This window comes from Oenanthe melanoleuca, chromosome 3, assembly GCF_029582105.1.
Source record: "Oenanthe melanoleuca isolate GR-GAL-2019-014 chromosome 3, OMel1.0, whole genome shotgun sequence".
Classification (NCBI taxonomy): Eukaryota; Metazoa; Chordata; class Aves; order Passeriformes; family Muscicapidae; genus Oenanthe; species Oenanthe melanoleuca.
Window position 1 is genome coordinate 9,029,285 of NC_079336.1, and position 70,928 is coordinate 9,100,212.

Sequence of the window (70,928 nt, forward strand, 5' to 3'; positions counted from 1 at the left end):
TTCTAAAATCTGGGCTTTTGGAGGTAATTATTTCCTGTGCGTTACAAGCCAAGTTTGTTAGCTGTTGGGATTGATGTTTCACCTTCAGAGATGGTCATTCTGGGTAAGAGTAAAGGCCCCTTGGCAAGGCAGTATGGGGAGCTTCACATTGCCTCAGCTGTGTCCTCCTCTGTAGGGCTGCAGTAAAACAAGTCATAATAAACACATGCATTGATTCCTAACATATACAGAGATATGTGTAATTCTATCTTCCATATAAAGAGGAAGCATTTAGCTTAGGATGAGATGAAGCTACTTTTTTACAGATGAACAAATACTTCATAAAATTAAGTTTAAAGCATTTATATACATATATGTGTGTTACTAGAAAATACTGCTGACACATGTAAATATGTAACTCTTCAGTAGATATGCTTACTGTCTTTATTAGAAATAATTGAAAAAATACTTTGATAAATACTAACAGACTAATGCTGTCAAAATAAATGTGCCTGGATCTAGTTTTTAATGTTTTTTCATGTTTTCCTTAACATTAAATATGTTAAGGAGTCAATAATTTAACATGCTTTGTGTTCTTGAAACTTAGGCTCTGATTTAGATGATCTATAGCCCCTTTATATCTCTCTAGCTTTTCCTCCCTATGGATTAGCCACAAGGGTTTAGGTTCAATTAAACTGTAAAACAATTTAATATTTCTCAGTGATTTGGAGATATTTGTTTTATGAGATCAGAAGTGATAGCTAACTGATTACCTGAAGAATGAAGAACACTTCATTCACCAAGAGTTTGGAATTGTGTGGCTATACTGTTGTCTAATAAGTATTTTAATTTTTCAGTGCTTTATTCAGTGGGGTATGTTCCCCAAATAACTTACAATACATAGGCTGTTACTTTCCTAGTTTGGTGAAGAAAATAGGCCATTGTACTCACAATTATATCTACATGTAACAATAGGACAATATGCCTTTATTTTGGGAGTTCTACTGTTTTTTATATCTGCAGAGTTGCCACTGAGCCATAACATAGTTGTAATTAAAGATAATGTGAAAATAAGAGCTAATTACTAATTAAATTACTTTTTTTTATAGTAGTGTCCAGTGTTTTACAAGGTTCTGAGTACCACAGGTTCTTTCTTAATACAGCCTGCCTGTATTATTGTCCTGCTTAATGTGATTGTCTGAAATAGACTCACAGGGTAGACAGGAACCTCAGTTGCAGCATAGTTATCTTACAAGTCTTAAAAAGTGATGGTTCCCAAATTAGACTGAAAAAAGACTTAATAATTCTGAGCAGGAAACGTATATTACACATATATAGCATATTTGTTAAAAGCTACCAAGTTTCTTAATTTCTGTTGTAGTTGCTGGATGAATTGCATTTAATTTATAGAGATGAAGGCTCAGTTAAAAAAAAAAAAAGCTTAAACAATTCCTGATTCACATGTGCAATTCTATGACTCTGTGTGTTGACTGTGAGCATATGATCAAAAGTGCCCTATTAGTTTCTGGCAGAGAATTGAGCATGTGATCAGTGGAGTAATAGAAATGTTGCAACAGGAAAGTAGCCTGTAATTTCCTTTCAGATGGGCTCTGGTGCCCTCTCGTGATACTAAATAGTGTTACTGCACAGCATGTACAGGGAAGCCAGGATTGCACCATTGTATTTACATAGTCCAGGTGAGAAATACCATCATTTCAGCTGCATAACTTTTTTTGTTCTTCAGAAGTCTATTCCTAGAGGAGAAATTATGGCAGAGCATAGTTCTGCACACTGCTTCACCTGCAGAATGTTGGGGTTTTTTTCTCTTTTGTTTTTTAGTACCATAGTGTTTGTCAATGGAAACTAAAAATGATAGTTACAAAACTTTGATTTTCCTGGCTGTAGGGAATTAAGAGGCTTTTATTTAAAAGAAAGCCCAGTGTTATTTAGAAGGTATTGTGGGGCATAAAGTAGACTAATTCTAAAATAAATACTAATTATTTCTATTTTAGGGCATAATAGTATACAGTGCAATAAATGTGATGCTTGGTGTGTCTTGCAGAGCACTAACATCTCGGATTCTGGTACTAGAATTTGACCTTTTGAGAAAGATAACTTTGCCATTAATACACTGCCAGTCCACTGTAACACTGTTGCCTGGCCTTATAAATACTTGGAACTAAAAAGGCTTGGCTGGGGCACAGTCAGCTGGGTTTTTTTTGGTTTTTTTTTGCTTTTTTTTATCTCCCCCCACCCCCTCCCCAATCATTTTAAATTAAATTTGTAATAGAGCACCATTCAAACAGCACATACTGCAATTTGTTTTAAATTCGAATGTAGATATTTATTCTGTTGACTTTGAAAGGGCTTTAATTACAATGTCACTTCCTAGACAGGGAGACAAAATGCGTTCTTTTTCCAAGTCATAGTCGATATTTTTAGGGAGTGCTTAGTTTTTTCTTTCCTTAGTTTGGTTTTAGTGGTAGAATTGAAGTTTCTATGTGGGAATTGTCTTTGAGTATTTCTACTTGTAGTATAGTAAGAGTACCCCTCTAAAAATCATACAGCAGTTTGGAAATATGCTTTCGATGCTTTTTATGATAATTGCTGCCTATTGTAAAGTGGAGGGGAGAGGCTTGCTGGAGGAGTTCAGAGTGACATGGACTGATCAGAGAGCAAGGTGTGAGGAGAAGTGCACAGGACTGTAGAGTGACAAGAGCTGTAGGTGGAATCACTAGCAAACAGGAGTATGACCTAGACACAGGAAGGCAGTTTGGTTCTTAGAAAGTAAGGAAGGATGAAGTTAGAATGATGAGTGTTTGTGCAGCAAGGATAGGACTTCATGTTTCTAAAAGGAGCTTCAGTTTGATAACTCTGTGGTTGATTGGTAATTAAATAGAGCATTCTTAGTTACCTGGTTTGAGATTTGAATATTTAGTGCTGAGGAGAGGAGAGGTACCAGATTGAAAGCTTGGGATGCTGAAGTCATCAAGTAACCTGCAGGACAGGTACAGCTCGACAAGAGGCACTACATGTGCCTCCCCAAAAAGGCCCTTAACATGCTGTAAGCTGGAAAGGTATCTCAGTAGGGACTGAAGGGTAGTTCAGATTTCATGGTCTATTTTGACACAATTGGCTAACTTCAAGGCTACTAACAAGGGTATGAGCCAGTATGACTCATGAAGTGGAAATCTTCCCACTAAGCTTAAGGCCCACCCAGTTCTAAAGTATTTGTAAGACTGAGTGGGTGCTCACTTTACCTTGATATATTCTTCTAATGACATTTTTTTTCCTGGTGCCCTTCAGATAAAGTAAAAATTAGGAGGAGAATGGTTTTATTTTATTGCAAGATAAAGCTATCTAACTCCTCCAGCCACAATGAGGTAAATAAAAATAACAAGACAACACTGTTGTTTTCTTTGGCTCCAGGGTGTATCCGTAGTTTTAGTTTCACTTGCTGTTTTTGCTGTTGCTTATTTTCCTCCCGGCTGTTACTGACAGAGCTGCTTCCTTGTAGGAGGACTGACAAATGGTAGTGGTCGCTATATTTCTGCAGCCCCCGGCGCCGAGGCCAAGTATCGCAGCGCGGCGAGCACCTCCAGCCTCTTTAGCTCCAGCAGTCAGCTCTTCCCTCCCTCGCGCCTCCGCTACAGCCGCTCGGACATCATGCCCTCTGGACGCAGCCGCCTCCTGGAGGACTTCAGAAACAACCGTTTCCCTAACCTGCAGCTAAGGGACCTTGTTGGACATATTGTTGAATTTTCCCAAGACCAGCATGGTTCTAGGTAATTATTATAGGAGTAGTTAATAATATTTTACTGCTTTGATACTGTCTTATTAACATCAAACTTTTGAATGAGGTGCTTGTCATCTTAATTCAAAGCATCTTCATTGGAGCACACGCTCTTAGGCTGATCTTCTCTAAGAAATTTTATTGTAAAAGTATTAATTTAGCTGCCTGTAGAAATTCTTAGTGTAGAAATAGCTCATAACTAGACTTGTAAACTCTAGTATAAAGATATCAAAAAGGCGTTGATTAAGAAAACAAAATATGGCATCTGGAATGTAAAACTATTTTTTATCAGTACTTCATCAGGTACCTAGTTACTGTTATTCTTTTCATCTTTAATGCTTTTCAAATGAAAGTTTTTCAAGTCTTTATTTTACTAAAATGTATCCTTTTATATGCAAAGGCACTACTTTCATTTTAATAAATTTTATAAATGTTGACTGCTTTCTTTAGAGTGTTGAGGTGTCTCATTGAAACAGTGTTTGAGAGGTTTTCCTTTTATTAATGCAAAACATAATGTACCTTTTCTTGCACTTAGATTTATACAGCAAAAGCTGGAGCGAGCTACTCCAGCTGAGCGCCAGATGGTATTTAATGAGATCCTGCAAGCAGCCTATCAATTGATGACTGATGTGTTTGGAAACTATGTAATACAGAAGTTCTTTGAGGTAAGCATAGCACTAAGTGTATGGCTGGACATGCAAATGAAGTGCTGTAAGTGTGGTTAAATTTAACTGGTCTTTTCCTTAACACCATAGCAGAATTCTACATGGCTTCCACAGAACCCAAGTGTGTAACTCAGATGTTTTCTGTTCTGTATCCAGTCTTTTTTGCCATAATGGACACCTTACACTGGTGGTGCATGTGTTGGTGAATACTAGTGAATGCACAGTCTGCACTCTGAGGCTTCACAAACCGCTGAGCATAACTTAGACTTTCAGTGGATGAAAGGGAACATAAATATTTGAAAGATGCTTTTTATTGGTTACTGCATCATGGTACAGAATGGGTTTGGAAAATGCCCTTGTGCTCAAATAGCTGTGTGGACTTCATCCAGTGCTGTGTATGAGGAAACTCCTATGAAATGTATTGAGGCAGAAGAATTTGGAGTAAGGGGTATCTATCATAAGATACTTCCATTACTACAACAACTATTACTTAAAATAGATTTGTTTTCTCTTAAAAACTATGTAGTTAATAAGAAAAGAGAAAAGGCTTTATCAAAGAATTACAAGAATTGGCTGCAGAGAGAAGAAAAAATACCTGTGTCCTGGGAAAAGTTATGTGTAGGAAAGGTATCTAGTATAGTGTACTTTAAATCAAGGTCTGTATCAAAGTGGTGGAGACAGGGTGATGCTGGAAAATGTCTAGTAAGGAATAAGATACTTGCTGTAAAGAAGAATGTAATTTTTAATAATCTATAAAACAATATGCTTTTTTACTTATTTTTAATTAACCAATCAAAATATATTCTGTAAAGTGACACTGGCATATGACATATAAGATCCTGATTTTGATTAAGGGCCATCATTTCCTATTTTTCCATAGTGTTAAGTTGGATGAATACACAGTTAATTGTTGTTAGTTTAATGTTTTCATCTTAATTCTGCAGAACACTTCTCAAGAAAAAAGTGCACATGGCCTTACATGTAATAGGGGACCTCAGTTTACTGTATAGGTGGGCAGGTGAAATTGTTGGTCAAGCTTTCTTCAGAGCTGACTACAGGTGTGGAGTTTGACAGTTCTCAGCAATGCTGCAGGAATATTGCTGTCCACCAGCTTATTGTTCAGGTGGTCACTTCTGTGTCCTCTCTTACAAGATGTGAGATACACTGTACAAGTTTTGAGATAGAAATTCTGATTGGATTTGCACACAATAGTGACCTGTGTTCATTTTGCCAGTATAATTTATTTGAAAAAGTGGTTTATTGCATTTAAATATTCCTACAGACAGACAAATATAAACTATATTGATTTCTTCTGTTGTCTTTCAAATTCATGCATTTGATAGCAGATATGTGAACTGGGTGTGGAATATTATAAAATGTTGCATTTAGAAAAGAAAAGCTTCTGGTAAATATCCCCACCAAAATACTAAGTGAAAAATTATTTAAATATTACAATCAAGATACATTACAAATATCTTGAAAATGCTTACTCTGACATGTAAATTCCAGCATGCTGAAATAAATCTTCATTTGTTAACAGCATATTTATTTTCTTTTAGTTTGGAAGCCTGGATCAAAAGTTAGCCCTAGCAACACGCATCCGTGGTCATGTTCTGCCATTGGCCCTCCAGATGTATGGCTGTCGTGTTATCCAGAAGGCACTTGAGTCAATTTCACCTGACCAGCAGGTAATTGTAAGTTAGAACAATGCTTTTCAAATTTTATTTATTTATTTTCATTGTATCCTTCTTTTCACTTGATTAAATTGTTGATTATTCTCTTCATCATTAAATATCCTAGGGACTAAAATATTTGTTTAAATGAAAGTACTCGGGTACACAGTTAACACCACTGAATATGAAGGCTGGAGTCAGGATGAAATGAAATTTTTCCCCATTTAAGGCAGGGGGAATACCATCATAAAGACAAGGATAATCTTTGTTTTTCCAGAATGAAATGGTGAAAGAGCTGGATGGCCATGTCCTGAAATGCGTGAAGGATCAGAATGGAAACCACGTCGTACAAAAATGCATTGAGTGTGTTCAGCCCCAGTCGCTCCAGTTCATCATTGATGCATTCAAAGGACAGGTAGTACCAGTGGTTCATTTTCTCTTTGCAGGTTGCTTAGATTTCACAGAAAAAGATTTGCAGGTCTTTGTCCATCATTTGCATTCACAAGATAGCATTTGCCAGTTTACACTCAGCTTAGTTTAAGTAGAATGAAAAAGAGGATGATGACAAGGAAAGGCTGTTGGAGAAATAGTTAACATGCTGTAAAAAGATGAATTTGTTGGAGAGGAGGCTCTAGAGGGACATGTTCGGATGTATTATAAATAATAATAAATATTTATGTAACATAAATACTACAAGGGCTTTTGCGTGCCCAGGCTTTGTGTTTTGTGATAATACCATTTCACATTTTCTTCACAGCTCTTGGCAGGACCATTTTTGATATAATAACATATGTGTTCTCTAGTATATATTTTTCATTAAAAATTACATTTTCTCCTGTTGCTTGTGTTGCATGTGTGTCTCAGTGTTTCCCAATGAATGTCAGTCCTTAAGGAACTGCAGTGATGAAATTCGCTAGTCTGTTCCCTACATATGGACTAGAGTGGAGTGAAGGGGGTGTGGTATCTGTTTACTTCAGATTGGGGTTTTTGTTTTGTTTCCAAAAAACTATTACTGTAAGATTGGTATTGTGCTGCAGGCTAGTGAATGTGCTGCAGCTAAATAACATTTTAATCCTCTGAGACAAGCGTATACTTTTATCGTCTTGAGAAGAATTGTAAAAATCTTACTAACTTGGCTATATAACTAAATTTTACTTTAATGGATGGCCAAATGTATTTCCTAATAAAATCTACAATATCTTTCTCATTTTACACAGCAACAATATCTGAATTATTGTTGCCCATAGTACTAAATTGCATACCAGGGTTTCTAGAGTTCAGCCTTTTTACACCAAAAAGTGTGTATGAGGTATATGAGATGCATTTTTTAATCTGTAAACAGAGCCCCTTGACTAAAGTGTGAGTTTTTTTATTTACTGAACATCCATCTTAAGCACCAAGTAATTATATATAGAAAATAGTAGCTAACATGAAATGACAAATGAAAAATGACACACTTATTTGATATTACTTATAATTTTCTCCTGCCTGCATCATTTGAGTTGATGCTTAATCATACAAGATTCTGTGTTCAGTCCTGACCAACACTAAAACTTTTGAAATTAATCCCCAAACCACAAAAGCAGCTTCAGGAGAGGCAAGCAGAAGGAATAAGCAAGAGTTGGCTGTATGTTTTGAGTAATTATTTACAAACTTTGTATCTGTAACTGGGAGCCTGTTGTATATGCTGGAACATGAAATTGGTGAAAATCAGCCACCGGTATTGAATTCCTTTTTATAAGTGTCAAAGTCTTAAATTTTGAAAATAAAGTAAGAAGGAAAACTGGGAAGTTGAACAACACTTAACTAAGGTCATACTTCCAGACTTTCCTTTGCAGCTATGTAGACTAGAAACATTGTAATAAACACTTGGGTTCTTAGTTGTATGTTTTCTGGAGTCCTTGACACACACAAACCTGCTTTCTTATCTTTTCTTGACTTTTGCTGGAAATGGAATTCTGGTCTTGGGAGGCAGAACTTTTTTTAATGGTAGTTGGTACGTTCAGTTCCATTTTGAATGCAGCAGTATTGCAATAGATGTGAGCTTCAGGTGGTTTAACTTCAGTTTGCAATCCTGTTTTCAAGGTATTTGTGCTTTCAACTCATCCATATGGTTGTAGAGTAATTCAGCGTATTCTGGAGCACTGCACTGCTGAGCAGACTTTGCCAATCTTAGAAGAACTGCATCAACACACAGAACAGCTAGTGCAGGTTAGTGCATGTATGCTCATTTTTAATGCACTTTAGAGGTTTTTGTTACCATAATTTACTCCTGTGTCCTAGTTTAAATGTATTTGCTGCTCTTTAATTTTGTAGACATTGATTTTTTGTTTTTCTTTCCTTCCATAGTTTTAATGAAAATGAATTTGGAAGTTGGGAGGCAAAGAGGATATAAAAAGCGTTTTTCTTACGCTTTTGACTGTAGCTTGGTGTTCAGGGGAATATTGCAGCTATTTAAAAAGTATGATCTTAAATTTGAGGACTTCTTTAAGAGAATAAAAGATACTCTAGCAAAGCACTGGTTTTGCAGATGATTTACATTTTTTCATGTAAAATTTGTGGTCCATTAAGTAATTCTTGATTAAGTATTTCTTGCATCACTTTCCTTCTGTAATGTTGCCATTATTATATTTTCCTTATATCTATGCAAATAGTCATTTCATGCATTATGCTTATGTACAAACTGTGTCTGTATTTATTACTTGGTATGAACACAAAAGAAAATTGAAGTCATCTTATTTTCAGGATCAATATGGAAATTACGTTATTCAACATGTACTGGAGCATGGTCGTCCTGAAGACAAAAGCAAAATCGTTTCAGAAATTAGAGGAAAAGTTCTAGCTCTGAGTCAGCACAAGTTTGCCAGGTATTGCACAACTTTCATACACTAAAGATTCATAAACCTTGTAAAGTTGTAATGCTGGATTTATTTCTTGTGTTACAAAAGGGATAGAATAATTTTTTTTCTTGCTTATCTGACCTCCTGAAATTCCATATTTTATAGAGCTGAATGATAGTGATATTTTATACTAGGTTTGGGAAAGACGTAAATGTTCTGTAACTAAACAAAGGAGGGTTTCTGTGGGTTTATGGGGATGGCTTTTGTTCATTTTGCACAAGTGCAGGGAACAGGTTCCAAGTTTTCATGTGCAGATGCCCAGAGCCAGGTGAAAAGTTCTGCTGGAACTTGAGTGATGTGCTGATGACAATAAACTGGGACTTGCTGACTCTCAGTCCAGCCTAACAATTTGCAAGTATAACAAGGCTAGCTTTAAAAAGTGGTAATTCAGTCTGACAAACATTTTCTGCCTTAGAAAGTCTGAAAGACTGCTGTAGGAGGCACGAACTATTCTGAAATTAGAACCTAAAACTCCTCCTTTCATGCTTTTTGCTGAAATATGGATTGTGAGCCTTTTGCAAAGGAAAAATGCACCTCCAAATTCATTCTAGGTGATTTAGTGAGACTAACCTTGTCATCAAAATGAAGTGGAAATGCACTGACATTATGGGGGTATTTGTTTTAAAAGTTGCTAGCAAACTAGTTTATTTGAATTTTATTTTTCTTTGCCTGAATAGAACTCTTCATAACCCTCTAACTTGCTTAATTTTGAAAGCACAAATTTAGGACTGGGGTCATTTTTGTATGTTACAAGCTTTGATGGCCTTTTCAGCTTCTGAAAAAAACTGGAAGGTCAGAGACTTTCTCTACAAAATAATTTGATGGAATTGCTGATGTAGGCATGCTCCTGAAAGGTGCATTTATTCAAAATGCAAGAATCTTCATATCTGGCTTTCTCTGTTGTGTCTTCAAAGGACCCAAAATCAAAATAGATGTGCTAGAACATATCTGCAGCCTGAAGTCCAGTATACCTATGTAGCTTCAGTGGAAAAGTCTCTCCTACAAAATAATCAGAAAATAACCTTTTCACATGGGTGAAATAATAAGTGAAAATACACTCCTGTAGCTTCCTCAGTCATTAGACTGGAAATTAGGAAATGAGGAATTGATATGTTTGCAATATGCTTTTTACTGGCATTAAGAGCCCTGAAGAACTGATAAACTTCCAGATAAATTGATGAATGTTACCTGGAAGAATGTTACACCTCCAGTCCCATCATGGAGCTGCCTTATTTTTCAGCAACGTGGTGGAGAAGTGCGTGACGCACGCGTCGCGCGCGGAGCGGGCGCTGCTGATCGACGAGGTGTGCTGCCAGAACGACGGCCCTCACAGTGCCTTATACACCATGATGAAGGACCAGTACGCCAACTACGTCGTGCAGAAGATGATCGACATGGCCGAGCCCGCCCAGAGGAAGATCATAATGCACAAGGTATGTCTGTGCACTCCTGGAGAGATTCCAAAATGTGTCTGTGCCAGCTGCTCTGCCACAGCGCCTTTCCCTGCAGATGTAAAACTTCTGACAGCTAGAATTGGTGTATAGTCATGGCATTCAGCAGAGCTTGGTAAAGTAGGAAACATTCAGGTCTCTGAGCATTGAGCTAAAAATGGGAGGTTTCAATAGTTGGATTTCATCTCCTGTCTTTGTGCCAGCTTTTTTGTGAAAATACTTTTAACAGGAAAATGTAGTATCTGTCATCAGTATTAGTATAACAGAAGAATTATGGGTTTATCTTTTTATTTCCTGGTTGTGGGTATAAATCCACTCTGCAGTTCCCCCAAAAGAGATTCCCACACTTCCTAGCATACAGGCACACTTCTACTTAAGAATATCTAGACACGAAGCAATGTGCTGCTGCCATAATGGCCTGAGGTTATTTAACACAGGGCCTAGGATATTCCTGCAGGGGCTCTGCTGCTCCTAGTCACCTGTAGGGCTCTCCCACAAAGTACTGCCTCCCTTTTCTTGCAACAGGAACATCAGTCATTTGATGAGTCAAAATCACGAGTTTTACATCTTTCCAGAAACTTCCAGCACTTTGAAATGGCATCTTTTTACATATTTTTTTTAAAGTGTAGTCACCTCTGCTTAAAAGTGTAGATGTTAAAAAAAACCAAACATGTTTCTTATTACAGATTCGACCCCACATCACGACTCTGCGTAAATACACCTATGGCAAACACATTCTGGCCAAGCTGGAAAAGTATTACCTGAAGAACAGTGCTGATCTGGGGCCAATTGGTGGACCACCAAATGGGATGCTGTAAAAGACAAAGAAAAATGGAAGACAAATTAAATTGTGAATTATCAAAACTTACAACTTAACTCTAAATGTTCTGATTTTTTTAAATCTATTTATTGACTTTGTTCATCCATTTGTAAAATTTTTATTCTTGTGTATATTTTTGGGGAGTGAATTGTTAAAAAAAAAAGAAAAAATATCTCCAGCCCTGATCCGGAGACCTATCAGATTGGATGGCTGGCAAAGCACAGAATGCCTGTATATGATGTAATTGTATCAAAATAGCTGTCACATATTTTGTAAATTTTTACCTTGTAAAGTCACTGAAATAGTTTTTAAAGGGAAAAAGTACAGTATTCTTTTAATACACTGGCTTGCAATCTGGTAGGTCTACCCAGCATCATAGCACAACAGGTTTATAGAGTTGTATATAGAATTAATCCTTATTTTTCCCTTTTGTGTGAAGTCTTTTATACCAGATTAAAATTGATCAACTGCATAAACATTATTTAACATGTTGAAAAGTTAAGTTGTATTTTGGTGGTTCACAACATCCTATCCAAATAACAAACAAGGCACAGCAAATTAAAGTAGGGAAGAACAAAACGATGGAAACTTTAAAAGACTAGTTTTTGGCACTTGCTGTGGATACAGTTTTTTTTAAATCATGCCCTAAGGTTTTCTCTAGCGATGTATTAAAAATAAAGTGCTGTATATACTTATATATTTAATTGTTGTACAAGGTAGAGGGATTAAAATGATGGTGGTACTTCCATTCAGCAAAGTACTCTGTTGGAAAAGGAGTGAACCCTGTATTAACTTTACAGTCAGTTTTACAATGCAGGAAGAGTAGAGATATGTATTTTTTTATTTTGCATATAGAATTGTAAGGATTTGAAAGTGTTGAGCATTTATTTTGCTTTCTCACTGTAGATGCGAAAAATAGGTAATGATAAAGAGAAGGGGCCACTGAAAAGTAAACTTGATAGCTCAACATTTAAGCATGATTGATTAAATATTCAGATAGCTTTTTGCTTCCTATAAATATATGCATTGTATACGTGTAGTTAATAGGTGTAAGTTTACAGTTTGAAAACAAATCTCTCGTTTCGATGTTTATTACAAAGCCTTGCTAATTTAGTAGTGATGCTTACCTTGGTTGTACAGATGTACATTTGTAAACCTTCATGCTGTAAATGTAATTTGTTTTACTCCTTTTTGGGACAAAAATTTGCATTTTAGTGTATATTCATATCCCCATTTCCTCCTTTCCCCCTGGCATATAGTGTTGTATAATGTAAATTTATTTCAGCAAATCAAGAGTGATTTTTTTAAAATTCTATCTTTATATGGTTTCAAAAATATGAACCGGCTTTCTTTTTATCTATTGTGAGAAACATTATGTTTTGTTTATAACATAGCTGTTGAATCTGTTCATATGGACACTTTGGGAAATCAATCTGTTCAAATTTTAAATCAGGATAAATAAGCATAGTAAGAAGTGGACTGAAATACTTGGTTATCACAGAAACCAATGCTTCTTCCATCTTAATAAATGTGGCATGAATTTTTTGTACAGAAGAGTACTGTATTTTTGAATAGCCTTCTCGCAGCGTAAAGCAAATATGTATGATACTGTCGATTTTTTTCTCTGGACATATGACATTGTAACAGTAACATAAAGATGATGTACATATACAAGCGGCCTTATGTACATTTCCCAATGATCTTTTTAAGGCAGAATTGTGACCATATGTGTATAATTAAAATCCTTTTTAATCCTTTGCCTATGGAAATATTTTGGAAAAAGCTTACTTTGTATATTCAGTTTCTGAAAGATAAAGAAAGTGCTTTGTATGTTGTTGAAGTAAGTATTTTGTGTAAAATGTTCATTTGGATGGCTTAACCTAAAGTTTTGATCAACGTGGTAGTTTGGAAACAACGTCTTGAGCATTGATCAAATAAAAGGCTGTTTTAGTAGGGGTGTGATCATGAGAAAGAAAACAGTAGTGGTATAAACTTGTATGAGGAATTCTGTCATGTTACTGTTGATACCAGGGTTACATAACTGTTACTAAAGCAGACATCTGAGGCGCTGCGTTTCTAATGGTAGTGATAACTCCTTAATAGGCAAATGGGAAAGTTTCTTCTGGCCTACTTCCAGTGCCTGCATGAAGTGAAGTAGTAGGCCTCATTATTTTGAGTAAGCACAATTCTAATTGCCAAGTAGTTTTTGCATGGCAGTTCACAAAATTCCTCCCCAGAGGTACCAGCCCTGGAGGCAGAGCTTTCCCCTAGTCACCCAAAGGATGACTTCTGAGCCACTTCCTTGGACACATCAGTTCTCCTCAGTGACTATCTCTGTCTTTACCCTGTGTAGCTGTGCCGTGTGTTACAATCCACAGAGCGTCATTCCTGTCACACGTAAGACAGTACGTCAGGCTTTCGGGGATGTCCAGGCAGAAACTCTTCATGTCCCTGTACTGTGTCCCTGCAGCACTCATGCCATGGTTGAATTTAAACAGTCCTGTAACTCTCATCCTTGGTGCTTTCAATATCTTGAGTATAATCTTCCACTTGCTCTCCTGAGGTCATTTGTGCACAAATTCTATCCAGGAACATGAAAATCACTGGATTTCCTTTCAACTATTTTAGGGTTTGGGTAGAACCACTAGACTTTTTGCTCAAGTATTGCTTTTTGATATAGATTGTTTACGGACCAGTTTGATTAGGTTTGACTTCAGGTGGCTCGTATTGAATAATGTAATGTTCACGTGTATATACTGTAAAAATCAAAATGAAAATGTGTGAATAACACTGTGTGAAATATATCTGGTCTTGTGTTTTTCCTGTAGGAAACCAGCCATATTCTCAGTTATGTTACTTGCTTGTGTCTGTGAAGCTTGGCTTTGAGAAGGTGCTTGCTCACTTGTTCTGATGGGAATTGGGCAATTATTGAAGAACTCTGGATTAGATCATTAAATTTTCAGAGGGCAGTTTTGAGCAGCTAAACCTTCCTGGTTTATACAGCCTCTTTCCTGATGACTAGTTAAGGCTGCAGACTGCTGATGGTTTCTTCGTACATCTCTGGATGTACATCCAAGATGAGTTCTGGAGAATTTGAGGGGGTTAGCTTTCAAATGAGAGAAGAAATTGCTAGCTCTCTGTGGCATCCCTGGATCCACACTCATTTTTGTTACTGCCCAGGAGGTTTTTCAAAGGACCATTTTTAGCTGAAGGTGTGGAGTGAAGTGGACTGACAGCACAGGAAATGAGCCTGGTGGGAAATAACTCACCTAAGGGGCCCCTGTGGATAGAACAGTCATAATGCCCATCCCTCCATCCCTGACTTTTCCATCAGAGCATGGAGAAAATAGAGGTTTTGGGAACATAATGCTTAGATATTTTAAAGTGCTGATACAAATTCAGAAACCAATTTAGTCACTGTTCTCTAAGGAACATGCATTTGAAGAGATGCTTATGGCTCACCACAGCACAGTAGCACAGCAGTGGGGTTGGGCTCCATGAGAATGATGCTCAGCATTCCAGTAACTCGGAAAGTGGGTTAATACTGTTGTCACACTGGGGTGACAACAACTCCGTGTCATTCGGGGTGGTAAAGCTGAGAGAATGCACAAAAGCATTTTAATATCTAGCAACTGGTCATTGAAACTGCAGATTGCATGTAAGTCACGGGGGGAAAACTCAGGGCAAACTGGAGAGCAGCACTTCACCCCTGCAGTCAGGGCAGCCGCGGCATTCCGGTGTGGAATTCTGCATGGACGGTGCCTGAGCATCGCTTGTCCAGAGCCGCAGGTCCCGCCCTCCAGGTGACACAGTTCTCTGCTGCTGCTGAGGGAAAGGGGAACACTGATCTGTCTGAGCTGAGCTGGCACAGCCCAGGCAGGGCAGGAGTGGCTGTTGGTTTTTAACACGGCCATTCACACTGTACCAGGCTGCCGGCACCGCCTCAAGTCATTAGTCTGGGCAGCACTGATGTGGTGAGCTACAGGCAGCGCTTTACTCAGCCAAATGGTTTCAGATACACAGGCACTATCTGTGCCCAAAGGATGCAGATTCAGGCACCTCTTGGCTTGGGAATGAGGAAGCTTGGTTCCTGACAGGGATACATCCCTCTTGGGGCTCTGCTTGGTTCCTGATGTTGGGCTAGGGAGGTGTGGGAGAACTTGGCAAGTGTAGATCCTGCCACCCAGTGTACAGGCAGAGACTATCAGAGATGCTGCAGAGTGAGCCTGGGCTGTTTGCTCTCCAGTGCAGCTCCATCATCAGGAGGGGTTAAAAAGAGAGTCACACTTGGAAAGAATGAATGTCCCTCCAGTGTTGATGGTACTCCAGAGGTGATACAGGACATGGGCTTTTCTGAGCTGGTGCAGGAAAGGAGGTAACTGCTTTAGCCAGGAGAAGGAACATCCCACGTTAGCTGTCAGAACACAGAGGCTGTGGGGTGGGGGAGCGACCACCCTGCATCCAGGCAGGGAGGGGTGGAAAACCAAGCTTAGGGATTTAACTGAGCTGCTGGAGCTGCTCAGTGGGGTGGTGCACGAGCGTTTCCTCTGTTGGACGGAGGCTGCTCCCTCTGCAGGCTCTCTCAGTGCTTAGGGAACTTGCCAAGCAAACGAGATGCTTGAATTAGTTTCCATTACCAGCCTCAGGGTTTTGAACCCACCTCCCTCACTTCACAGGCATTTTCCTAACCGCAAGGAGCTGGGCGGGTTTTTCTATGGCTGAATTTGGGCTGGGCTTTTAGCACAGCTTGAACCATTCATTGCATCACAAAGAGCACAAGATGGAGCATGACTCCTAAAGCACGCAGGTGGGAGTTGGTAGGTTCTGCACCTGAGATCCTTGTCTCCGATTCTCCCAGACTCACTTAATGCAAAATATATCTTGGGAGCAGCATTCTTCCATCGTTATCAGACTGGAAACTTTCCAGAGGCTTTCTAAAAAGCAGCTGAAATGCAGGAAGACCTATTCTAAAAACCCTCTTCCTTTCATTAATAAGAACAAACATTGGAATAAAACGTTCACCTTGTCACCAGCATCAGTACTCTGGGCACAAGAGGCCGTCTGGCTTTTCCTCTTCTGCTTGCACAGTGCCTACCCAAGCCTAAACCCCCCAGATGTGCAAACAAGAGCCAGGGCACATTGCAGGTGTACAGCTGGTGTACAAGACCATCAGACAGGGAGAAACCCCTTACATAGCTGAGCCATAATGAGCTTCGTTTGAGCTTCAGACCTGCCTGGAGGGTTCAGATTTCCTGGCAGCCACACAGCAGCACAGCCCTTCCTCAGCCTGGCTGCTGGATCTTTTCCCAGCCCAGCCTCGGGGAGCCAGGCAGCCCTTCCCCAGCACAGCCGTGCTCAGGAGGTGGAGGCTGTGGGGAAGGCTGCCTGCTTGTCTGCTGGTCACAGGACAGGTTCACATGCTTCAGTTTCTCAAACACTCACTGAGAACTGGCTCAGACTGTACCCACAGCAGCACAGAGCTGCCCAGTTCCTGACTGCCACAGAGGAATGGCACTGGTGGGGACTGGGGAGGAATTGGCCGAGCCTGCTGAGTGCCTCTCCTTACAGATGATGTTGACTGTGCCTTCTCAGGCTGCAAGGCCACTGTCTGCTCCTGTCAAGGGGCTTTCCTCACTGTTGGGGAAGCAGACAGCTGCAGGTGCCAGGTCCTGTAAAGACCCCCAAAGACATACACTGCTTACTGAGGGCTAATGGAAACTAAGAAAGGAAGTGTCATGGCAAGGGAACACACACAGGTGGTGGCAGAAAGCACTAGCCAGCCTGGCTAGCAAGGGAGATGATGACAGCATATTTCACAGCTATATTCTCTTGTCCCAAATATAGGCACCCTATTCCTTGCCTAAACTGGACAATCAAAATTGTCCAAAACTAGAGGATCGTTCCCTGGTGGGCATGAAGATTTCTCTTTCCTCTCCTGTATAATTCTTACCTGCCTTTCTCTAAGAGAGCTAAAATACAGCATCAGAAAGTATTTCCATTCCTCCCCACACAGGATCAGTTCAGGAGGAGAGGTTTTGGGAAGCCATCTGCTCATACAGGCTGGATCTTGGAGAAGGATTCAGCCCCTGTGCCTGGGCTCAGGTTTGGTGGGTCTGCCTAGATGCTGTTCCTTGCTCCACACCTGTGTGTGAACTGGATCCAGAGGCTGCTACAACAGTCAGAGCAATCACTCAATAGGCAAGAAACAGAGGGCTGAAGCTAGGCTGAGGAGCTGAGAATGGGCAAACTGTGAAATTCACAGAGTCAATCCCATCCCTTTGCATGGAGGAATGGGATGAGTGGAGCAGAGTTCAACCCCATCAGAAGTCCAAGCTATACACTGATCTCTTTCAAGTGGGCCATTTGGCTCTTAAAAAGCCTTTTTGTATGAAAACTCACCATCTTAAGTACTCCAAAATTCACATGATGTCTCCTGTTTCCTTGAAACATCATGTGTCTGATAGGAACTGAGGGTTTGATTATTCATCTCAGTTTGGGAGTCATACAAGTTCACATCCTGCTGGGAAAGGGTCTATCAGGCAGCCCTACCCCATGTGCCATCCATTCCATATGCAGGGAGCCAAAAGTCCAGAGGTCTGATCAGGGTGTTCAAGGTGACCCACCCCACATTTCTGTGAAGTGCTGGCCCCTTGGAGAAGGGACACCCCCACAAGGGCCATGCAGCTAAACCCCACCAGAGAGGCTATGGCAGAAACACCATCCCAGTTTAAAACCACTTCTGTTTAAATGTGGACACTTCCAGGTGTGAAAAACACGGTTCACTGTTTTGGGAGAATTAAAAGGTTTAATAAAAAAGACAACAGGAGACATACATAAAGCAAAGGGTTAAAATGGCCGGGTGCTTGGCATGCTGCCAGGAGCACACCGCTGCTTCGGAACACCCCTTTAAATACGTTTTACAATCCATCCATTTGTTACACAATCATAGACCTTCATGCATAGCCGGCTGTTTCTGGGATCTGTTTAGCATGGCCACTCCTTGGATCTGCCTTTTTAGAGCATGTGTGTTTATTGGCTTGTGGTTTTATTCTTCTCCTTATCCCTTTTAATTTGGGTGGTGGTCCAGCCGGTGAGTGTTGATAATTGTCTTGTCAGCTGCAGGGGTTCCCATCACATGTTCACGGGCTGTTATCTTTCACTAAGCGGGTAGTTTAAGCATACTATCTGTAAAAAACTTATGTCTAACTTTTACTATCAACCAAGACTATATTCATATAAAAATGCTATTTTAACATTATACATATAGCATTTATCCAATACTTGCAAAGAGCCAACAACATGTCATGAATTTATAACACAGGAGACTCATACACTGGGAACAGATCTTGTTGCAAACGTAGGGATCTGGTGCCATTGGAGGGACCCTTGAGCATCCAGGACACCTGGGCAGGGCAGGGAAACATTCCCCAGGAGCTTGCCTCAGCCAAACCTTCTATTCCAGCAGAATGTCTTAGATAACACTGAACACCTTAACAGACAGTGGGTCTCTTCACCTAGCAGGTACCAGCAAGCAAGGAAGTTTCAGGGAAGTTTCAGGGAAGTTTCAGGGAAGGGAAGTTTCAGGGAAGGGAAGTTTCAGGGAAGGGAAGGGAAGTTTCAGGGAAGTTTCAGGGAAGTTTCAGGGAAGTGAGGGGAGGGGAGGGGAGGGGAGGGGAGGGGAGGGGAGGGAAGGGAAGGGAAGGGAAGGGAAGGGAAGGGAAGGGAAGGGAAGGGAAGGGAAGGGAAGGGAAGGGAAGGGAAGGGAAGGGAAGGGAAGGGAAGGGAAGGGAAGGGAAGGGAAGGGAAGGGAAGGGAAGGGAAGGGAAGGGAAGGGAAGGGAAGGGAAGGGAAGGGAAGGGAAGGGAAGGGAAGGGAAGGGAAGGGAAGGGAAGGGAAGGGAAGGGAAGGGAAGGGAAGGGAGACTAGCCACAAAGGGTTTGTTGGGGCTGGGAGTGAGAACAACTTCATATTGAAGAATGGGATGGGATGAGAGGTGACAAAATAAAACACCTACATCTGCACACAGGCACAAAGCTACTGTTACTACAGTGCAATAAACAGCCATAAGGACCTTTTGGATTACAAATAATGGAAGAAGGTGAAGGCAGAAGGAGCACCTTGAAAACAAAATGATGTTTTTACAAAGTACATAACAGAGTAATAATAGTTAAAAGATGCTTTATGCATTGCAAAACCTTCATTCCAGGCCTCCCTGTGAAGTACAGCTAATTTCATGGTCACCTAAAAAGAAATCAAACTGAAAAAAGGAAACAAACAAGCATAAAATACGAAGCAATTAAAATATCTGTGTTCACCCTGCCAAAGTGGAGCAGGCATCAGGGACACATGCCACACTAGGCTTAAACCCAGAGCTTTCTCTTCCCCACGGGCACGTAGGTCAGCAGTGCAGGAGCACCCCACTGCCCAGGCAGGGTTACAGCCCCTGCTCCCCTCCTTCCCTCCTGCTGCTCACCCATCTGTGTGCCCTGCTGTGCCCTGCCCTCCTCCCCTGCCTGTGCCTCCCCCAGGCAGATGCTCCTGTGGAGGTGGCTCACCACCAGGAAGGTGCTGACAGGCAGACTGGTCTCTGCTTCAGCCTGGCACCTGCAGCACCCCTGCAGCACCCCTGCAGCACCCCTGCATCTCATCAGCACCAACCTACCCAGGGCAGGGGCGTCCCCACTCCCAGGAGCTGGGAAAGGCTTTCTCCTAGTGAATGCCTGGGTGAGGGGTGAGACAGGATGGGTGGGGTCGTGGGTGAATCAATGCTCTGACAGGCAGGGCTGGGAGGCACTTGCACGGCCTGGAGGGCTCAGCCAGGAGTGTGCACTGAGCCAATGTCTGCAAAGGGGTAAGTGGCCTTGAAATGCTAAATGAAGGATGCTAATTGCAGCAAGATGCATCCGTTTGGTTAATCAGGAAGAAAACCTGTGCATTACATCGTATCAATTTCATGGCATAGTCAGGATTGGTAGCAAGAGGAAATGGTGAAACCTGTGGCTGGCCCCAGAGCCATCCCTCCTCAAAGAACCTCAGCCAGCCTGGGATCCAGATCACGTCAGCCTGATGAACACATTAAAAAACAACAATATTTCTACAATGTTCCAAATGCCTGTTCTAAGCAGCTGTTACTGAATGGAACTAAAATCTCTGATGCAGCCTAGCCCTGCTCTCACAACTGCTCTGCTGCAGCATCTGCTTCTCCCAAGACCAGCTTTTTTGCATATGTAGGAGTATTAAACCTGCTTTGGCAGAATTCCTGGAGTTAGACGTGCTTACTCCAATTCTCCATGTAGCAGAAACACCTAACTCAAGACACTGGGCTGTTTAAAGGTGACAGTCTTGAAACTTATAGTCAACATGTTTCATGTGGACTGGATACTTCTCTATTTTGGTTAAAACACTTCCATTTTCTCCTTCATTTGGAACTTTTTAACCAGCAGTACAGCTCTAGTTTATGCAAAAATTGATAGCTGACTTTAAGGGTATGTTGTGTATTGGGTATGGTCAAAGAAGAAGAGGGACCACATTCAACAAGGAGAACTTTTATTAAAGTTTTGTGCAAGTTATCCAAGTATAACATATCATAAGATAGAGCACAAGCTTCTATCACAAATCAGGACAATAAAGAAATACAGAGAAAATACAGGAGGCCTTTGACAAGAGATTATACCTCATTCAGTCTGGAGTCCCCATCTCCCCCAGACAAATAATGGATCTCTGTGACACTGCCAGAGCCAGCTGTAAGATTAAAAACACACATATTTTATTGTCACACCGCTTATTGAGGTACTATAAAGGCACCAAGTATCACAGTTCCTATTTTGCAGGGTCACAGGCAGCTCTGCAGGGTCCAACTTCTCTCATGGTCAGAGGGTTTGCAGCTCAGGCAATCCACAAAACTTCTCAGCACTTCCCCACTGAACACACTGAAGAAAGCTGCTGTTCTCAGGGGGACCACAGGATCCATGGAAACCTCCCTGGAGGAGTGGGGCAGATGCCAGAGGGGAAGGCAGCAGGCACCAAGCAGGGAGGGCTGTGGAAACAGGGCAGCTCTGTCCTTCCTATGCTGCTTGCCTTTTCTCCAAAGCTCCCAGCAGTCACCTGCCTGTTCCTGGGAGTCGTTTTACCCTTCTCTCCAAGCTCATTTTCATGCCAGGGCAAATCCCATTCTGTGCTCAAATCACTTGGGGTGATGGAGGTCGAGGGATCACCACTGCAAGCCAGCATGAGTCACCGTGACTGAGCTGACCACGGCTGAGGGCACCACAGAAAGGAGCACAGCACCTCCCTGGGCAAGGAAAGAACAACAAAAAAGTGGTTATTCAGGTGCTTTCAGCAGTACCTGCTAGTCCACAAGCTCTGAAAGTGGTGGGCCAAAATTGTTGAGCAGTGAAAGCAGCATCCAGTGCTACAGGAAAAGGCATCATTAGGAGAGAGCGAGTCAGTCTTTTCTTGTGGGCAGCACCCATGTAACTTCAGGCTAATGGGAAACCCCTTTTGGTGTACCAGCCCCAAAATCCAGCTCTGAGGCTCTCTGTAATGAGCATGTAGGATCCTACCAGGCCCTCACACACTGCATCAAAGCAATGCAGCTGCTTTTATTACAGCTGTTTATGAAAACTATCACAAAAGTGGCATGCCACTGCCAGCTGAGCTTTTGCCAAAGGAAGCTCTGCTTAATTAGGTCAAGAATTATTTGGTTAGTGGCACAGAAATATTTATATATAGTTTTCAGTGTCCACACAGAAGTTCTCACTAGCAGAACACGGGAAAGGGAACAGAGGAAAAAGAAGAAGGTCACCAAACTCTTGGGAGAGGCAACCAAGTTGACTCAGTTAGCAGCTGTGAAGCCAACACTACAGCTACCCTGACACTTGGACCATTACACTTTGCATTGTTTAAGTGGAAAAAACCCCCAATCTCCATTTTTTTACAAGAAGGTTTATTCTTGTCCAAGAAAGCAAGGCCATGCTTTCCATAGGAGCATTACTCTGGGGAGAAGAAAGGAGATCAGAGCAGACATTGCCTCAGGCTAACTTCACATTCCACACCTTAGGGTGGGCCACAGGGGAGTCTCCTCTGGCCTCTCACTTCCTGGGAGTGAAAGCCAGGAGGCAGATGGAGTTACTCAGAGATGTCTGACTCACTGCAAAGGTGGCTGGACAGAACAGGCAAAATCAGATATCACTGTGCAAGCAAAGTGGGTGCGTTCAGTGATCCTGCTGCCAGTCACAGCTGCATGTGAAAGGGTCAGAATCAATTATTTCTACATCAGTGCCAAAGGACAGCCTAACCAAGCTGCACAGGACTTGCCAAGGCTTGCAAGGAGTTAGGAAAAATGTATTTGGTGCCACCAACCTGAACAAAGAGAAATGGCCTGGTGAATAGGGGAGCTCTGTGTCTGGGGACCCAGAAGAAGAGTAGCACAATGGCTGGATTCCAAATGCAGCACAATGGCAGACAAGCCCTTGGTAATCTGAGGCTGAAGGTCCAGTTTGCTTCCTCTTCAGACTCGTTCTTAGTGCTTGTATTGGTTTAATGAGTGGGCAGATTGCTCCTTTGTTATTGCATGGAGTTAGAAGAGAATGATGTGTGGGCCATGGATAACAGAGGCACTGGCCTGAGGAACTTGCAAGGGGAAGAAGAGAAGCGCCAGGTTAGCAACAAATTAAACTTTGCAAACCTTCCTGGTCCACACAGTCTCCAAGTAGGCCACCAGCCACACTGTCCTAACCTACCCTTGTCAGGACAGTCCTTTCTCTTCCATCTGCAGGTTTTAGCTGACTGATCAAAGCTTCTTGTTGCCAGCTCACCATTCTGAGGCACCATCCATGGGAAAAACCCTGATGCAGAAGGGACTGTCACTGTGTCACTCTACTGTGACAGTACTTCACCTTTCCCAGACATCCTCCTTTTTTTTTTGGGTGCATCTCCCACCTCATTCCAAGAAGTTTCTAGGGCAGATTGAATCTGAATGCATCTAACTAAATATATTTAATATCCTGTTACTGCCCCATGTGTTCAGAGACATGCTCTTTCCTCTCTGTCCTGTTCAGCAATCACCACACAAATTCAGGGTTTCACTTAAAGCCTTGCCTGCACGTTATACCTGAGAAATGAAACACAAGAGCTGTGGGTTTCCTGTTCTTACAAATCCCTTTTAGACAACTGAGCTACCACACAGGGGGAAAACCAGACTTTTTTCTCTGTCACAAAAGCCACAAAAGAGAAAATGGCAATCATCACCTCGGAAGCCAGCTATAACTATATTATATACATACTACCTGGAGCCAACCAGAAAGAGCACATGTGAGCAGTGAGCTGTCAATCCCAGCAGGTGGGCAGCCAGGACACTTAGAGCAATCTCAATATTTGCACATGCTCTAATCTCCCACTGTGTGTTAGGGAATGTATTTCTCTTCTCCATCCCAGGATGTCAGGCTGTAGCATACTTAAACAAGTTTGTCAGCTGATGAAATCCCTGAGATGTGGTGTGTGAGTCTGTCCAGCTTATTGCCACAGGTACAATCCAGCCCTTGTTAAGGAACTCAAAGCAGAATCTAACCCTTTTCCTAGCCCTGCCCCACCTGGTCACAGCCCATTAATAAACCCTTTAAGGACACCAGGCTTTAGGAGTCATCTGCTCTGCAGGCTGCGCTGCTGCTGAGGGGCAGCTGCGAGGCGAGGACAGAGGGACAGTGGCACATCCCCACACGCTGCTGTGGTGGGTCTGACACCTGCACGGCCAGGCAGGCAGCTCCTGTGCTGTGCGATGCTCACATTCATCGGGGGTAGAGGACGATGGCCGTGCTCCAGGGCCCCGTGCAGAAGGGTGGTGGTGGCCCAAACGCAACAATTGCCATCCCTGCGCGCTCGCCTCGGCTGGCGGCGGAAGCAGCGGGCTGGATTCCTCCCGTGGCTGTGTTTCCCCTCTCCCCATGGCAGCACACAGTTCAAACCAGCTCCTTTTCCCCAAGGAGACTGAGTTCAGTTGGGCTACACTGCTGGAAGCCCTTGATCCAATTCTGGGAAATCCCCACAGCTCCACTGTGCTGGGCAGAGGCAACCAGCTCCTATGATCCCCTGAGCTCCAGGCTGCCAAGAAACTCCTCTCCATACAAGTCTCATCTGGCTTTTCAGCATGGAGCTCTTTTGACTGAAACCACAATACTTAACATGCTTCAATGATCAAGCGGAGGGCACGGGAATGTCACTGAAAGCGCTTGGCTCCCAAACGCTGCATTGTTCTTCTCTCACCCCATTCACAGATCCCGACCAGAACATCCTGATCAAGCCCTAAACGTTTTCTGGCCAATCCAACAAGAGGCACCAGAGCCCTGTTTGATCCAAGACGCACACATGAAACCCATGAGGCACCAACCCCAGCAGAGCCTCGCCACCGCTCCCACGAGTGCTGTGGAAGTGTTCCCTCCCTCCTCCATGCTGCCAGGGTCCACCAGATACAGCCTTGGCCAAACCGACCCCTGCTCCACCAACATCTGCTGAGAAGGCTGGCCGTGCCCAGAGCGCAGTTCCTGATTCCCAGGGACCATGCAGATGGATGTCACCACCTGCCACCAAGTCTGGGTGACATTTTCAGCCTCGTGCTCTGCAGGCCCCAGCACCAAGCTCCTCTGACCCAAGTCCTGCCCCAAAAGCCTCATGTCCAATGTGCTGGTTGCACCAGGTTCAAGACAAGGCAGGGAGAAGAACATGGTGGCCACGGCTCATCAGGGAAAGGCGGGGTGGTAGGACCTGCATGAGTAATTTAAGAGAGAGGGAAAGAAAGCAAGCTAATTAAAGACGTGATAAAATCTCAACAGTTTTAGCCACATTGAATATCCAATTAGGTCTATAAAGCCTTCAGGCCACAGCTGTGGAAAGGCATCCTGGCCTGGCACAGATTGACCAACACCCACTGAGAGCCTCCAGAGCAACCCAAAACCAGCAGTTAAGGCTCTTTTTTGGTTATCCCTCTGCCAGGCAGCTCCGGGGCAGCAGGGCCCGATGGCTGGAGCCTCAACCACATCCCTCACCCATCCATGGCCACGCTGTGCCCATGGCCATGTGGCCAGTGTGTGTGCTGCTACAGCTTCCAGCAGCTGTAAAAATTCCTAAAAACTGTTTGGTTTTTTCTTTTTTTTTTTTCAATAACATTTGCACACACATTCAGCTGCATTGTTTACAGCAAACATTTCAACATGTGCTGGCAAAAGCGGAGAAAATAAAACAAGACAAATGAATGGACTGGAACAGGAACTCCAGTCCTGACCCTGTGGAAGGGTGATACAGTTCCTCCTGCAGTGTGTTTTTGCTGGATGGTTGTTGCCTCATTTTTGCCGTCCTCGGTGGGATGTGCGAAGACCAAGCCACAGCAGCACTGAAGTTGCTTTTAACTCCAGAAAAAAAACAAAACAGGGCGAGTTGCAGGAGGGCGCTTCTTTCAAAGAGGCATTTTTTGCCGCAAACCTCTCACAGCGTTTTACGCTGCCAGAAATCCCGTTGGGAGCGGGCAGAAAATCGTGTGCACGAAGGCACGGGCAGCGGCTGTGGGGCCGGGCCCGGCAGGAGGGAAGACACCTCGCTTCCCCAAACACGGATTTCTGGAGGTGACCGGGAGCTCGGAGGATGCCCCGGGTGCGGGGAGCGCTCCCGCCCCCTCTCCGGGGAGACACGGCCGAGCGCGCCCGGGCTTTTCCCACAGTGAAACGGGAAGGGAGGGCTTTTAACAGCATCATTATTATTATTATTATTATTTAGAATTATTATTTTTAGCGAGAGGGAAGGAAGCTCGGCGGGAGCAGTGGCTGTGCCAGAGAGGAAATCTGGGAATGCAGTGGCGGGGAAGCGGCGGCTGCCGGGGGAGAGCGGCTGGGGAGGGGGCACGGGCAGGTACCGGCAGGAAGGGGGGGCTGGGGAGGGGGCACGGGCAGGTACCGGCAGGGAGCGGGGCTGGGGAGGGGGCACGGGCAGGTACCGGCAGGAAGGGGGGGCTGGGGAGGGGGCACGGGCAGGTACCGGCAGGAAGGGGGGGCAGGGGAGGGGGCACGGGCAGGTACCGGCAGGAATGGGGGGGCTGGGGAGGGGGCACGGGCAGGTACCGGCAGGGAGCGGGGCTGGGGAGGGGGCACGGGCAGGTACCGGCAGGGAGCGGGGCTGGGGAGGGGGCACGGGCAGGTACCGGCAGGAATGGGGGCAGGCTGGGGAGGGGGCACGGGCAGGTACCGGCAGGGAGCGGGGCTGGGGAGGGGGCACGGGCAGGTACCGGCAGTAAGGGGGGCTGGGGAGGGGGCACGGGCAGGTACCGGCAGGAAGCGGGGGCGGGCCGGGCCGGGCTGGGGAGCCGGGCCGGGCCGAGGGGAGGGGAGGGGAGCGCGGCGGAGGCGGGGCCGGCCGGGGGGTGGCCGTAAGGTGAAGGTTGTTGCAGTGGGTTCATTAAAAGACAGAGTTCAACTCCTCGCCATCGCAGAGCGCCGCTGGGAGGCTGGTTCGGCTGCGTGCGGAGGGGGGAAATTAATAAAAAAGGAAAAAAACACCAAAGAAAAAAAAAAGAAAGAGAAACCAGAAAAGGGAGGGAGCCCGCAGCTACTTAGAAGAATTCTAAGAGGAGCGGAGCAAGAGCGGCGTTGGAGACGGCGGGAAGCAGGGGCAGGCTGCGCGCTCCCGAGGCCCGGCGAGGAGGAAGGATGATAAACGTGGTGGCCGTGTGGCTCGTGGCCCTTTGCTTCCAGGCTGCTGTCCCGGTGAGCCGAGCGGAGCGGGGCGGGCGCGGCGCACGTGGGGCGGCGGGGCCCGGTGCGTGCGGGACCGGGGCCGGGGCCGGGACCGGGACCGGGGCAGGGTGGGTCGGGCCGGGCCGGGCTGGGGGGACCGCCCGGCTCCCCGCTCCGACGGGCTGGCGCAGGGGAGCGCGGCGATGCCCAGCCCTGCCGGGGTGCAGGGCTGCGGTGGCCTTTGTGCTGGCGGCGGGCTCCAGCCCGGCTGCCCCGGCTGCCTTAATTCAAACCAGACCCGCCGCGGCGGCTCCCGACCTGCCGGCGGCTCCGCCCCGGGGCTGGGGGCGGGCGGGCCGCGCTCCCCGAACCCCTGCACCCCCCGGCCGCGGCGCCCCGCGGCGCTCCGGGCGGGCCGGGGGAATGGAGATGCTCCCGCCGTCCCTCCGGCGTGTCGCGCCCCGCGGGGGCGAGCGGCGGGTCCGGGCGGGCGCTGGCATGCGGCCCTTTGTGGCTCGGCCGTGGCCGGAGTCGCGGCGGCTCCTGCGGCGGGGACGCTGCCGCCGTGCCCCGGAGCCCTTGTGCCTGCGAGCCCCAGCCCCGTGCGGGGCACGCCCGCGCTCCGCTTTCCGCCCCTGAGACTGGAGCGCGGTGCTGCCCGGCGGGCGCACGGCGGTGCCGGGGCTCGGAGCGCGGTGACCCGCGGGGCGAGGCTCGTCCCGCTGCCGTGTCCCGGCAGCCCGGAGCCCCGGTCCCGCAGCAGCAGCCGCCAGGTGTCCTCGGCGGACCGGGGATGGTGGCTCGGCTCCTGCTCCCGCTGCCTTTCCGCGCAGACCCGGCTCCGCAGCGCCCGGAGCGCTGTGCTCGCCGCTCCGGGGCTGTGCTCGCAGCCCGGCGCTGCCGAGCCCCGGGTGCGGGCAGGAGCCCTTGTGGCCGCCCCTCCAGGGGCACAAAGCCCGTCCCTTTCCTCTGAGATGAGCCACACGCTCCTCTGCTTCCCCCGCCAGACCTGAGCGAGCACCTATTGTGGAGTCTTCCCCTTTGGATGAGTTTAGAGGAAAAAGTGGAGCATGAGGTAGTTTGAGCAGGCAGGGCCGTCCAAGTAAAACCGGCAGGTTCTTTTCTTTCTGAAGTGATTGATTTAAAACTTGCCTAGGGATGTACTGCAGCACCGTCAGATAAGGAGTGGCAGAACAAAGTGCACAGTGGGATCCGAACTGCTTGAAATACCTCTGGTTTTGCTGGTTTTGTTCTGCCTGTGAACTTTGCCTGTAGCTCTGGACATGGACCCTCCTAGCCCACATGGCAGTGAGTCCTTATGAGATGGCTAAAAATCACAAACATGTGAGTGTAGGCAGCGCTGTTCCACGGGAGGAGAGCTCTGCTCTCAACTCCTGAGTAAGCTTCTGCTTAATGAAGTGAGAAAACTGAAGTTCATTTGCAGCCTCTGTACTGTATTTGGATAAATTACTAGAAATGATGAGGACATGAAGCAAATGCTTGTCTGGAGTTCTGTGCCTATGAGACACTCAGGGCTGTGGCACTGCAGACCGAGGGGTTTCAGGGGTGAGCAGAAGTCCCTGGGACTCTCCAGGGTGACTCAGCACTGAGGCTGTTTCCCTTCTGGTGATCACATGGCTTTTTTCCCCATGTCAAAATGTCAGTGACAGGGACTACTCTGCCTTTCCCACCCATCTGGAATAATTATGATTTTGCATTGAGTGGCTGAAAACCTCTTGTGTTGGACACAGAAGCAGAGTGACCTTGCACAGTAGTTTGAATCTGCCAGGCTGCAGGGCTGTGGGCATTGCCATGGTTGTGTTGGGCTGTTGGTGTCTGATCATTGGCATGGAGCAAGAAAGTGGCCAAACAATAGTTGTTTTCTTCCTCAGTACTCTTACCTGCAGGAAAGATTGGGGAGGTTCCTGGTGTCCTTCAAGGTGACACTTTATTGCTTGAAACACTCTTCATGAGAGTAATTGCCCTCTGTTGTTATGATGGGGGCGTGGACTTCCTTGAAATAAGAAAGCTGATGCACCTTACCATTTTAACAGTTTAACCTGGTTATTCTCTAAATTGGAAACTTTTATGCTGCCAGGAAGCCAGCTGAGCCCAGATGCACATCCTGCTGCAGGAGGGCAGTGGGCAAGCCAGCCCCTGTGGTGAGAGAAAGAGGGTTCTGATTGTTTCATCTGGTGTAGGTGCATGCTGGTGGTTGACACAAGCTTAGCAGAGCAGGCCAGACCTTTTTCCAAGGGTGATGTCATTCCTATCTGAAGGTAAACTAATTAGAAGAAATTAGGTAGTCCAGCTTGCTTGTTAAACATGCAGGCAGTGGATAAGGAGGAAACACTTTCATCTATAGTAGGCACAGAGCAGTGTCACAGTATTCATTTAGCACTGTAAACAGAGCATATCCATCTGAAAACCGACTTGCTGGTGGCCACCTCCCAGTGAAATGGTGACTGCAGTATCTGGTCAGCTCTGAGCAGGGCAGTGGCAGATGAGCTAGAGTTTGGATGGTCTAAGGGGGCTCTGGTGCAGTTTTGTAGTCTTTGTTCCAGGGTTCTCTCAGTTTCAAGTGGTGAGAAGAACTAACATTTTTAACGGCAGCATTCTGAAATTTCTGGAAACAACAATCCTCTCCTAACAACCTGAGACAAGTTACAGCAAGCGCAAGAAACCTGTAAGCCTTCTAAAATTAAGTTAGTGCACAAACCTGAAATGTAGGCTGCTGTTTTAGCAGCAAAATCTGTCCATTTTAAGTATGTGTTTTGCACTGCCTTTACTCAGATGTCTCCAGGTGGCCTGTATACCAGCACTTTGTCATAACTTTCTTTAGGTGATTCCTGTGTCCAAGAACCATACAAATACCCCTGAGAGGGACATTCCACACTTGTTTCTGGCGTCTGAGGAGCTGGGATTTTAGGCCCTCCTTACAGGGAGGAGGGAGCTCTAGGGAGAGAGAAGATAGGGCCTTTTCCTGAGTAGGTGCTGCCAATTACAAAATTGCAGTGCTTCAGCATTGCAGCGTTAGTGTTTTCGTCCTAATGGCTTTGAGATAATAAAGAGTAGAAGACGTCTAATACAGCACTCCATGACAGCTGAAGATTGATGGGCTTGCTGTGTTCCAGTGGCACTAGTCCCTCAGGACAGCGTTCAGCTGATGCTGAGGCACCCAAATGTAGGTGTCTGTGTATGCTGGGTGCTTAAGCCCTCATTAGAGTCAAGGTGTGATTATCTGACCAGCCCCTGCACGTCTGCTCCAAGGTGAGTTGCTTTGTCAGGGCTTTTTTGGCTAGATCTCAAGTTGCCTATAAGAGGAGCACAAACCCCTTTGGTGCCTTTATCTGAGAGCAATTTAGCTCACAGTGATGGACTTTTTATCTGTGGAAATGTATGGTAACTCTCTCCATAAACAAACAGACTGGACAGGTGTTTTTCCTGCCAGGAGAACTAGCAAAGCAGTGGGGAGCGTCAGCTGCTGGCTAGAACAGCAGCTCTCTCCTGTTCTAGTGTGACTGTAGTCTTGCTCTGCTAAAAGTTGTGGAAGAAATTAGGGATTATAGCTGGGTCCTGTGTCAGCATTCTGAAGTGTGCAGCACATATATGAGCGGAAATATATATGATTGTATTTGGGGGGATGGTTGTGAGCTGTTGAGTAGGCATCAGAGCATTGTAATATTTAAAGACACTGTTTATTTGTGGATTAGATGTGAAGAGCTTTTGTTACTCCCTAGACTTTGATACAGGCAGTGAACTTACAGTGGGGAAGTTGTTTTCACCAACAGTGCAAGAACTTTTGATGTTTCTTATAGGTTCACTTCCAAACTGAGAAGATATTCTTAAATGCAGAAGGCGTGTGGTGCCTCCTTTGGAGTGCTGAGTGTCAGCTTTGTTAACAGGTCCCTAAGTTGGGGCTGGTGATTGTACTTGACTTGAACTGCTGCTGTGCTGGCTACTGGTGTACCGCAGCAAGGAGCCTGGCTGGAAACCTGGGCTGGTGCACTGTCTGCCTGGGGATGCTCATGGAAAAGTTACTGCTCTGCAGAGCCTCACCTCAAGGTGAGATAACATTTGGACCTCCTACAAGCAGCTCTTGTGGGGCAGCATCTGCTAATGTGGTGGTTTCCCAAGCTCTGTTTCTCAAGCAGTGCTTGGCTGCAGTCGGCGTTCTGGGTCTTGTGGAACCGGCACGGGTCCAGAGGAGTCTGTTAGCTTGGGCTCCTTGCCATGCTCGACTGCAATGTTTGTATCTTGCTGCTGAGACCAGTCTCACCAGTGAGGCTTGCTCTGCTGGATGGGAACCAGTGTGTTAGTGGGATTTGGATGGAGCTGGCAACAGAACTTCCCGTTGAGTCACTGGAGCTGCAGTAACAACTGAGTCATGGAGGTGTTGTAAGTCATGGCTTTCCCTGCTGGGCTTCTGCTTAGAAACTCCTTGGGGTATTACCAGTTGAAGAACTCTTGCTGCTTCACCTCTGTGTCCTGCTGCTCTGCTCTCTGGCAGACTTATCTTCTCCATAGCCCATGTTTTTGCAGCATGGTTCTCTTTAATGTCCATTCATTTTGTGTCTTGGTGTTCAGGCTTTTCTAATATTTGAAAAGTCTTCTAGATTGCTCTTGCAGAATGACTCCTGACTAAAACAAGGGTGCTGGTATAACACAGGAAACTGCCTGCCAACCAGTTTAAAATACTCGGGGTATCCTGCCTTGCATGGGGGCTCTGTGTTGTCATACTCCACTGTGTAGCTTTTCTACACTGCCTGTGCAGTACTGTCAATGTCTTGACTGCCAGTCACAGAAGCAAAGGCTGGTTTTTGGCTGTGGGCAGTCCCAGGCACACAGTCCTGTCAGCCAGCCTTCTGCAGAGTACAGCCAGTTCCCAGAGGACTCCTCAGAGAGCACTGGCTCCATCACCTGAGCACACACAGACCATGGCTGGGATGGGGGTTGCTCTTTGTCTGCCTCTGCCACGTGATGAGCTTATTGCCTCTTTTAAATGTGAGGAAACTTGAACTCCATTCCACTTGGAAAAGGAGCGTGCTGAATGCTTTCTGGGCAGCACTGCAGACCCTGATTGTCCTGTGCTGTTACACAGGAAAGCTCTTGCTAATTATTTTCTAATGCTGGTGGCTGTATGCATCCTGGTCAGAGCCAGGCAGCAGCCCCGGTCCAGCCCCTTGCATGCAGGGATTACTGGAGGAGCAGTCTGGAGATTGAAGCCAGAGGTGGGCAGGGGTGAGTGGAGCCAGTCTGCTTTCTAGAGAGCAATGGTGATTAATGTAATGAGTTCCAGATGAGAGCTCTTGTGAAGCTCCATGTCCTAGCAGTGGTGCTGCTGTGGCTGTGTTGTAGGAAGCCTTTGTGTATTCTCTGGGGATCAGAGCTGGCAGCTGCAGTGCTGTAGGAAGAGACTACCTGGCTCTTTCCTGTCCCAGAACAGGATCCCATGCTGCCTTTTTCTGTGCTTTGAGACCAGAAGAGTGGAGAAATACAAATATAGGTATGTATATATTTATAGGGAGAGACATCTGTACCTGCCATGTGCTAGTTGCTGTCCAGCTGACAGCAGGGTTTGGAGGCTGTGTGCCCTGGCCCTAGCAGGATGATCTGGGAGATTTGATACCTATGCTCTGCACAAGCACAGGAGCTCAGAGCAGCCTGTTGATCTACCAAAACATCAGTCTCTGGTAAAAGCATCTGCAGAGGGAGAGAGCCTGTTATCCCATTGACCAGCTAATAGGGATCTTCTTTAGGGACAGAGTCCAGGTTTTCTTCAGTCACGAAGCTGATGGGTAAAAGCTGAAACTAAAGGAACCACAAAGCTTGCTTGAATTCATATCTAGCACAGATGCTAATATATGCAATATTCTTCACTCACTTGCTGTGCTCTGTTGGTTGTGAAACTGTGATAGAGACTCTCAGACCAGCAGATTTGATGGACAAATGAGATCTGTCCACCTCACTGGCTGTAGCAGGAGGTGAGTGGCACCTACACGCGGTGGTGAGGCTTGCATCGAAACTCGCCCGACAGCCCGCAGCTAGACAGCTTTGACTTCTAAATCTCTTTCTGTCCTAACGGAGGAGGAATCATCTAGATCGTGACTACTTTCCCATCAGTGAACAAAGCCCAGAACAAAAGAGGCTGGCTCTGGCATGTCTGGGCAGTGGGAAGGAGTGCTGTGCTATCGGCGCTCGCATCGCCTGACTCATGGCTGCAGAAGGAAGCTGCTGGCTTCATCCTGCACAGCACCCGCTCCCTCGAGCTGCTCAACCTGCTGGAAGCTCCCCACTCTGCAGCTGGAGTTGCACTGAGCTGTGAAACTCTGGTGAGCTTCTTTCTACACAAGCTGGATGATGTGATTATGAATAATTAGAAGTTATTACTCTACTAGCTCAAAAGTGCTAAATGCTCAGTGTGCCCTCTCCCCACCCAGCACGGGTTAAAAAGATTCACCAGACGTTCCTATACTGGTGATTATAAGTATATGTGGTGGGTTGACCCTGGCAGGGCACCAGGTGCACTGAACTTGCTCTGTTACTGCCCTTCTCAGCTGGGCAGGGAGAAAAATATAACAAAAAACTTGTGGGCTGAGATAAGGACAGGGAGAGATCCCTCACTCACCAGTGACCATCACAGGCAAAATGGACTTGGCTTGAGGAAATTAATTTAATTTATTACCAATCAACTCAGAGTAGGATAATGAGAAGTAAACCCAAATCTTAAAAACACCTTGTCCCTGTTTTTTGGCTTAACTTTAATCTAAATTCTCCAGCTTTTCCCCCAGGAGATCCAAGGGGATGGGGAATGGGGACTATGGTCAGTTCATCACATGTTGTCTCTCTGCTCTTCCTTCCTCCTCAGTCTTCCCCTGCTCCAGTGTGGGTCCCTTGCACAGGAGATCTTCTCCAAAGTGATGAGTCCTTCCCGTGGCTGCAGATCTGAATCAGCTGCTCCAGTCTGGATCCATTCCCTGGGGTGCAGTCCTTCAGGAACAGGCTGCTGCAGGGTCACAGGTCTGTCAGCAGGCTGCAGCTGGATCTCTGCTCTGCTGTGGACCTGTGGTCTGTCCTGGCTGGCTGGCAGGCACTGGCTCTGTTGGGCATGGGCAGTTCTGTCTTATTGGAGAAGCCATCCCTGTAGTCCCCCTGCTACCAAAATCTCACCATGCAAACCCAGTACAGGAAAGCACATTAGCCACAAAAGGTGTCTTGTGACTAGCTTAAATGCTAGAGTCACAATTGCATAGGAAATCTGATTTTCTGGCCTATTCTGTGATGCACCCCCTGCACCAGACTGCTTGCCGAGAGCCTTCCTGTGCTTGTTTGGGGGCATGCTGGTTGGCAAGGCTCAAAACTGTGCCATACATCATTCTAATAATGTGGTGCTATTGGTTGTGTTCTAGTGCCTGGGGATGTTCTCTGATATTAATTAATTTACTAGTATAATGTAGCCAGTGGGTCTCTGGCTGCAGGCCCAGAATATTATGAAGTTGAGAAAACTGCAGTATCCAGTAAAAGAAAGTGAAAGTTGACCATAGAGGATCAACTCTTCTGTTGGAAACTGAACCTGTTTTGGATACTTCAGTGAGATAAGCAAGTACAGTTGTGTGAGAAGTCCTGTGTAATCAATCAGTTGAGGTTTATGGGGTGAATGCTACACACCTGAGACAGCATTCAGTGTTGTTGTGATGGTGCTGGTGCATGCCAGTGGTTCAGCCTGTGCTTTTAGACTTGGCCCATAAAGTGGTCCTTCAGCATTTCGTGCTCTGCTTTATTTAGAGGGATAATGTGCTGGCTGGAGTTGGTAGTCAGTGAGTAGGCCTAGAAGTTTATTAATAAAACTAAATAAATACATAATTATATATATATATATATATATATATATATATATATATATATCTTCAACTTAGTGATGTTTGAACAGTGTCTTACAAGTTTGATCTGTTATTACGTCACATCTTGGTTATGCTGATGGTACCTCTTGGTTTGAACTAAGGGACATGTTGTGCTAGGAGTAACTTGGTAGTAAAACATTCACCTTGCCTTGCAATTTTAGCACTGTTTTATGGACTTGTCATGGTGCCTGTCAATCTGCCAGCAGTGGCATTAGTGGTGTTTCTTGTCTCTTAACAGTATAAATGTGCTAAAAAAACACAGGGATGTCCAAATCACAACTTAAAATCTTACAGTTGCCCATATGAGGCAGGAGAGCATCCAGAGTGCACAAACATGGGAGCATCTCCCACTCAACTCCAACCTCCCCACCTGATTTGGTGGCTGCTCTGAAGATGAACAAGCTGTATACCCAAAAATGACTTATCAGGTGATACTTGGATAACAGCTGAGATCAAAAGGAAACTTTGATTTGTCTGCCTTTGTAACAGTCCCTTGTTCAGGGCTCTGCTGTACACATGTGATACGAAACTGTGTGACTGGGTCAGAGTTAGTTTAACCCAGTAGGTGTTTGGTCAAGAAATGCCTGATGTCCATTAATTAAATGAGTGGAACAATAGGTGGCTGGAGCACAATTGAAGCAGCAGGTTTTTTTAAGACTGTTTCTGATGGGAGGATTTCATGTGGTGCTTCATCACTGAAATGATACTTCAACACCCTCTTGACTCAGCATGGAAGCTCTCATAATCTCACTGAGGTGTTGCATAATTTAACTGTGAATGGGGCAACTGCTGTCAGTAAGGAACTGCTGTTAGAACTTGGTAGTATGTGCAGGATTAGCAATGCTTTTGTAAGCCTGAGCACAGAGACCATTAGTGTCAGAGCAGGAAGTGCTGTGAGCTTGATCTGTGCCATTACATGTGGGTAGATCCCTGGCTCTGTGCTCCAGTGGTTGTGAGCACAAATCCAAGGGAATCCATGCAGTCTGAACTGTGTTCTGCCTTAGAATAACTCAGTGAAATCTGGTCCAGCCTGTGCCCAAAGACCATTTGGAGAAAGAGACCAGTGCACCCAAAACACTTGCATGATGCCTTTCTTCAGGGGGTAATGGTGGAAGTGTGTCTTTGAGGAGACTCTTGGGATAGTGGAACAGGGAATTCCTGCTCTGAGAGGTGCCTCCTGCATGTGGTGGAGGTGTTTCAGTCCTTCAGTGAATGGCTTAGTCATGGCAGTGTTAGCAGGGATGACTCCTGCATTATCAACCACCTTGGCTTAGTCAACACTGAGATCCTGTGGATAAAACAAGTGTGATAGCATGCCTCATAATGTGGGGAGAGACTTGATTTCGTCAGGTCTAAGCTGGCAGTGGTGAGCCATAGAAACAAACATACAAAGAGCACCAAGAGTTGTAGAATATACTGAGCTGGAGCTCCACAAGGATCATTGTGTCCACTGTGTGCTAGTGTCAGACCTGCCAGGATGCAGGAACTGCCTTGCATTGGGTCAAACCCAAAATGTAAAGCTGCCTGCATGGTCTGTGTGAGTCCAGCCACTGGCTGTTAATTGAGACTCATGAGTTCATTCTTAAGAGATGGGTGAGCCCTGCTGTGCAAGAACAGAGTCCCTTCAAACTGGTTGGAGCTTAGCTATGACCAAATCAGAGGGGTGCTGTGGAATGCCAACCCTTGGCTCATTTTGCTGCCCAAGTTTCACCTCTGTAGCTCCCTTGCAAATAGTCAAGGTCTTCTGTACCAGACTGACAAGTAACAGCACCAAGGGGTCAGGTTTTGGGGTGTCCCTGGTCCTGCCATCTGGTGTGCACAGAGATTGGTGCCTGTTGCAGCCAGGCAGCTCCTTCTGGGTGCTCCCAGTCCCCTGGCCCATCAGCTCTTCAGTGGGGCTTGTGGTTGAAAGGGCTGGTGGTGGTGCTGCAACTGAGAAGTTGAGTGAGAGATTTATAGTGAAATGCAGCATTCCAAGGGAACACACATCTGGGATGTGTGTATGGAAAATAAAGATTGTTAGCAAAAAAAAGTAATTTCACAAGCATTGGAGACTTCATTTTGCATCCCTCTGAAGAAAAAGTAGAATTTTCACTAAGGCAGCAACCAAGAAGGCCTTGTCTTGGGCAGTTGTCATGATATGAAAGATATGATATAGTGTAAGTTGTGTATGTTAGACTGTGAGCAGATCAGCTGGGAAGGTAAAGCAGAGTTTGATAGCAGCAGGCCTTGCAGCTGGCAGGTGCTTCTGTCAATGGAGTGTGAGCAAATAGAAGGTAACTTCTGTTCTCTTGTGCATATCCGGTTGCTGTAGGATATATCCTCTTATAAAACATTATCTGGCTGTTCCTCTGTAACTAACTGGAGCACCTGGTCAGCTTTTTTGTTGTTGTAAGGCCAAGTATTTATAAGTTTAAGTAGTCTCACTTAGGTTTACCAGTGGCTTTAGCTGAAACCTTTGGTACTCCAGGGTTGCAAGTTCATCTTTCTGCTGAGGTTTAAACAACATCCCAGCCCACAAGTCCTGCCCTAAGTACAAGCTCTTAGTTTGGTACACTAGGGATTTTTGTCAGAAACTTGGATTTCACTAATTTAGTATAGCACTGCAAGCAATTTGCTCAAATTAGCAAGATGTATGTATCAGTAACAGACTGAAAATGCTTCTGTGATCCTCCAAGAATCCTAGAGCTTTGTCTCCTGGTTCCTTGGCATTTCTCATATTGGGAATTGCTGGACTTCAGGGTGGAGAAGAGGGAAACTCCTGGGGTAAGAGCCTGGATTTTTTCCTATCCATGTGTCTGGACAGTGAAGGCTGTTGAATTTCCTCTTGTCTGACAGTTGTTCCTGGCTGTATGTTGGCTTCTCTTCCTCAGTGAAGCTCAACAGCATCTTTCCCCCCCAGAATACTGCATAGCATGGTGATGAGGTGGTTTTGGCTTCACATCCTCTCAGGTCAGAGCACTGTGCAGCTGCAGCACTGCTGGTGCTGTTTGCTGATCACATAGGGCATGGAGCTCATTGGAAATGGGTGCTAGTTCCACCTGCAGAATTGCACAACTTTTGTCTGCAGGAAACAGATGAAACAGCCTTCCCTAGGCCAGAGACACACGTGTTCTGGTGCTGCAGAGAGGCATCAGTGATGGACAGGGTGCCACCACCCTAATTTGAGGACTTGAGGTGCCCCAGACCACATCTTGCTCTCCTACAGCCCCACCTCTGTAGGTGCAGGAGCTCTTGGTGTCCTGGCACGTGGCTGGTGGCCCCACACTGGCCATGGAGCTCACAGGGAGAGCCCAGTCCCAAATGGAGCAAATGGGCACTCCCCACTCGCAGCCCTTCCCTCCAGCCCAGCCTTGGATCCTCCAGCAGCCTCAGGGCAGTGATGGCAGCAGGTCTGCTTCCCTGGGGCTGCCTGGTCTCTGAGCTGTGCAGAGGAGATGGCTTCTCCAGCCCACACATGCTGTTAAGGAGCATCAGGCAGTCTGCAGCCCACTGCTCCACTTGTCAGAAACTCTGGTTCTGTAGCAACTTTAATGCAATGGCAGTCCCCAGTGCTGACTGCTGAGCAGGGCAGTGGGTATCAAGAGATGGGCCAAGGAAAGGAATTTGCCTCCACCACAGGTCAGCTGGTTGGGAATAATTGGCAAGGAACGCTGAGGACATAATCTCAGTGTGTTTATATGTGCTGGAGGCAGCTCTGCAAACTCCAGTCTCTTATTTAAAGTGGCTGTGGCTGTTGATGCCTTGTGCAAGGTGAGTTGCTCTTCCTCACCTGGACTCCACAGCAGGAGGAAGAGGCTGCAGGTATTTAGATACTGTCACTTCTAATTTCTTCTGCTGGCAAGAGGGTCACATTTATCTGTGCTGTAGCTACCAGTGTGTGTGGGTAATGTGGTTTGGGCTGCTGGAGTCCTCTGCTTGATAGGTTTCCATTTCATAAAGATTTTCTGCCTGCCAGCGTGCTCCCCTCCTTAGCCTTGCTTTGTCAGGTTTCAGGGATTGGTGGCCCACCTCTAGCCCCTGCTGAAACCAAGCAATTCTTGGGCTGTTCCTTTCTAAGCAAGCACATAAGTGGCTGTTGCTATAAGAATGAATCTTCTCTGCTGGTTTTGCTACACTGGGAAATAAGAAGTGCTGGGATGACTTTCAGTCAGGTTTTAAGACAAGCTAGGTTTGCCTAGTCTTGACTTAGGCAGCTCACTGCTCCATCTCCCAAGCCAGTTTAAGCAGATTGAAATTAATTTCCCAGGATGGATGGCCTCAGTGAGCTGCACCTACTTTGCACAACCCTTTGAGTTATACATTGGCTGTGGCTTGCTTGTGCTAGCTCAAGAAACAAATGCCTGAACTATCAAGTATGTTAAAGAGCTGCAGGGAAGGATCTTTAAAGAAAAGTGGTTTATAACATAAAACTGAACTGGCTGCTTCTCATGAGATTAGCTGCAGGGAAATGAGCCTTCTCATTAGACTGCATCTTCAAAGCCTGGGCTGCCTTAACGTGGGAGACAGAAGGGACCCCACTCGTGGCCATGCTGTGCCAGCCTGTCACTGGTGCAGAGTTCAGCTGTGTGCCTGCAGTGTGGGATGTGCTGGTCTGCACTGAGATCCAGTCTTTGGCCTGGGCTGGTGTGAGGGAAAGCAGTGTGCAGTCATGGTTTGGTGTATGTGCAGGTGAAGAGGCAGGAGCACAGGCTGTAACTTGCTTCCCTGTATTGCTGAGGGACTGAGCAGCTCCTGTGGAGCTGGAGAGGGAGGGAGAGGCAGCTGAGCTCTGGTGCATCAGATCTGGCATGGAGGGTCCCTGCACAGCTGGGTGCTGTCCCTGCTGAGGAATCCACAGCCCTCTGGGACGCCAGCTACTCAGCTTTGTTCAGCCCTCTCTGATGAAGGATGTTCATCATGATGAAGGATGTTGGTTCCTGTACAGTTCAGGTGGCCCAGGGTGAAAGCAGAGCTGCTCCTGTTCTGTCTGGCCTTTGCTTTGGGCATTCCTGCTCCCAGGAGGACTGGGAGAAGCACTGCTGTGGACATTGTGGAGCAGACATCATGGTGAGCAAACGCTGCAGAGGAGAGCTCTCCCCACAGCCCCTGTCCTGCTGGTGTCTGCAGGAGCCTGGTGGCCCCTGAGCCAGGCTGTGATTTGTGTGCTGCCTGCAGTCTGGTGATGTGCATTTCCATAAAGCAGGCGGGCTGGGGAATGAGTGTCAGCACCCCAGAGCCAGGCTGGGAGTGTGTGAGTGCCTGAGCAGCCCTGGCTGCCAGCTCTGCCCTGTGCCAACACAAACACTTGTGCATTCATGCACTGAGTAGGATTGGGAAACTGGTCCTGCTGGAAAATTCTTTGCATGATATTTTATCCTCTTTTTACTTTTGTTTGGGTTTTTTTTTGTTTGGGTTTTTTTTTCAGGTTTTTTTTTTTTGTTTTTTTTTTTTGTCTTTGTTTTTTCTTTTGTTTTGTTGTTTTGTTTTTTGTTTTTGGGTGTTTTTTTTTTTTTCCCCTCTTATTTAGTCCAACAAGACCAGTTCCCTGGTCTGGTTCACCATGAGAGTGCAGGGGATGGTGCAGGAAGCATGAAGTGACATGTTCTTGTGGAGGTGGGAGTTGAAAGGGCCCTGCTGTACAATGTGAAACTCAGCTGGTGGCGACAGGCTGGTTCGTTTTTGCTCTTGGCATGTTGATTACCGAGTTTCTGCCCGACTTAATTACAAAAGCTGCCCTGTCACTCTAAGGAGAAATGTGAAGCTGCTTGGGCAATAGTGTGGAGCCTCTGGAAGCATTGGGACACTGGCTGCTCTGCCTGTGGAGTGGCTGGATGCTCCTCCCTGGCCAGTGCATCTTGTGCAAAGGATCAGGGTATGCTCCTACAGCTTGAAGGAAGGAGGATCAAAGCCTGTAACAGTGAGCAGTCTGCACTCTGTTCTGTTCTGCCCATAGATCCTAAGAGCTCTCATCCCATTTTGAGCAGCTACTGGAAGGTGTTTTGCTGCCTGTGAGAGCTGAGTGCCAAGAGGAATCTACAGTGTGATGATCAGGGACTTCAAACACAGCCAGACTTCTCCCTCAAAGATAGTTCCTCTTTAGAGTCACCACGCAAAAATAGAAGAGGAGGCCAGTAATGCAATTAACCAAGATTTTCCATATGTGTTTATGCTACTAATGATCTGATAGACAAGCAGCCAGATTAACTGGCTTGCTTACTCCTCTCTGCTAAAGTGGTGCTTGCCTTGCTGAGTGGAAGAGCACCCTTTGCTTTCCACTTGCTTCTCTTTGGAGGGAGCACCCTCTGAGCCTCACCAGCCTTGCTCCAGGTGACAGGTTGGTGCATGGAAGGTGGGGATGCTGAAGTTTGCTGATACACATCAAAAGGTTATTGAGGGTGCAGGGGAGCACACCATCTGAAGCAGGGACTAAGAGCTGCTGGTGACTCAGTTTGGAGAATCATAGAAGGGTTTAGGTTGGAAGGGACCATCAGATCACCTAGTTCCAACACCCTTGTCATCAAGGCAGTCCCTGATTCGAACACTAGCCAGGGATAAAATACTGCTTGAATCTAGGCTGTCCAGCCCCTGCACTTCTTGTGGGGTGGTTTTTAGCTGTCTTTGTGCTCTTTGGCCTGTGCTATTAGTCTGCATCTTTGGCTCCTCTAGGAAGAGAAATGCTTCATTAACTTACATGAGAACCAAGGAGCACCAGGGTTTATTTTGAACAGTAGAGCAGCAGGAGAAACAACTGCAAGAGAATTTAGGTGAGGTGGTCCCACACTGCTGCTGAATTCTGATATAGCAGGCTTGCATGCAAGCTTTACTCTTGACTTGCCATATAAAAACATCTCTTTCTGCTATTCCAGAATTATGGCTGACTTAAAAGAGCTGGTCTGCATGGCCAACTCAATTCCCAGGTCTGTGAAAGAAGGAGGATAGATGAGGTTGCTGCTGGTGGGTTTTATGGGGGTTTTTTTGGTTGTTTGGGTGGTTTTCTTTTTAATTTTTTCCCCCCCTTAATCATTTAAACTGTCTCCCAGCCATGAACATCTGGGATTGGAGTTAATTGTGCATGGGCTATTAACTGCAGAATATCAAGGTTTAACAAAGCTAAAGTTTCCTTCAGCAGGTGGTTTTGTCTTCCCCCCACACTAATACCAATATTACATTGAGGTTAAAGCTCTTCAGGCTGCTCTGCCTCAGATAGCATTTCTTCAGTGTATAGGAAAAGGTGAAAGACAAACCTTTCTGTTTGAATTTATTTAAGAATTAATTGTTCAAATCCTTGTGAAAGTGTTCTTCTAGATGCTCTATTGTAGCCAAATTACAGGGCAAATGCTTGTCTTGCTCATGTACATCTCTTAAACAAGAGCAAGCTTTTGGTTTTCCTTCCCTTGCAGTTGGAATACTCTTGCAGGATGATTAGGAAGGTGTTTGAGGTGGGAGAGCTCATTACAGTTCATTCTTTTTCAGCTGAGTAAGAAGGATTTGTTAGGAGAAATAAATGTGCAAATTTAACAGCGTTATTCAGATAATGGAGGATTTCAAGTGTTTTTGACACTGCAGATCACTAACTGGATTAATAAGAGTTGGATACAAATCAGCCTTAATCTAGTTAAGGGCTTGTAGCAGCTTGTGGCAAAGCCAGTGGTTTTGCTTACCTCAAAGAGCAATTTGAGAAAAGCTCTTTCCTTTTGCATGCATCAAATTAAATAAATGTGGTTCCCAGTTGGGGCAGGGTTAGATCAACTAATCAACTACAAATCCCCCCCTCATCATGAGAGTGCTTCAGATCTCTGCTGTGACAGGAGGCAGCTCTGTAGCAGCTGATGGGCTAAACCAGAAAGACTCATGCTTTGAGACTCTGACCAAGATGAAGACTGAAGAATAGTTAAAATGATAATTTAAAAAAGAAAAACAGTCTGGACTGTCGGCCTTCTGGATCCAATAATATTGCTAATGAGTTGTGAAAGCCTGGCCCATTGTTGATTAAATTGAAGATGCCACTAAGCAGCTTTCTGGTTGTCCCAGCAGAACTGAATAAGTATTGTTCTGCAACAATGCAGTGCTCAGCAAGAGCAGAAGCTAAGAGTCACCCCAGGGTATCCCCAGCCAGGCTGCTTTGATCCCTGAGGAAGAGGGTCTTCCACTGGTTAATGAGAACTGGTTAAAGCATATCAAAAACACGGTTCAAAATGCTACCCCTCACATGCAACTGAATTCAGTGACAGAAAATCAAAAGCACTGGGCAAGTATTTCCAACCAGTTGTCTGAACTGCTAAAAAAGCCCCAACAAAGCCATACAAGCTTGTTAAATAGCAAAAAAGCAACATGTTGTAGGTGCTTGATAAGAATGTAAAGATTTTTTTACTAGAGTACATCAGAGATCTTTCAAAGGATCCACTGGCTAAAAGGTAGAGTAAGTTTGTTTTAAGCTGGAATTATTTTCAGCTCTTTGGTATGATAGCATAACCCAGTGTTCTGTGCCCCTAATCCTCTTGGCTAATCAAAACCTTTCCCATTGGTGTAAGTCAGCTTCAATAAAAGGTCATGGAAAAACCTTGGCCATGAGGTGTTTGTTGTTTGAACAGCACAGTCTGTCTTCCTGATGCAAACCCAAATCAGTTCAGTCCCTTCCAGCACTGTCCTGAGTCAGTGTTTTCTAACCTTGCTGTGTCTGAAATCCTCCAGCAGCAGATCATTATAGAAGCATGGCCTTTCTGCAGTGCTTGTGTTTGGTGGGGAGGTTACTGTCCCCATTGAAGCTGTAATTTATGGAGCAAGAAATGCAATCTTTATATAACCATACAGTTACATAAATTGGGCAAATGTTCCTTAATGCTCATGTGTCGTGAAATTGGATGATGTCATGAAATTGCAGCACTTGGTGGGTATTCTGACTGCTATCCACATGTGCACAATGCTTTGCTGTCCCTTGAGTATTTGGGCCAAAGGAAGTCCCTCCCAGATCCCAAGCCTGGTCAAAGGGAGAGGTGCCACAAATGCCCAGAGGAGCAGCTGGGGACAAAGCCCTTTGGGACATCTAACTTCAGTAAGTTCTCATATGAAAGTGTGGAAAGCAGGCTTTAGTGATCCTGATTCGTGTTTTTTATTATTCTCTTCAGTGCAGCAGCCAACCTGATGGGACTTGGGCTGCTCTGAGTCTGCTGTTGTGTTTGGAGGGGGGATGCTGGGCAGCTCTGCGCTGGAGCACCACTGGGTGTCCACTGGGTGTCCACTGGTTTAGACTGGGCTGCACTGGGCTTCTGCCCCCTGAGGAGAACCTCACTGTCCCTGCTCAGGTGCAGAAGTCAGGCTAGGAATCAGACAGGTACATTGCAAAGGAGAAGCAGAGCTTGCAGCAGCCTGGGAAGATGCTCAGAGCTCAGGTTGAGGGGACTCTAAGGGTAGGGTGGCTGGACACACCCTGTAAAAACAAAGTGTGGCACAGCTGAACAAGCCTTGCTATTAACCCCTCAAGGGGAAGGGGTGCAGGCTCAATAGTCAAGATCAAGAGTTGCCATTTTATTTCTGGACAGTCTGTGATCTTTTCAGCAGGGCTGTTGAGGTCTGCAGACAATCAGTCTGTCCAGGTGTTGGAAATCTGTATGAGCTGCCCCTGAACATTTGGGGGGAAGGTAGCCTTGATCCTAGCTGAAGGTGTATGGTGATACAATCTTAAGCTGTATGGGCAGTCCCTTACTTCAATAAAAACTGGAGAGTTTGCCTTCTAGCTGCTTCAAGAAGTCTTCCCAAGGGAGGAGAATGCAACGCCCACCTTTAGCAGCACCTTTCCCTTCTGCACTCAGCCAGGCTGGGGGAAAGAACAAAGGGTTGTGCTTGCCACTGCTGGTGTGAGAAGGGAGGGAGAAAATTGGTCCCCAGCCCCCCATCAACTAAAACTGCAATTTCTAAGTCCTCTCTGATGTTCTGAACGTGCTGGAAAGGGCACATGAGGGAGCTGAGTTTGGGCAGCCTGGCAGTTCTTTCTTTATTCTTTATGCACCAACAGTTCGTACTCTTTAATATTTGAAGTGTAGTGAGATCAGCCTGTGTGAGTCACCACCCTTCCACACAAGAAGGAAAACACACTGGAAGTACTTATCTGACCTACTTTCTGTGTGTGGAAGGGTGCAAAAGCACAGTGCAAACAAGCAGGGACAAATCTAGAAATCAAAATTACCTCATGGCTTGCAGTTAAGCAAGAGATCGAAGGGCAATTCACTCTAGAAATATGCTTGCAGAAGCTTAAAGAATAGTGCTTTGGTTTATTTCCAGTAGGGAAGGAAAGAGCTTAAAATTTTTATGTCTATATGATGGGCTTTTGTTCATATTTTCTTGTTATTTAAAAAAAAAATCATAACTGCAATAATTGCATATAAGGGGTAAGATCTTGGGGCTGAAAAGGCTAGTGGCAACTTGGTTACTTGTCTTCAGAGAGGTGGAATCTAGTGGGCTAGTTAGGTTAACCACCTTGGAAACCAATTCTGTGGAATTGTGGGGAATGGATAAGGTATTAAGGATGGAAGAGAAAACTGGACAACCTGGTATCTTAAGAATAAGGAGATGGGACAAATAAACATATCCATTGCAGTGAAGTGACATCTACAGAGCTAGGTTGTTTTGACAGTACACACTGATGCTGGCTTACTTCTTCCTGGGATGAGGATGAATGTTATATTCATTTTTAAGTGGCACTATGTTAATGCAAGGAGAGAAATACAGTGGGCCTGGCTGCAAAACTGGCAAGAATATGTCTCCTTTTTTACATAATAAAATGAGAGTTTGCACTTCTTGGGATCATAGGGATCCCACAGCTTGGATGATTCAATGTGACATCTAAACTTGCAGATGGCAGTGTTGGAAAGGGGTGACGAAGGTGACTTGAGGCTGGGACAGAAGTCAAAATTTGTGAAAACAGGGAGTGTAGTTGGATATCCAAAAGATGAGATTTGGAAGAAGTGACTTACAGGGCATTGGTTTGAAATGTGAGAAGGGAAATGACTGGTTAGGCAATGGTAGCTCTGCAGGAATAAACCTGAGGCTGGTTGTGGTGATAGGAGCAGTAAGTGTGTGCAGCACAGGCCAATGAGATGCATGAAGTAATCATTCTGTAATTACTAATTAGCAAACACTAAAAGAGTGCTGTCCTCTTTGGAGATCCTGGGTAGCTTTGAGTTTGACAAACATAGAACAGGGGTTTGGCCTCTTGTTTCAGCAACTGAAGTTCAGTCTGCTTAGTGCACTCCTTGGGGTGTGGATGGAGAAAACTCAGGGCTTATTCTCCAACAGTGAAGGCTGGCTTCTATCTCTGGGCTTATTTTGAGTTCCCACTCTTAATAAAAAGGGACTTTGGTTCTCCTTCCAGCAAGGTGCTGTAATTCCAAATATGTGAACAGTATTTGAGTCAGAAAGGGAAAGAAGACCAAACTACTTTGCCTCCCCTTCCCTCCTGCTCCTTAGAATTGATGCAGTGATTTGCAGATGGAGTGGTTGGTAGGTAGGGAAGGCACAAACAGCAGCTGACACAGGCTGGCAAGGACTGAGCATTGCCTGGATGCAGCACTGAATGATTCCTTGCTTTCTTCTTTCCCAAAGCAACTGCAGCCTGGAAGCAGTGCAGAGAAGGGAGACAGCAAGACTGACCTTTCCAGCACCAAACAGACTAACCAGAGCTACTCTTTTGGGGAGGAGAGCTGGAATGAGGGGAGATGAAAAAATGTAATATGAACAAAAAAAGTGTGTGACCTCTAGGAACCCCTCGAGGATTCTGTGCAAGCAGCCTTCAATCTTATCACTGACACATCTTTTTATTCTTTTCTTTAAAGCAAACTACAAATCTGAACCTTCCCCCTGAAGACCTTGATTCATCTGGTGATGAAGATGATGCATTCTCAGGTTCAGGTGCAGGTGAGTTTTCAGCACTTGTGCTGGTAGTGCTTGATCCCTCCAGGATGTGGTAACAGAGATCTCAGGAAGCACTCAAGTGAAGGAGGGCAGAGGGAGGAACCCACACACACCCCCACCCCAGAATATGAGAGCTGGGAACAGAGAAAGGGCCTAACCTATTAATCTGGTGTTCCTTGAGATGCTGACAGTCAGTAGAAAAGAGCTGTAGGAGACTTGAAAGGGGGCAGAAGCAGAGGTAGACTCCATGTGACTGCTAATGTGAGATGCTGTGTGAAGAATGTTATGAAACTGGAGTGATTCTTCACTCCTGGGGAAGAGAAATCATAACAAGGCCCCTTATGAGCAGGTAGGAGATAATGTTTGAGGTGTGTAAAGCCCAGCCTAGCAACAGGTATCAAATGCAAACTATCTGTCATCAGATATGCATGTTCCCACAGGCCATCATTTTTTATGAGTGACAAAGGGGATTTAGGGTAGGAGAAAAAGTCTATAAAATGATTGCTGAACTGCATGAGAGACCCTTGGTGTTCAGTGCTGAAGTTGAGGGGATGCTAGTGAGAAAAGAGCAAGCTATTGAAAGCAGAATGATGCTATCCTTCTGCTTCTTTCCAACCACAGGCTTGTATTTTAGATTAAACTCTGCAGAAATTAAGACCCTGAAATCAGTGCCAAATATGGTGGAGACTGAAGGTGTGACTGGATCAAATAAAAGCATTTATGGAAAAAGACTCAGATAACCACCCTGAGGAACCAGTGTACTGAAAGCAGATTTTCCTTGTCAACCTCACCACAAACAGACAGGCACTTTTCTTGGGGTGAAGCAGATGACTAACAAAGCATTGCTGAATAGCACATTGGTCTGCCCCTTCCTTATTCCACTGAAAAGGATGAGGAATTACAAACTGAACTGGTGTTACTATGAAAATAGACTTTGAAGGTTAAGCATCCTCCTTAGACCAGTGTCCTGAAGTACTATTAACAGGCATCTAAACTGGCCAAGGATAATATTTTTGTTTGTCTGTTTGTTTTGCAGGTCCTCTGACCGACCAGTCTCGCACCTGGAGAATCCCAGGAGAATCAGTTAATTCCTCAGTACTGGCAGCACCAGTGGATTTCAGTGAACAGCCATTTCCTGGGATTGAGAGCAGAACTGAAAAAGAAGTAATATCTCCTTCTGCAACCAGTAATGTGGTGACAGAGGCACCAGTTGTAGCTGTGAAGGATGAAGTGTCCATCCTGGGCTCCCCTGATGGGAAACCAACAAGTTTTGTGGTCACAACAACAGTGAGAAGCCCCACTGCTCACTTCCCTTCCCTGGTTCATGTGACTCCTTCAGGAGCCTCTGCTGTGGTCCATGAACCTCAGGTGCCCAGCTCTGTGCCAGACACCAGGGAGATGCCTGAGCCCCACCCCACTGTCCATGGGGAGGGAGATGTTGCTGCCACCCCTGCAGCCACAGCTCCAAGGGATGCTGTTCCCACACATGAGGAGGTTTCTGAAGATGGCTCTGGAGACCCGGTGAGGCTCACACTTCTGACACCCTTCCCAGGGAGATGTCTGTGTTAGCATGTGGTAAATTGGTTTGGTGGGAACAGTGTTAATTTGTCAAAAACACTGATTGGTTTAATAGCTTGTGTTGATGGAGGGTTTTAGATGAGAAAAACAATGCTCTGGAAAGTCTCCAGAAACAGGCATGAATAACCTGCCTTGTGTGTCCAACAGGGAGACTTCATCCTGACTAAAGAGGAGGATTCTGTCCCCACCCAGAACTCAGAAGTACTGGCTGACTCTGAGAGGAATGCCAAAGCAGCAGGAGCCTCGGGAATCATGGACAGAAAAGAAGTTCTTGGAGGTACCAAATATTTTGCATTTCTCATTGCTAGAAGCAGGTTCCTGTAGGAGTCTTCAGGCAGCAGAAGCTGCAGTTGTGCAAATCTCTGAGCAAGGAAGCCAACCTTTTATGTTAGACCTCTGAAAGGAGGGTGATGATTCTGTCTTGTCAGAACCCTAACAGGGGCAAATATTAGTCTGCTAATAGCAGCTAGCAGTGGCTGCTTTATCTGCAGCTTTGTTTAAACCTCTTCCTTCACTCCTCTGAAAAATGACAGTAAAATGTCTCTGCTGCTGCCTCAGTCAAATTACCAGGGTTGAACACCATAGCCTTGTGTGCTTTGCAGCAGGGCCCAGTGGAGATCCACGTCCCTGGGACTGGCTGCTGTATTTGAGCAGCTTGGTAGTGGTGCTTGGTTTGGGAGGGGACAGAAGGACAAATTAATTTAAGTCATTAAGCCAGGGAAGGTAAGGAACAATCTGAAACTTAAAATCATAGTAGCACTATCTGGAATGGCATCTAGAGTAATCTCTGTCTTTTTCTCCCCTTCCAGGAGTTATTGCTGGAGGACTTGTAGGCTTGGTGTTTGCAGTGTTTCTAGTTGCATTTATGCTGTACAGAATGAAGAAAAAAGATGAAGGCAGCTATTCACTGGATGAACCAAAACAGTCTAACGGAGGATACCAAAAACCACACAAACAAGAGGAATTCTATGCATAAACACTGATCTTCAGGACACTTCTTATTCCATCTTTCTTGGACTCTTCTCTCCCTGCACGTGGACCTCCTAGTGTGCTTTGCATTAAACTTAAGCCATATGATCATTGGGTTATTTGCCCTTACCACTTTGCCATTGGAAATTTTATAACTACAAAGTAGATCTGGATTCATTGAACATTCCCTGCTTTCTTGCACAACTTTTTTTTTTTTTTTTTTTTTTTTTCAAACAGAATTGGAACTGCAAGTTCCTAAACTCACTTTGGTTTATCTAAAGACTGCTGGGACAGGCGGTGGGGAGAGGATAAGGGAGCACTGTATGTATAAAACTCTTGATATTTAGGGAAAGGGCTAATAAGAATAACCAATTATCAGTGCCCAGATTCTGTATAGCAGGGATCCTTCCTATTTAACTCATAGATGTGTTTTGAGTGTAACAAGTGGCTGTGGCAGACATTTGGTACACTGCTATCCTCTAGCTCTTTCTGACAGCTGTATTTGGAGCACTTAATGCCTATGAAACATCAAGCTGAACTTGATCTCTGCCAAAAGGAGGTGTGAGGGGCAGGGTAAACAAATGATTATCACATGATTTAAAATAACTTACATTTTGGAAGCATTATCCCATACTCAGAACCAGCTCATAAGCAGTTGATACATACTCTAGCAAAAAGCAAACCCCAAAGCTAAGCCAAGAGTTAACTTTACCAATAGTGTTGGGCTGTCCCACTACCCCCCCCTTCTCTCTCTCTCTCAAGGTGTAGGCAAGAAGTAGGTTTTTCTGAGCAGTCTCACCTCAGGCATTCCTTTCCCAGTGCCAGGCTGAGGCTGGCTGTGCTGCTGGAGCTGATTTACCCGTGCAGTGCCAGGTGCCTGGGGCAGTGCTGTGGCTGTCTGGGAGCCCTCTGTGCCACAGGGTGCCCTGGCACACAGGCTGGGAGGTGGGAATGCACTCCTGACTGCAGCTGGGGAGCAGAGAAACACCTGGGATGGGCCTGGGGAAGGCTGAGTGTGCGTGGCCTTAAGCAGATGCAGCATTGGTGTGCCTGACTCTGGCTGCTCCAGAGCAGCTCCCTGGGAGCTGTTCCTGCACTTGGGAGAGAAGCCCCTCCAGGATGGCAGTGCAAGGGCAGAGGAGCCTCTCCTGGGCCAAGTCTGGCTGGCTGGAGCTGTGTGTGGTCAGAGTGCTGTCAGGTGCCAGGCAGAGTGTCCCAGACCCAGCGAGCACAGTGTGGAGTTCTGCACCAGCCTTGCTCTGCTCTGCCTCTGGCAGCTCTTCCACTTCAGTTCCTCATCACTCAGTGCAGAAGGCGTGGGGTGGGTGCAGGAGTGTTTGCAACTGGTGTAAATATTTGTACTGTTGAGCCAGAGGGAATGGTCCCAGTGTATTGGACAATATTGCAACAGCTGGTACAAATGTTGCACAGTAACAGACAAAAACCTGTGTAATTTAAATGAAGTATAAAACACTCCTGAGCTGCCATGCAGCTAAAATTGGTGCCTTCTCTGCAAACACAAGGAAAAAAACCCAAAATGTCTTGATTCCAAACTCTTCTTTATGCACACAGACAACTTGTGCATATGTGTAGCTGGCTGTTTTTTTAAGTAAAGCTGCAACAACCATTATGTTTTTTTGTTAGGGTTATTTTGTTTTCAGTTTTTTTGTTTTGGGTTTGTTTGTTTGTTTTTTTTTTTTTTTTTACTGAACGAATTTTTGTAGGTTAATGCAATGACCAGATGGTGTTAATTTCAGCTGTAATTCTTTGCTTTGTATAGGAATGTAGAAATGTTTGATAGGTCTATGTATGAAAAGGTTCTTGTAAAGCACAGGAAGATAAAGTAGTAAAATTCAGTTGTACCTCACAACCTTGTTAGGGGGAAAGGAAAAAAACTGTATATTTTGGTAGTCTTAACTGACAGTTTGTGAAACAAACATGACATTCTGTGTTATTTAAGTGGTACAAATGAAATATGAGTTCTGACAGAAGATACAACATTGGGTTATTTGTATGCCATGTAAAGGTATACTGCAATAAATGGCATTTTGGCAAGAATGTGTCTGACACAATCTGTCTGTGAACACTGATGTGTAGAATACTTCAAGACGTAGATGCTGTTTTTAAGAGTGCCTAGGTCCTTAAGGAGTTGGGTTACAGAACTGTAGATTTTGGGGCTAAAGACACAGGTTTTGGGGCTAAAGCATTTGAAGGGGGGGAGTGTGGGCTGCCTTCCCTTCCATCCTGCCTTGGGTGTCCTGGTTGCTGCAGATGTTGGTCTGGGATACAAATGGGCTCTGGTGGAGACTTGAATGAAATGGCTTTGTTAGAGCCCTGCAACATTTCATGCTGGTTCTGATTTTGGGGCCTCTCTTTGTGCAGGGTGTCTCCATCCCCAAATGGTGATAAAAGCTGCAAATCTTCCACAGGGCTCCTTCTCCTGGTCTTCTGCCCCCAGGGGTTTGAGAGCAGAGAGGAGCCCCAAGCCTGTATTAAAATCTGCTTTCCAGGACCAATTGGAGATTGTGCCCCCAAGGAATGAGAACAGAGCAGGCCTGTCCTCAGTGTTCTGCTGTGCAACATCAATTATTCTGGGCTTGGGTGGGGGGAGATGGAACAACACAGAAGTAGAGGAAAATACCCTTCACAGAACAGGGAAGCTGCTGTCTGACTGGGTGGGTCTTACTGCAGCTTTACAATTATTTTCTTTTGTAAGGTTTTGAACTGCAAGAAACTTATTTTTTTTTTGTTCTGTAAACGGGCCACTGTATTTTGAGTTTGCTTACACTGGGGGGCTATGTTTAAAAAAAACCAAAACAACCAAAAACATTTGGAGGAATTTGGTTATCAGAAAGTTTTGAGATCAAGCAAAAGGGTTGAAGGATTGCATTTAGAAGACTTGTTTCCATGGCTAAATACAGCTGAAAAATGCTTTTTAATCTCATGCCAACTTTGCCAGTCCATTAAACCAGGTAAAAACTTGTGTAAGATCAGAGCTGGCTGGTTTGCATTGCAGGGCTGTACCAGCTGTGAATTCACTTCCTTAGGGGCTACCCAGACTTTTGCTTCCTTTTTCCAGTCAGTGATAATGTGTGAAGTTAAGGAGGCAGGGAGGGAATAAAATGAAGTGCTAAGGGAAGTGGGAAATTCCTGTGTGAAAATCCTTGCAAGTGCAACACTTGTCTGATCCTCGGTGTGCACTTGAGAGAAGTTTTGTTGTATCAAGAGAGAATTATTTACAGGAGGGCTGGTCTGCCTCTGTACTCTGGCACAGGTTGGCCTGGGTTTTCCTGAGTCACATTTCTGTTCACTGTGCTTCCTGACTTTCTCCTTCATCCATGCTGGAGCAATTATCACATTTGCTCTTGTTCACAAGTGAGATGCAAAGAATGTGGCTGGCAGAAAAATTTGACCCCTTCTTTGTTCTGGAAAAATGAGCTGGAGGGTGTAAATGCACTGAATGTCAAAGAAGGCAAACTATGAGAGAAGGAGAACTTTTCACAATTCTCACTTTGTCAGGTTGTATTAAAGCCTATAAAGGAAACTAAAGCAAATCTAAAAGACTGTATAATCTTGTAATTGAAATAGAGAACAGGAGAAAAAAGAGGGCCACTCTACAGGGGTGCTGAGAAGAAAAACTATGTCAGGCATTTCATAAATGCCTTATCTGAGTCTAGTGTGTATATTGATGAAAATGAGTAGTGGAATGAAGGTGCAGGGTGAAATCTCCATTTGAGATAGCTGCAAAACAAACAAAAAAAACCCAAAACAAACGCCAAGATTTTAAATATGTAAGAGGTGAGGTAGAAGCTCAAAACCAAGTAGTTACTTAGCATTCTGGGGTAGTGTTTAGGTCATAAAACTGCAAGCCTGATGTTTTTAATAAGTTTGTCAAGTTAGAGGACAGCAATTTTACTGCAGAAAATGAAATGCAGTGTCTTCACTAAGGAAAGAGGGAAGGAGAAGGTGCAGTCTCAGCAGTATGCAGGGTCTTACAAAAGGGTCTGATGGATAGAGAAATTAAAAGGTAGGATGATGAGATAGCACACAATAGATTCACCAAAAGTAGATTGTGCCTGACTAATCAGATATCTTGCTTTTTGATAGCAGGTTTTTTTCAGTAGAAGGCAAATCTTTTCTAATTGAACTTCACTAAAGCAAGTTATCAGTGCCACACAGAAAATGAATAATCAAAAGGAGGAAGCTAGGGATTAGTGGAAGATTGTAAAGTGGTGAGGAGTGAGCTAAGGAGCAGCAGGCTCTGCAAGGCAGAGTTAGTAGGGAGAAAATACCTCATTTTGGGGACATGTTTGTAAATACTGTCTGACATAGAAGGAAATACACAGAATTACATTTGCTGTTGGGAATTCAGGCACCCTAGACAGTTTAGAGTCTGAAGGATACATTAATATTCTGATGAGTGACATTTGGGGTCAACTTCAACATGACAAGGTCAGGCATGAAGGGGATAACAAAAGGAATTTCTGCTCTAACCTGGGAAGAAAAGGGGAAGAAAAGGCTAGGTGAATTAGTCAGTTTTAGAATAATTATGTGTGATGTAGCTGTAAGAAGAGAAAAAATAAGTCAATACAGGATGTAGTAGCCAGCAAATATTTCCAGCAAGTAGAGGCAATTGTTGGCATCATGGGTATCATTGTACAAACAACTAGTGAGCCTTTTGCTTACCATCACCTACATGGTCTAGGGTTAACTCTTGTTGGGAAGGAACTGAGGAAAAACATTAACATTATGTGGGAGAACAGAGTCTTTTTCGACAGTAAACTAATGGTATTTGGTTTGTCCAGCTCAGGAAAACATAGACTGACAGATTACAGTTGCTGTCTGCATCCTTGTCATGGTACAGGACAGTACCAAGGATGGGAATGAGCAATTTAGGCAAAAGAACAATATGGGAACAAGAAAAAAAATAATAAATCAGTGAGTATAAGCATTTAAAAAATTAAAACCTTTGTGAATCATTCCATTAATGGTGAGGGGAAAAGATCCAAATGTATGGAATACAAAGCTGGATGTCAGGAGGATTACAGTGTAAAATGTTCCTGAGCAGTGGGATGTCTCAGCTGACAGTCTGTGCAAAGAACACAGAGACCAGTTACAAACCCTTTCCCTTTCTTACCCTGTTGTCATTTTTTGGTTTTTTTGTTTCTTTGGTTGGTTTGGTTTGTTTTCTTTAATTGACTCTAGTTTATTACTCTCCTTCTTTAGCATGGAAAAGCAGATGACCCTTCTGGAGCATTCTTTGAGATAACAAAAGGTGATTTGTTCCAATGTCGTCTGTGCACACACACATGTATAAATGTACATGTCATTATGTGTATGCATCTCCATGGACACACAACTGTGTGCTAATGAGAAATTAAAAGAGGAAAACAAGGGAAGGCCAATCACTAAATCACTAAACTTTAAAAAGTCAGAAAATATTAAGTGCTTTTAAAAGTAGAAAATCCTACTTTGAAATGGCGTGGAGCAAAGAATAAATAGGTGTGATTTAGAAATAAATATTAGGATTTGGATAGATCCTGGACTCCAGAGCACAGCTGTTCCAGTTTAACCAAAGCCACGTGACACTGCTGTATAAAAATGTCCTCAGCATGAACCCCTACTTGTCTGAGCCAACCATCAAAGCATTCCTGGCCCCTGAGAACCTGTGTGGGAGAGACTGGTATGCTTAATATGTGCCACAAGGCTGGGGTCCCTCAACTGTGGTACCCCTCTGATATGCAATGCATTTGAAAATAGTGTGAGGAGGAAAACAATCACAAACCCCCAAGCCTCAAAAAATCCACCACCAAAACCGATCTCACCTGCCTTACCTCTGGAAGTCACAGGCAGGAGCAGCTGGATTCCTCCTGCAGGTGACTGAGGTGAGGGCAGGGACACTGAGGAAAGGAGGGGTAGCCTGGAAGAAACTTCTGCTGGTGCCACCAGTGCATTTCTCCCTCTAAACAAAGCCTGAGAACCTGTGCCTTGGGAGACTGGACAGCTGTTTCCTCCATGTGGCAAACCAGGCTGTATCTCCTGAAAGGAGAGGGTTTGAGTGCCAGCAGAAACTCAGCAGGTTCTGCATGAGACACCTCTCTTTTCTGGCTCCCACCAGATTTGGAAGTGGTCTATGCTGAGAGCAAGGGCTGCTCCTCTGGGGCTGCTCCCTGAACGTGAGCACATGCTGTTCATGAACCTGCTGCTGTGCTCAGGGGATGAGCTGGGTGCCAGTGTGTGACCACAAGGAATCACAGAGTTTGTTATTCTAACAGACACTCACAGACTGCCTGACACAAAACCTTAGCTGAGGAAAACTTAGAAGTGTTGAAGCTTAGGATGTCTGTGCAGAACAAAATCAAACCAGCCAGAACTGAGGCTGAAATAATTTCACGCCATTGAAGAGCATTGTTGTATTTTAACAACTCCCCAACCAGACTAGAACCCCTTAAAACAAAGAAAGAAGGGAAAAAAAAAAAAAAAAAAAAAAAAAAAAAAAAAAAAAAAAAAAAAAAAAAAAAAAAAAAAAAAAAAAAAAAAAGAGTTGAGAAGAGTTGGCATGTATCTAAAAAAGGGAGCAAATGGCCCTTTAATTGCTGATCTGTCCATACCTGGAGAAGATCTGAAAAGCTGACTTTGCTGGCAATCAAAAATCATCTCAGTCATGGTTAGAAGCCTTCAAAGCCCACCTCTGAATGGCCACCAGGGCCTGGCCAGCCCTTCAGGGACTGTCACATGGAGTAGGACTGGGCGAGCAGCTGCATGCAGCACACAGCCCTGATGTCATTTCCCATTCTGTACCTCCAGGCCTGAAGTTGCCTTTATGAATAATTTGATGAAACAATTGAGTGTTCAGTCTTCATAAGATAGAGCAATGGTTCAAGAATTTCTAGGAGTTTTATTGTTCTCAGGGTGGCACAGAGAAAAATGTGGCAGTTTCAGAGCAACATTACATGCCTTTTATTCAGACTGAAAATGTGGCTTTATTACTATAATTATTATTATTATCATTATTATTAATGCTATTAGTGTTCTGCCAGAGGAAAAGAGAGTTTTGCAAGTGCTCTTGGAAGTGCTGGTTGAGTCTGCTCTTCCTGCTCAAATAGTGCTGTTAATGTTTGATAGCAGCTGCCTGGGAACACAAGCCTTTGAACTGTTTATTGTTCTCAGAGGTGGCTTGTCTTTTTTTGTTACACATATACACATACACTGGAGCCTGGCTGCAGGTTTCTCAGACATGACATTAATGGTTGGAGCCCTGCTCAGAAGTGCTGTCAGTTTTTAGTATTCTTTTCAGATGTTGCCATCTCTGCTTCCGACCCAAACCCATCGTGCGCTCGACCGCTCTGGAGAGGTTGTGTGGCTGCTGCACTGTGAGGATTAGTCACACATTAACCACAGCTGTAAAAACACATCCATGGGAAAATCACAGCCAAACACTGAGGCCTTTGAGGCTGCTGCTCATTTCCAAAGAGGTGGGTTTCTGTTCCAATTGGCTCCAGCATTGTGCAAGACTGTTCACTGGCGTGTTCACTTTGCTGCTGAGGTGCATTGTAGCTTTTCCTCTGGCACTCCCCCACCTTCCCCACTTCCATGGACCATGGTGGACAGAGTTCTTACAGGTACAGCTGAGTCAGCCAGTGTCTAAAACAGCAGGTCCTGGCAGGGGAAGGGATGCTCACATTGTTAAGACAAATGATTCCAGTGCTATCTGAGGCAAAGCAAATGTCAAAGGACAACTTAGGGCTAGAAATTTTTGGTCTGGGAGGAACAAGGGTACCCTTACTCATTGCCAAGATGACAAATATAAACATAAATGCAAATTCTTTTGCTTTCTGCTCAACAGGAAATCCCCATTCATCACTGTTGTCCTTCTCTCAATATGTCCCATTCTGCATAGTTCTCAGCAAAGTACAGATCCTGCACTCAGTTTCCAAATCCTCCTCTGTAGTAGTGGTGGTATTTTTGTACAACTTAATTAGTGGTTTGTTTCAGTTTCTTTTGCTTTTATTTAGAAGGAAACTGATTTTTCTGTTTGGGCTTGGTTGTTTATTAAATCTTATTAAAAATACAGAGCGTTCTAGTTACCTGCTAGAAGTGAGGAAAATGGAGGGAGATCCAGCTGCTACAAGGTCTCTTAAACAGTCTAATAGAGAATTAATACTTATGTATACTTTTAACCTAATAACTAACTTCCTGTGATCTTCAGTGTGACACTAATTGACCAACTAGGAACTACTATTTGAAACTTATGAAGAAGAAGAAAGATGAACACTGAAAGAGACACCACCCAAAATCTTTTATTTTGTTCCATGCTTATTACTATACTGTAAAAACTTTAAATTTAAAACCTTTTATCATGTGAAAGCACACATTTCTATTTAACTACACGCCCGTGATTTTAACTTCATTACTTAAATTTATAAGCCTTCTCCAAGGCCTCAGGTCAAATGCAGTGTTCTCCAGGGCATCAGTGCCAGAAGGAACAGAAAGCTCAAAACCTCCAGGTTTCTTGGATTCAACACTCCCCTTCACATCTTCTCTGAGGTAGTGTCTTGGGTTGCAATACAGGATGTGGCCAGAAATGTGATTTCTGTCACCATCTGCTGAAGCAGTGACCCTTATCTCCATGGCACATATTGTCTGCTAATGGGCCATCTTCAAAACCAAGTGGGGCAATCATCTTTATCTTTTCCACAGCCCATCCTCCCTCCAGGAAGAAATCATCTGCTGCTGGGCCATTGAGTCCCACTGCATGACTGATAAAATTACATCATCCCACTGGGAGATGCTCCAGCCAGGGGAGCAGCCAAGCCTTTCCTACCTAGATTAAAACTGAGATTTTGGACAGCAAGGTACCTTCTTTCCACTGGATTCCAGAGGAAAACCAGACCTTTCCACATCATCCCTGGACCTTCAGAGGAAACTGCACCTTCTACAGGAGCACTGCTCCAGCTGAACCACATCTGCCCCTGCAGGAGGATGCAGCCACCATTGAATGGGACTGCTGCCAACACCCTGACTGTCTGATGGGGTGTCAGCTTGGATTCTGACTCTATCAGTGTTTTGGGCTTGTTCTTTGTAATACTGCATTTCTAGTTTAATTTTCCTATTAAAGAACTGTTATTCCTAATTCCCATATCTTTGCCTGAGAGCTCCTTAATTTCAAAATTATAATAATAATTTGGAGGGAGGGGGTTTACATTCTCCATTTCAAAGAGAAGCTTCTGCCTTTTATTGGCAGACACCTGTCCTCCAAACCAGGACAGGTAATAAAGCTGGAGAGCTTGGAGAAAGGACAGCAGCATCCCCCTTAGGAATATTAGAGCCACTCTGCATCCAGCTGTGGCTGCTGAATGCTGCTGGTGTCACAGTACACAGGTCAAGGTTTCCAGGAGAGCATCCCAGATCATCATCCTCCAACCAGGGATTCTGTTATCTCCCCACTGCTGTTGGATTCCATGGAAAGAAATGACAAACCTTCTTAATGGGAATATTTTTTGAGGGGAACAAAAAAGGCAGTGCAAATGAGAAATACACAATTAGGAATGCTTTCTCCAAAGCTGCTTTGGGCAAACAAAGAAAAGCAGCACTCGTGGGGAACATGTAATTACCATGTCCTCTGCCCCACCCTTGCCTTCTCAAGAGAGAATTTCTGTATTTACTGATTTGCTTCAGGCCTGTGTCACATGTCCCATTGAAAGTCAGCAACCAACAAAGTCCCTTTCACATAAATAAGTGAGGTTCCTTCAGATTCCTGTTGAGTACATCAAGGAGAACTGGGAACAAGGCAGTCTGGCTTCCTGGTGTTTCTGAAAGTGATGTCCCTGTGTTTGGGAACTGGAGCTGGGAATCCTCAGCCAGTTTCTGTGGTTCCATTAGGGTTTCTGAAGCCACATCCTCACCCTGGCTCCTGCCTGGAAAGGGAATTTAGGCTGGGTAGGAACTTACACAATACCATGATGTGAGAAGTTGAACTGTTCTGAGAGTGTGTGTTTTCTACGCATTGAGCTCATTTCCCTCCTTACCAAGCACCACTGCCTCTAATGCCTGCTCCAGTTTTCCTGTTACCCCATTTCAGACCGTGCCTTCCCTTCCCCACCTGCAGTAATAGAAGGTTACCTGGGGCTCCCCATGTTTTCTCTGCATGAGGCAGCATAAACTCCAACTTCACCTTGGGCATGGAGGCATCACTATTGATCTAGGAAACACCTTACAGAAAAAAAAAAAAAAAAACCCTGAAATTATTCCATGCAGAGGGTTCCTAAACTGATCCCCAGTTTTATAAATGGGAAAATAAATCCTGCACAACACAACCCTCTGGCCAGTCAGGGCACTTTGCTTGTTATTTCAGCACTGCCTCTTGAGATGTTTGCTTGTCATCTCATCAATCCTCCAGCTCCTTTCTGCTGCATTCATCCATCTTAAATAAGATATAAGCAATGAGGAACACCATGGTACAGTCTTCACATGGCACTGCTGGCATTTCCCCTCCAGAGGCAGCTACACAGCCTTCTGGGCTGTGGTTCTTCTTCAGGTACACAAGGACTGAAAAGGGGCTGGAAAGTATGCTGAAGTTTCAGGAATAAGTGTTTAAAATTCTTCCTGTCCCCCTGCCTTCCCTCCCCCACTTTAATACTAATGACAATATTGGACCCAAATATTCTCTTGTTCATTACAAAGAACAAATAAATGTTGTCAGAAGTTCTTGCTCTACATAGTAAAGAAAGGCCCCTGCAGTCTGGAGATGGTGGCAGAGCTGAGGGTCTCTAAACCACCCACTCCTGCTGCCCTGCAGGAGGAAGAGCACAGTCATGTTCAGAGGCTGGGCTGCTCTTTGCACTCCCAACTAGCAGCAAGGGGACAGGCCAGCCATGGGCAAGAGAAGCTCTTGCCAAAACTACAAAAAGGGCTCTCCAGATATGTGAACAAGAGGAAACAGAAAGAAAATATTGCTGTCCAACAGGAGAGCTGAGCTAGTCACAGTAACACTGGAAAGGCAGAAGTTCTCAACAATTCCATCACTCCTGTCTTTACCAGCACTGCTGGACCCTCAGGCCTTCAGAGCAAAGTCCAGGCTGAGGCAAACACAGTGAAGTCAGAGAAGGAAGAGTTGGTCTGAACAATTTCAGCAGCTTGGCCCCTGCACACCAGTGGGCTCTGACATCCACCTGAGGGTGTCAAGAGAACCAGCTGATCTCTGGTTGAGGTCACTGCCTGTAATCTTGGAGAAGCCATGAAGATTGAAGGACATCCCAAAAGACTGGAAGAAGGTTTAGGTCGCCCCCATCTTCAAGAAAGGCTTAAAGAGGGACTCAAGAAATTACAGGCCATCAGTTTTACTTCATCCCTGGGAAAGTTAGGGAGTGAATCCCCCTGAGGGCTGTCACAAGTCAGATGAAACATTATTGGGAAAAGCCATCACAGATTCACCACAGTCAAATTGTGCTTGACAAACCTGATTTCCTGCTACAATAAAGTAACTGCTTGGCTGATGTAGGGCGAGCAGTGGACATTGTTCACTCAGATTTCTCAGAGGCTCCTGGTACCCTTTCCCACAGCCTCCTCCTCCAGCAGCTGATGTGTTACAGTCTAGACAAACCATTGGAGCAATCTCCCCAGGGAAGCAGTGAATTCCTCAGCACTGGACACTTCTGAGATTCAGCTCAACAGGGTAGAGGGCCATCTTGCCTATTGGACCAGGTGAACATTGAGGTCCATCCCAACCTGATATTCTGTGATTCTCTGATACACAACTAATCCAGTTTGGATCTTGTATGTGGTAATGCTGTTCTCCGCCATATCTTAATATCTTTCTCTATTAAGGGAAAAAAAATGTTGCCTTACTGAAACTGAAAAGTTAGTAGAGACAAGGCTGAAAAGTATGATCCTACAGCAAAAGTCTGTATATATGCATATAATTGATAAAATAAATTTATTTGAAAGAATGTGTGCTCAATCCTAAATACAGTCTCAGCAGCTAGCACTGCTGCTGAAGCAAAAGAGGGAGTGTGTGCCTGTTTCTACAAGGATTATCCCAGTCCCATGTCTGTGGTCAGTGTGAAACCAACAGCTGGGTTTTGGTGGAGTTATCTTCCTGCCCTGCCTCCTGCCTCCAGCACTGCTGAGGTCTTGGCCATCCCCAGGGATGGGTGGCTTTGACCAGAGTGAGGCATCTCTCATCCCCATCCTGTGTGACCTCACAGCGTGAAAGTTTGTGAGGGACTTGAAAATCATATTTATATTGGAAAAGGAGTTCAGCTGAATCCTGTCTGGTGCTTACATGAGGGACATAGATAACAAGGAAGATCTTATAAATACATAGATGAAGGTATACACACCAGGACAGAAGTTTCATGGAACTTACTAAACCTGAACCAAATGTCATTTTCTTTTCTTGAGAAATTACCAAATATCAATTGTGATAGAAATACAACACCTGAGATCAGTCATACTCTGCCTGCAGTGCTTTTCCTTTGGCTTCTTTGCTTGAAGCCTTGTGCTGTTTCCTGCACCCAGTGAGCATCAGCTGAGGTGTGAGGTCTGACCTCAGTCAGACACAGCTGACACTCACTTGTTGGGAAGCACCACGTGCCACCAGATTCTGCCACTGCTTGCTGATTCTGTTGCTAAAAAATGAAGTAGTTTTACAATAATTTTTGCAAATCGAAGTGTACCTGACTGAAGGAAACATTAAAAGCACTAACTGGAGTTGAGGATGGAACTCCTCCTCTGGAACAGCTTACACAGGCAGGACAGTGCATGGAGCTTGAGCAGCTGTGGTGGTGAATCAGGAGCAGCAGGAAGGAATCTGCTGAGGGGGCAGGAGCACAGACTCATGCCAGCAGCCACTGTGGTGCTGGAATTTCCTGTCTGTCTGTCTGTCCGTCCGTCCTGTGGCTAATGTCACCCTGTGGCTCAGACTGGGGGAGCCTGTCCTGTGCAGGTCCTCGTGCTCCTCTTGCTCCTGCTCGGTTCTCATGCAAGGAGGGGAGGCCAAAGGGTTGTGCAGAGTCCTTCAGGAGCAGGAATCATGGTGAAATACAGCACCAGCTCTCAATGTCTTAATTGCTGAGACCTGGGCCTTTGGTTCCCAGGGAAAAGAATTCAGGAGGCAAAAGCTGCTGGTGGAGCTTCACGTGGAAAGAACACACTTTTCCTGGTGGAAAGCCAGTCCAGGGGGAAAGGCCAGCTGGACTGTAAGAATGTCAAAATAACCAGCAAAGGGAAGGTCCTGGGGAGATCTTATAGCACCTTCCAGTGCCAAAAAGGGCTTCAAGAGAGCTGAAGAGGGGCTTTTTACAAGGGTATGCAGTGACTGGACAAGGTGGAATGGCTTTAAACTGGGAAAGGGTAGGTTTTGGTTAGATGTTAAGAAGAAATTCCTTCCTGTGAGGATGGTGAATCACTGGAACAGGTTGTGCAGAGAAGCTGTGGATCCCCATCCATGGCAGTGTTCAAGGCCAGGCTGGATGGGCTCTGAGCAGCCTGGGATGGTGGAAGGTGTCCCTGCCCATGATAGGGGAGTAGCTGTATGTAACTAAATGTCTTTAAGGACCCTTCTGACCCAAACCATTCTGTGATTCTATGTGCAAAACAGGTTTACACACAACCAAATTTCAGCAGCAATAATTTGCAGGACATCTGTAACCATTTCAGGATTCTGGTACCCTAAGCAGCTCTTCTCTGCACTCCTGGCTGCTGACATCAGATGGATACTGTGTGTGCTTGTTAGGTACAGGAGCACTTTGAGAGGTCCTCCTACACTGACCAAGATTAGAAGTATGGTAAAATGGATTAAATTAATGTGATTATGCTATATTCCCTTCCTAGGGAAGAGACCCTGACATTTAGGATAACCCAGTGTTGATAAGCTGAGTCAAGTACAACACCTACACAAAGCCCTGCACTCACAGGACACTTAGGATAGCAGGAAGCAGTTGTAAAGGTCTTTATTTTCCATGGGCTTCACAGAAATAGGGAAAGAAAGCAGAATCCCTTAGTGCCTGACTGAGAGAGACTGCAGAGCTCAGCCCATGTTAGATAACTGAGTGAAGAGAGAAAGAGCTTTGTGCTGAATGCTTCAAGCACAGGAAACAGCCAATTAGTCCTGCTGCTCACAGGGTGACTTGTTTTTCCTGTCAGTGCTCAGAAGGCTCCTAACAGGGAGTGACAGGAGCGATTTGTAAAGGTCAGACCAGACCTGGGGGCAGCTTGGCCCCGTGAACAGCCCCAGCCCCAGCCCCAGCTGAGCCCTGCCCTGTGTCCCACAGCCCTCTGACACCTGTGAGCCAGGTGAGTGCTGCTTGTGGCAGCTGAAGGCAGCTCAGGAGCTCCTCAGCTCTCCAGGTATCTCTTGACCATCTGCCTGGAAAGGAGTTTGACAGGGTGTGTGGGGAACCCACTGGGAAACAGAGGGGCAGCTCATCCCTCACCTCCCTGCCCTCATTTTAGATGTGGTAAGCCTCATTTTAGCTAATAAATGAAACTTTAAAGTTGAAGATATTGACATCCTGCAGTTCACACTAGAGATGGATTTTTTCCACTGGCACAGGGCTGACAGTCTCAGAATTCAATGGCAAACATTGTGAATTACATGAAGTGTAATCTCACTCTTCACTGTTTCTGCTAGAAAATTACATACAGTACATGAATACCTGCTTTGCCACCAGTGTACAATGCATTTGCTCTGTGGATGCTGCCCATAATACAACTGTGTAAGTTCAGCAAGGCCATCTTTTTTGTAAAAAGGAATTATGCAGGTAATGACAGATAATACATCTCCAAGCTTTCAGCACTAGCAATTCCTGAGTCCTAAAAATGTTTAACTAAGAACTAATAGAGGCACACTCAAGGCTTCAAGTGCCCATCGCTTGCCCCAGGAGCAATGCAGCTGGTTAATTGCTTGCCAGGCCACAGGTGAATAAATCCTGTCAGAAAAGGTTTTAAGCAGAGCAGTGTTTCTGTTCCTGCTTTGCAAAGCGCTTCCTAAGGGCCAGGCAAAAAGCTTCACAGTGCTCAGTCACCATAGGAACCTGCCCTTGGGCTTTGGCTGTGCAGGGGTGCTGGAAATCCACCTGCTCACACCCCCATTCACACCGTGGTGAAGCTATCCAAGACATGAAGGTGTTTAGTGAAGAATAAAGAGCAAACTAATCGTCTTTGTAGGCTTTATTTCTTCCTGAAAATGTATCAAGTTTATCTAGTCCTGCTAAAGAAACCCTTGTGGTCCTTGGCCATTGGAGGATGCAGATTAGCTTTCTTGTTCTCCAGGATGTTGACACAATCACTTATGAAAAATTAAAAAAAAAAGTCTATTATTCTGTGTGGTGAAAGCATGAGTGGCTGTGTGGGTGTTACATTTCAGAATGATTTTTGTTTGGTCAGGTTTTCCTAGACCTTGTACTCTGAGTGTGCTCTGTCCCCTGAGCCATCTGCCTGTGTATTTCTTCTGCCTTTCTCACCTTTGCAGATGCAGCTCTTCAGGTTCCACAGGCCACAGCCTGACACCCTGCTTGGCCACAGCCATGAAGTTCCTGAGTTAAAAATTAATGAGATAAGTCATGACATAAATTAAATAAAATTGTCAACTTTTTTTTCCATGCTATTTAGGAACATATGCTACAAATACCTAGAAGGCATCAGGATTTAGAGAACTGAACTGGGATGAATTAAATTCTCTCCAGGTACATCTATACTGGTCCATGAAATGAGGCTGGAGTGGGGGCTCAGCACAGGCACACATGACAAGCATGTCCAGCTGTTGACATGGACCCCATCACTGCTGGCTTGTAGTGCCTAGCACTGCTCCAACAGCACCCTGAACCAGCCAGGGAACAGCACAGGATGATGAATTCCCCCTGTGGTTGGTTTTCCTCTGCTGGAGTGCATGAGGGCAGGAACAGAGCTCAGCCATGTGATGGGAACTGCTCTGCCCCAGAGCAACCAAATGGTCCCTGGCCTGTTTTATTTATTTATTAATGAAGATTGGAGAGAGAAGCAAAACCTGGATGCACTCTGTTAAGTGATTTTAAAATTGAAGTAACTTGTAAATGTGCATCATGCATTAATCTGGAAATTGAGCCCCATGGAGCTGTGCCCTTCCCCCCATCCCCTCTTGTGAGAGAAACAAAAGACAGAAATTCTGAGCTGAGGACAATTTACTACAAACAGCAACGAGATAAGAAAACAAACAGTGACATCGACAGCAACAATGTTAATAACAAAAGTATATAAAACGAGAGCAATTTGCATTCAAAAAACATTCTCACTGACTCACTCACCTGAGCCAGTGCACAGCTCCTGGGACAGGAACAAAAATTGTCCCCCAGACCCTCTGCATGCAGCTTTTCCTTCCTGGCTGCAAGCCACCCCCATTTCTCGTTGGAAGTGAGAATCCCATAGCTGTACCCCCTTCAGTGATGTGAGTGGTGTGAATAACAACCCAGACATGCCCACACAGCTCCACCCTCCTCTCAGCCTTGGCCAAAACTAGAACATGGTGACATTGAGAATTCAAAAATTATTGAGTGTGAATTATTTCCAACCTACAGACATGATGAAGAAACTGGGGTGAGCACACTTGAACCATGTTTTGGCAGAGGCCAAGCACAGCAGGAATAGATGCTGAGAGCACAAAGCCATCCTTTAATTTAGTGCCTGGGTTTGTGCAAGCTGAGCCCTGGTAGAGCAGGTCATGGGGCACTGCAGTGTCTGTCCCTTGCTGTGGTGATGGGCAGCAGCTGGAGGGTGGCACAGCTTCCCACTGGGAGCCAGGACACGTCCAACTCCCAGGAGCTCAGGAGCACTGCCACTGCCTGAAGCCAGAGCGATTAAGGGAGCACTGAGTGAAGTTTTAAAGCAAAGATAGACTTGCCTTTTTAAAAAAACAGTCCACTGGCTTCTGTGGTGGCTGTTGAAGGACTTTTTATTTGTACTTTAGCAGCTGGACTGTAAAACACATGCTGGGCTTGCTTATCTGCCCTTGTATCTTCCATAATAAATGCAAGCCTCACCTTTCCAGCAGCATTATTTGGAAGAGGTTTTCCTTTCACAAATCTCAGTTAAATGTCTTTCAACTAAGCATCTCTCAACAAACTGAGTTTTTCCCCTGAGTATGTGTGAGTAGAAAAAGATGTGTCTTCAACCTGTGATGTGCCAGCAGATAGATGGGTACTTATCAGGTGGGAAGGCTCAGAACTTCAGAAAAGAGTGACAACAAGCCTGGGGGCTGAAATGTTTGCCCAGATATTTTTAGTAAGGCAGAAAAGAGGAAAGAAATAATAATTTATTCTTTTTTTTTTAATGCACTTCGATTCCAATTCAAAGGGATTTGAACTTCCAGAGTTCAAGAAGTGTTTGGACAACTCTGTCAGGCACGTGGTGTGGCTCTTGTGTTGGTCCTGTGCAGGGCCAGGAGTTGGACTAGATAATCCTTGTGGCTCCTTTTCAACTCAGATTATTCTATGATCCTAATTCCATCTCTGCAGCACCAGCTTGAGGCACGTCCCAGTGAGAAGCAGTTTTCTGGGACCACTGCTCCACCCTCCTGGTGCTGGGATCTAAGCCATGAGGATGGTGGTGCCCCAGGGCAGGGGCTGCCTCTCCAGCAGAGTTTCTGTGGTCCAAGGAGTGAGCTTGGGAAGGCCTGGGCAGGCAGAGGGCCCTGTGGGTGGTGCATGTGAAGCTGTGGGATTTGGGACAGAAGGATATAAATAAATACACAGGAGCATCAGTCCAGCCTGGGGCTCCAAACCACCGTGCAGAAGAAAGGAGGGACATGGCAGACCTGAGATCACATTTTATGCTGTTTCCAGTGCCAAATCATGACTCTTTGTCTAATCCCAGTGGGGTTTGGGCCCCTGGGGTGCTTGTGCTGCAGCCAGCCCAGTTTGCAAAAACACAGCCCAGAGGGCTCCCAGAGTGTCAGGAACCATCCAGCCTTGGCGGAACTTTGTTCCCAGGAAGTTGCAAAACCTGCCTGGGAAGACAGACAAGTAACCAGGCTCCAGGCAGCCCAAGTGCTTCCTTAAAAGGCTTCTGAAGCTGATCCATGAGTGCTGTCACACATGGATTTCATGAAGTGCTCGTCTCCATCCCTGAGCCTTCTTCTTTTGCAGTCACTGTGAGATTTTACTGAGGGTATGGCAGTACCCAGGAGTGAATCACACATAGCCTATGTGTAAAATGTCATGGTCTACGAGCTGTTATTGCATGGCCCAGACTTTCCTGCAGCCTGGAGAAGCCTCACAGCTCCCTGGAGGGCTCCTTGCTTCAGCACTGGAAGCAGAGCTGGGAGCCCTTTGTCCACCTCCTCCTCTTCCTCATTCCATCTAACACACTGAGCAAGGTGAACTCCTCTAGAAATGACATCTGCTGCCAAAACAGCAAATAGCAGCCAATTATCTATTTATTGCCAACCTGCTGTTTGTCTGGGTTAGTGGGATAATCAGCTGCTGATGGACTTGGTCAGTGACAGTCAGCACAGGTTTGCACAGTGGTGTTTTTTAAGAGTAAAGGTGCAAGGTATATCATTAATAGTCTTCTGGCAATGTATAGCCTGCATTATTTTATATATGATGTAAAAGCATATGAAGGATACTGCATTTTATGGTATGTGTGGAGGCAGGATTGAGGCAGGACTTCCAAGCTCACTGTCACATTTTCACACCAAGAAATCTCTACTCCACTGCTGCATTGTTTCTAGCTGTGTGTAGAGATTGACACCAGAGATCATTTTGGCCACTAACAAACAGCACCTCTTTTGGAAATGCAGCCAATTCCTGAACTGAGAAAGCAAACATCAGCAGTGAATAATCAGGCTCCCAGCAGCTCAGGAGAGGAAGTAATAAATAAGTTGCCTACCTGGAACTGCAGGAGGAGCCCAGCAGGTTGCATGCAAGGACCCATCTGGGCACGAGGAAGGAAGATCAAGTGAGTTGTCCTGGTGTAAAAAATAGGCTTAGGTGCTCCTATGGACACAGCACCTGGGCAAAATTTACATGCTTTTTTTTCTTAATCTTTCCCTTTGGAAAAACAATGCACTTTATTGATTTGTCACCTTGTTACTGACACAGACAAACCACAACCAGCCAAATCTCCCCCACTCATCTGTCCCTAAGCATTCTGTGAAGCCAGGATTACTTGGGTAAGTTTTCCTGAAATCAAGCAGGTATTTTCCAATCAAGCAGGTATCTTTCCAGGAATCCTGCACCAAGCAGAGCTGTGCTGAGTCCAGGTGTGGAAGGAACCACATGGTGCCTTTTAGAGTGCAGGGAGAGGCTGGGATCTCTGGCAGGACCAAGGTGAATCCACATCTCAGACCTGGAGATCAGACTCTGAATTCACACCAAATCTACTTTTGGATAGTTTTGCTTATCTCCAGAAGTCTCACACCCCAGGACTGAGGATCTGAACTACACCTTTTAGAAATTCTTCCCTGCCTGCCTAGCGGGGTAGGAACTCAATGATGGGAGCTTGCCACTCTCAAATACACATTCCAACTTTACAGGATATAAATGGGCCTCCATTTAATTCTCATTTTAATGTGCTGTGCTTCCTTGTTGCCTCAACTGTAATAAAGTATTTATTGCTTATAATAATACTGAATCTGTAACATGAATGAACGTTACATGACTGTTTTATTTCTAACTTGAAAGAATGCTGAAACATTTTTCATAAAGTATATATTACATTCCCATATACTGTATACACTATGCTTACCTTTAAAGTGTGTTTTATTATGCACATTATGTTAGTATGCACATTTTTTCATTGAAAGTTTTATCATGGCAAATTATTAAAGGTGCTGCAAATCCATAGCTGCCACTAATTGGGAGAATCACTTGTGTTCAAGATCTGTTAGGGCTTAGTCTTCAGAGATTATGCAGCACATTTGTGAAATAATTCTCAAATACTGTCTTGGTCTTATTCCTTTTAGCTTCAATGGAAGTGTGACTGACAACAGCATAGTCATGTGTCAATATGTTTCATTGATAAAAAACATTATGTTCAAAATTCCTTCCTTATTTGCAGCTAGGAGCTCAGCTTTTGTATTGTTTGCAGAGCTGAAAAGCAGTGTAGTGTCAAAGTGACTCATGAATGGAAGTTAAATAGATTACAGTGGGTGATAATGCAGCCTGAAAAGGCTGGGTAAATATAACCCCCAGAAGGGAAATTTACTATATTTTTTCCATGAAAGATCAGCTGAACTTTGTGTTTATCACTCAGGAACGTAACAAGTTCTGGCTAGCTCCTGTGGTTTAGAAACTTTTCACCTTGCAATTTTGATGTTTTATTTCCAAGAATTTAATTAAATGGGAGAATTTAATTAAAAATATTTTGACTGTCTCGTATAGTTTCTTCAGGTAGAACAAAATCAGATGTCTTATTTCAATGTTCTGAAGTTTTGCTTTTGGTTTTTTTCATGAAGAAATCACACAATGAAAGTGTAGCTCCAAAGTATTACTTCTCAGAGCTGCACAATACTTCACATCTGCCCTGACTTGCACAACCTCCTCTCTGCATTGAACAACCACCTTTAATGAGGGAGCTGCTAAAATGTGCTCTGTTCTGTACTGAGACATGTACAGTGCAAGGAAAGGAAAGGGCAAAGAAAGAAAAGACTTTCAATTGCTACTAAGAGAACTCTGGCTTCCTCTGACTTACTGCCTTTTCTTATCTCTTAAATTTCATATAATAGATTACTTTGGCTGCTTTTAGGAAAACAGCTCACATACCCATTCCCTGTCATTTTATTTCCATACATCCCTATGATTGCCTGTTTATAAATGTCTCCTACAGGGAGGGAACAAAAGAAACAAGTAGATTCCTGCACCATGGCCACTTTTGGTCAGAGGTTTCTCCCATCCAGAGTATATCCACCACATTTATTTCCCTGAGTGTGCTGTGGTACTCTGGGTGTTTATTCAGGTAGTGGTATGTCATCCACAGAAACACCCTTCCCAGGGGAAAGCTTTCACTCTTCAGGGGAAAATGGCACTTGGATATGTGTGTGCACCTGTAAAAGCTGTTGCATTTATTCTCCCCTTCTGTTGCAGTCAGTCTTGAGTAACACCCATTGAATCTTCTCTGAATGGAGAACCTTAACTTGGAAGCATGGAAGAGGTTGGAAAATTGGTGTTACTTACAACTTGCCAGACATTATGTGCAAGAAAATATAGAAAGCAAAAGAAACCTCATAATGGATGAATAATTACATTCATCTTCCCTGTGCAGTGAACTGCAAATAATAAAATTGCCTGTGTAATCACATCTGGTAAAATGCTGCTGTTTCTCCTTCCTCATGTGTTACAATGAGCTTTACAAGAATACAGATGCAAAGGCCACAATTCACATTCCAAGGGGCTTTCCTCTCCCTTTTTGGGAAATAAACCAATCAAAGGTTTATTATTATTCCAGGGTCTTTGTGATATAACAGAGCACACTTGATAGTGAGGCATGGCTGCTGTCTTCAGATGTCAATTTTGGAATCAGACTTCCTAATAATTATTGAAAAAACACTTGGTAAGGAGCACTGGAGATTTTAGCCTGAACCCTGCAAAGAGTAGGGCCAGCTCCAGAGTTAGATGAGAT

At 45.1% G+C, this 70,928-nt stretch overlaps 2 protein-coding genes across 14 annotated transcripts in view; both read left to right on the forward strand.

Annotated features, from left to right (window-relative positions):
• The window catches only part of PUM2 (pumilio RNA binding family member 2), a 67,790-nt gene extending 53,705 nt beyond the window's left edge, over positions 1–14,085 (forward strand). For 8 of the 13 annotated variants that reach the window (XM_056486887.1, XM_056486889.1, XM_056486886.1 and 5 more), the window contains 8 exons: positions 3,497–3,764; positions 4,308–4,437; positions 5,997–6,125; positions 6,388–6,525; positions 8,196–8,321; positions 8,856–8,977; positions 10,251–10,443; positions 11,148–14,085. In XM_056486887.1, coding sequence (XP_056342862.1) covers positions 3,497–3,764; positions 4,308–4,437; positions 5,997–6,125; positions 6,388–6,525; positions 8,196–8,321; positions 8,856–8,977; positions 10,251–10,443; positions 11,148–11,279 — 1,238 coding nt within the window. In that variant the 3' untranslated portion in view covers positions 11,280–14,085. Of the gene's footprint in view, positions 1–3,496; positions 3,765–4,307; positions 4,438–5,996; positions 6,132–6,387; positions 6,526–8,195; positions 8,322–8,855; positions 8,978–10,250; positions 10,444–11,147 lie in introns of all 13 variants that reach the window. The other 5 variants (XM_056486883.1, XM_056486885.1, XM_056486888.1 and 2 more) reach the window with 1 other exon arrangement.
• Positions 14,086–26,656: 12,571 nt separating this feature from the next.
• On the forward strand, positions 26,657–51,392 carry SDC1 (syndecan 1). Its single transcript, XM_056487758.1, has 5 exons — positions 26,657–27,027; positions 46,709–46,790; positions 47,824–48,308; positions 48,513–48,642; positions 49,175–51,392. Exons 1-5 carry the CDS (start codon positions 26,971–26,973, stop codon positions 49,339–49,341), a joined length of 921 nt encoding a protein of 306 aa, XP_056343733.1. The 5' UTR covers positions 26,657–26,970; the 3' UTR covers positions 49,342–51,392.
• The last annotated feature ends 19,536 nt before the right edge of the window (positions 51,393–70,928 follow it).

Bases quoted from the DNA above. Each gene is read 5' to 3' on its own strand.
- SDC1 (XM_056487758.1), top strand. From the start codon at position 26,971: ATGATAAACGTGGTGGCCGTGTGGCTCGTGGCCCTTTGCTTCCAGGCT. The intron at 46,791-47,823 runs GTGAGTTTTCAG...TTTGTTTTGCAG, and splicing joins ATTCTCAGGTTCAGGTGCAG to GTCCTCTGACCGACCAGTCT. The intron at 48,643-49,174 runs GTACCAAATATT...CTCCCCTTCCAG, and splicing joins CAGAAAAGAAGTTCTTGGAG to GAGTTATTGCTGGAGGACTT.